The 72,089-nt window shown below is 31.2% G+C and overlaps 5 protein-coding genes across 17 annotated transcripts in view; 3 read left to right on the forward strand and 2 right to left on the reverse strand.

The window, feature by feature from the left end:
• LOC137822758 (RNA-binding KH domain-containing protein RCF3) overlaps positions 1–2,501 on the forward strand; it is a 6,651-nt gene extending 4,150 nt beyond the window's left edge. For 2 of the 4 annotated variants that reach the window (XR_011082978.2, XR_011082977.2), the window contains exons 8-10: positions 324–478; positions 2,150–2,208; positions 2,294–2,501. Coding sequence is in view for 2 of the 4 variants with exons in the window: in XM_068627749.2 (XP_068483850.1) it covers positions 324–467 (144 nt within the window). In the remaining 2 variants the exon portion in view is untranslated. Of the gene's footprint in view, positions 1–323; positions 631–2,149; positions 2,209–2,293 lie in introns of those variants that run through there. The other 2 variants (XM_068627749.2, XM_068627748.2) reach the window with 1 other exon arrangement.
• Positions 2,461–6,553, reverse strand: LOC137822760 (amino acid permease 6). The gene is made up of 7 exons (XM_068627751.1): positions 6,046–6,553; positions 5,653–5,886; positions 5,280–5,373; positions 4,976–5,190; positions 4,687–4,832; positions 3,098–3,325; positions 2,461–2,992 (listed from the first exon to the last, which is right to left on the reverse strand). Exons 1-7 carry the CDS (start codon positions 6,149–6,151, stop codon positions 2,567–2,569), a joined length of 1,449 nt encoding a protein of 482 aa, XP_068483852.1. The 5' UTR covers positions 6,152–6,553; the 3' UTR covers positions 2,461–2,566.
• An 11,305-nt stretch (positions 6,554–17,858) lies between these two features.
• Positions 17,859–32,931, forward strand: LOC137820855 (uncharacterized). Of its 10 annotated transcripts, none has more exons than XM_068625144.2 (16): positions 17,859–18,490; positions 18,602–18,943; positions 19,057–19,142; positions 21,826–21,983; positions 22,758–22,822; positions 22,946–23,140; positions 23,303–23,357; positions 26,258–26,479; positions 26,562–26,716; positions 27,232–27,418; positions 27,546–27,605; positions 27,676–27,903; positions 30,749–31,007; positions 31,082–31,287; positions 31,988–32,035; positions 32,427–32,931. In XM_068625144.2, exons 2-16 carry the CDS (start codon positions 18,840–18,842, stop codon positions 32,715–32,717), a joined length of 2,319 nt encoding a protein of 772 aa, XP_068481245.1. In that variant the 5' UTR covers positions 17,859–18,490; positions 18,602–18,839; the 3' UTR covers positions 32,718–32,931. The 10 variants fall into 10 exon arrangements, 7 of the variants coding, with proteins under 7 accessions (XP_068481245.1, XP_068481246.1, XP_068481244.1 ...); XM_068625145.2 differs by having other exon boundaries at positions 17,862–18,490; positions 26,583–26,716; positions 31,985–32,035; XR_016515858.1 differs by having other exon boundaries at positions 17,866–18,490; positions 27,676–27,856; positions 31,985–32,035.
• Positions 32,932–35,894: 2,963 nt separating this feature from the next.
• XK-2 (xylulose kinase-2) lies at positions 35,895–40,121 on the forward strand. The gene is made up of 11 exons (XM_068625149.1): positions 35,895–36,123; positions 36,203–36,857; positions 36,991–37,079; positions 37,772–37,836; positions 38,255–38,310; positions 38,474–38,594; positions 38,700–38,774; positions 38,840–38,893; positions 38,987–39,081; positions 39,162–39,336; positions 39,703–40,121. Exons 1-11 carry the CDS (start codon positions 36,065–36,067, stop codon positions 39,933–39,935), a joined length of 1,677 nt encoding a protein of 558 aa, XP_068481250.1. The 5' UTR covers positions 35,895–36,064; the 3' UTR covers positions 39,936–40,121.
• A 1,175-nt stretch (positions 40,122–41,296) lies between these two features.
• Positions 41,297–43,386, reverse strand: LOC137820858 (tubulin alpha-2 chain). Its single transcript, XM_068625151.1, has 3 exons — positions 42,930–43,386; positions 42,253–42,858; positions 41,297–42,096 (listed from the first exon to the last, which is right to left on the reverse strand). Exons 1-3 carry the CDS (start codon positions 43,020–43,022, stop codon positions 41,440–41,442), a joined length of 1,356 nt encoding a protein of 451 aa, XP_068481252.1. The 5' UTR covers positions 43,023–43,386; the 3' UTR covers positions 41,297–41,439.
• Positions 43,387–72,089: the final 28,703 nt, after the last annotated feature.

Genomic DNA, 72,089 nt, shown 5'->3' on the forward strand with positions numbered 1-72,089 from the left:
TTGGTCCCTTTAGGTTTTTTAGGCAATTAGGTCCATCTATTTTAAAATTAAGCGATCTTGGTCCTTTGGATGATTTACATTTTTGATACACTGAATCCTTTCATTGTTTAATGTGAGAAATTGCACATTTTTCTACCAGTTAGCCATTCAAGTTAAAGAAATCCTAGTCTCTAATCCAATACAACATGATAGCAGTAAAAAAGAACAATGAAAATATTGTTAACCCCTTTTAATTGGAACATAATTTGTTGGATGGTGAGATTATTGATTATATCATTCTATAATTCTTTACGAATTTGACATTTACCATGTGATCTACACAGATCTCTGATGCAAATATTACTATAACTGATCCAAAGCCTGGAGCTGTGGAAACTAAAATTATAATATCTGGAACCCCAGAGCAGACTCATGCAGCTCAAAGTCTTATTCAGGCATTTGTCATGAGTGAGAGGGAGTCTGGTTGAACGCTATTTGGGTAATGTATTAATACATTTTGTTTCTTTAGTCTGGAAGTTGTAATTGAGCTTTTCTGCTTAATTTTCTTCCTGTCTTAATGTTTAGTAGGCATGTGGTATAAATTGTAAAATATTATCCTATAGAAATACGACTATGCCCGCGCTGTGCTTCTATGTGCATTTATTTGGTTTGACTTTTCCAATAGTTACAACCTATGTTTAATAGATTTCATAATGTGCAAGCCTTCTCAATCCCACAGAAAACCTAGGACAAGTGAATGAGACTTGTAGAAGATGAGCTATCACAAAGGTTTCAACGTCTCTTGGTATCTTTAGCTCAAGCAAATTGTTGTATGCTTTACTCCTAATCTTGGACATGCAAGAATACAAATTATCTGACAATGCCAAAAGAAGGAAGATACAATCATTCGCTCTTCTCTACAATCATCTGATATGCTGCACAATACACTAGTTCAACTATTACCATGATCCTAAGATGTTAATGCATTATCTGGATTAGAAGATGACAAGTGAAGGAGTGACAGAAAAAAAAAGTTAAAATGAGTAAAAGTGAAGTATTTTTGATTAGGTGAAAGATAGAGGAAATGAATGGAAAGTAAGATAAATATTGTTATTATTAATAATTTTGTTTTATTTATTATTTAATATATTTTTTAGTTATTTTAGTATTATATGATAATCATTAAAAACGTAAATACTAATAAAATTGATATAGATAATTATGTAATGAAGAGTTATGTTATTTTGTTTTTGACAATATATTAATCGACTTTGCATGAGGTCGACTTTGAATGGAAACTTTATCCCCTTTTCTTCTAACATGGGCGTTCCCTTTTTCCTTGCCTACATCTGAGTGAGAAATGTAGTCGAAGAACTGAGAAAGGGAATGTTTTGAAGTTGTTTTATTTAAGAAACAATCAATTGTGTTTCCGTCAGCCTTCCCTGTAGTAGTAACCTGTTGCTAATGGATTGTTTTCTCAAAATCGATTGTTTGCTGCATCTTCTGGTAATTGTTTATTTCTTTGGTGTTTGGTGGGTAAATAAAAAGGTGGGAGACACATTTTTCTGAGCCACATGTTCGAATTTTTTATTTTAGAAAGTTAATTTAAATTATCAAATTTTGTTAAAGTATCTAAATATATTAATAATTTAATCTAAATTTGATTTCAAGATAACTATTTCTGTTAATGTTAAAGACTGAGTTTATCAAACGTATCCGTATCTAATTTAATACCCGTTACTAGTGGTGCGGACATCAAAGTTCAAGGGATTAAATAATGACATTTTAGTTTAAATATAAAGATTTTACTCATTAAATGTTTCGTATTCTATGTACATAAGACATAAATCTTAAAAAGCAACAGATACTATGAGGTAGTATTCCTTCTCCGCTTCATCATTTCTCATATACCAAACCATATTAAATTTTGTTTTATTCAATTCTTCTGTGACAATTTTCTATATCCCACCTATTTCTTCTATCCACCTTATTTTTTCACCATTTTTTTGCGTACTATACCTAAGCATAAGTTACCATGTAGCCTGAATGCACCGTATTAAGATTTGTTTTACTGAATTCTTCTATTTATATTGTTGACGGAAATATACATGCAAAATAGTTGTTGGAAACATCAATTGGATTTGATTGACATGGAATATATGTATGACAGTTGAGAATGGAGTTTGTTAGAATGCTTGGTTCCACTGGGATTGGTCTTGCCATTTGAAGGTTAGATTGTTTTCCACTGACTTGTGAATCATGGTTAGGGATAATTGTCCATAGCAACTTCATCATTATGCTTGTGACATTACAGGATTTCTTGACCAGTTAGTGAATGAGTCTCCTCAGTCCAGAATTTGTACTGTGCTATTTAAATGCGTACTCCACTGAATCGAGTGGGTATATATTATGCATGTACTGTATGTAGATGTAGATTACTGCATTAAATGACTTTGATACATTTTGGAATTATTCCTGACATTTATACAGTGCAAATAGGTGTTATATTCTTTCTTTTATAAGCACTTGATAACAATACATTATCCCATTCACATGCTTACAGTTATTAAAAAGTGACAGAAAATAATTATTGCTGAGCTTTAAAGGGCTGGTATTTCTTGAGATCTTGAGCGAGGCCTTGAATGGAGCCAGCTGCTGAAATAATCGAAACAATCAAGCAAACCCAGCTCAAGATCTTGAGCCATGTCCATGTGAAGGAAAACTTTTGCATGTTTGACTGCTTAATGTACATCTCTATGGGGAAGTAAACGGTTAATGGCCAAAAGGACAGTGAACCAATTAATCCTAGGAAGTCATTGAAGAATGGAAACAGCATAGCTATCAAAGCAGTGATGACAACATATGTTGTTCTCCACACCACCCTGAAAAAGTTCACAGAGAAGGTTCCACACAATGGGAAGTTCACTGCGTGCTCCCCATTAACAAATTGGCTGTTGGGCCACCTTTCCTTACTCCAGTTCTCTACGAACCCAAATATGGGCTGACAGAAAACCTGACAAATAAGGCATAAATAAAACACCATCCATGAACAAAATACACCTATGCCATTGAACTAAGAGAATGTTACTAGGAAATATGTTTGACTGTAGGGGTTTACCTGATATGCCCCAACCAAGTGCACGGCTATGCAGATGTTAGCAAAGTCTATGAGCCAAAATGGCTCGTAGAAGCCGAACCCAGTGAGGAAATTTCCTGGTGCATCGTTGCCAAATGCTGCATAACCTAAGCAGCCACATAGCATATAAAACAAGGTTGTAGTCATGATGCCAATCAAACTTGCTCTTTTCATGACCTTGTTCTCAGCAGGGCTCGATTTCAGTGTATCCTGCAATTATACATTTAGTCCCCAATTTGATGGGGTGGAACCAAAATGTCATCACCTACCCTTAATGATAGGTAGAAAACAAACAGATAATTCGTCTTATACAAACACCAACAGATAATTTTGTGTCAGATTTGTTTTGCCAAAGGGTAAGTAATATATTCACATTAACAATTTCAGGAAATAAATTTATATTTAGCTCAGCTTTAATGAAATACTTATATATTATAATTCGAACTTATTTGACGTGATATCTCCAACAACGATCAAGATATTTTTTTTTACTACTTTTTCATAAACAGTATAAATGATTCCTTTTAGTGATGCACTAACTACAGGCAAGTGGTAAATGTTTACGAATAAACGCCGAACATCCATGCGAAGATAACAATAGTTTGACTTGGCATCTTTCCCATCATAGAATAATGACTTTTTGGTTAAAAAGACATTCATTATACTGAGTGCTTTCCGCTAAAAAATAGATAAAAAAATATTAAGAATCTTTAGTTTCTATCTATAATAGATTCTACCACTTTAATGGATAAGTAATGACTTGCACTTGACAAAAAACGTGCCAATGCTATATGATATTTTGTCCCAACTAACTCGCTAACGGTTAATTATAAAACATATAACATATAAAATGATACATCTATTAAATACTTATTTTTTCTTCTAATTCTCTCTCCTCTTATCACATCTTATAACCTATAAATCTATAACTTTTATTCTAATTATAGGGGTATATCAGGAGTTTTTTATGAATATTTTGTGCATAAATCATTTTCCAAATTATATTAAGAGAACTCCTTAGGATCCTACATAAGTTTGTGTATCTCTCATTTCTCCAAAGAATTTTTTTTTCAAGAAATTTGTTACTTTCAGAATGTCAAAAACATCATTTATCATCTTTCAAGATTTCCCCACCATCTTTTTATATGAGTCCACATTTCAATAAAAATATTATCTTTCCTTATACTTTTAACAATAATAATCTGTCAACATATGAGGATTTTTGTCTTTTCAAATAATTCGATAAGTTTAAAATGTCTTTTAATTTAGTTCATCGAGTTAATCAATTCTAACTAAAATGTTTTTAGTCAATAGCAAAACAAAGTGGCCAATATAATGCATATTTTCACGTTTTTCTTGAATTATGCATGCATTCAATCATGATTCATAAGAACAAATGGGCAATAGTTATCCAGTGCTATACCAGCAAGTAAGCATGGAATAGATCTATAATTTATCTGTTAAGTTTACTTATACTTACAAAATATGAACATGATTTGATCGCACTGGTTTATGAATGCAAAACAGGAATATGTCTGATAAGAAGAAGAGAATATGAGTTAGTTGCTTACCTGTATCTCAATGAGAACGTTGGAATAAGCGTAAGCAAAGGCAATGTCACCAATAGCTTGAAAGGTCCTCCACACCTTCTCCGATCCTGTAACATCTACTCCTACTTGCACCCCAGTTAAGCTTGTTCGTACAGGATCTCCACCACCTTCACCATTCACCAACACATGCATATACGTTTCTTCTTATTATTATATAATCATTGTAACAAAATAATGTAATAAAGTGAAAATCATAACTATATAGTATTTTACTTTGTTTTTTTAGTTCAAGTTAAGATTACTAGTTTACCTGCAACTTTAGCAAAAGAGAGGCCGAGTCCAATGGAAGAATAAGCAAAAGACATGACTGCTGCAACAATAGAAAGCCACCAGAGCTTGCTGAAATTTGGTATCTGACTAAGCACGATTTGGATGCACGCAAAGAAGATCATGAAAGGGTTGTTTGACGTGAAGCACTTGACATGGTGACCATGTTTGTGAAAACAGTTCGACCTTTTCACAGCCCTGATTAACCAACCACAATTTATTATCTCACAGTCCAAAGTTTGGATAACATCATAATTAATGTGCTACTTTATATAGTATTTACTTACACCATGCTTATTGAAGCCGTTATTGTGTATCCGATAGTTACACCCACAAGATTTATGTACTGAGCTAATCCACACAGCTGGAATTTTCTCCCACCTACGCAAATAGAGTCTCAAGTCGGTGCTACTTGCATTTAATGACAAGTTTTCTTGTTCATTCAAATCATCTATGAGTTCATTCATATGTGGAAAAATCAAGTGAAAGTAGTAAAGTTATTTGAGATTGGATGATCTAATTTCAGAAGGGTGGTGATACTCTAACATAGTAAAACGCATTCTCTTTACGCAAGTGTCAAAGAAAGTGTTCTCATTTCAGAACTAAAAAACTACCCTATTAGTTGAATTGCATGGACATGGTGAAGTTTGATTCTTTTACCTAGAACGGATTTGACAACGGCGGAATATGTGTAGTTTCGCTTGCCATGAACAGGGTCAGGTGTACGATAACAGTCTGCAAGAAGAGTAGATGTGAAGTATGTGATGCAAGAGAAGGCAAGGAGAACCGCAGGGCCAGCCACCCAACCCATCTGTGCAATTGCCCATGCAAGTGACAACACTCCAGATCCTATCACTGCCGTTATGATATGAGCACTGGCAGTTATCCATGTTCCTTCAAACACAACCGTAATCAGAGTTTGCTTTTCACCAAATCCAATGTAAAACTTAATCACAAATCAATATAAAACATTTTATACACTAATATTATATGTATATGTGTGTGTCGGGTGTTGTGACAGTTAATGTGTTTTGTGTGTGTGTGTATGTATACCAGTTCTTTTGACACGTCCATCGTCGTCGAAGTTTTTGCCACCTTCACCAAAAGCTTCTGGGGTTTCTACGTACATGTTGTTTTTCTGAAACTGATCAGGATTCATGTTTGGGAGGTTTTGTGAGTGAAAACGAAAAAGGAAAAAGAGAAAGAAAGGTGTGTTTTGTTTCTGTGATGATAGTTGGTGTGGTTGGTTTGGTTTGGCACTACTTATAAGAGTTTGGATGAAGTAGAGAGAAAAGAAAAGGCAATAACTGTGGAATTCATGATAGTTTGGGAGAAAAGAAATAATGGGTTAAATAGAGAAGTCAAAGAAGTGGTGGTGGTGAGCGGAAGTGTGTGGAACATGTAGTTAAACCGTATGTGAGGAATTTATGAAAAAGAAAAGTGACATACACTTTAAAGTTGATAAAGGTAATAGAAAATCGAAAAGCAGCTTTTCAATGAATGGTGAGTTGGAGGCTTAGATGATAGTTGGTTTGCAAGAGTGGAATTTTGAATGCTCATTAGAACCATTGAAGGTGGCAAATCTCTGGCACATGTTCAAACCCTTTGTCCCCCACACGCTTGTTCATTTTTTGTTTCAGTCCATCCATTTGGAGAATTTTTTTTATCACAACCACTCATCATTGTTTTCTCCAAAGTGGAAGAAAATCCCTCTGACTAATGCACCATGCATGGCCGTTGCACTCGATTCCCTAACCTTTCTTTCCATTGGATTTTTTTTATTTTTCTTTTTGAGTTATCTTAATTCACTGTGCAAACTAAAATTCTGATTTGCCTATCTAATATATATGTGTTCTGACCTAACTTCTACATTTTCCCGGAATAAATAATTATGGGGGGCAATGATGAAATTGAAGAAACTATACATCAGGTACATTGTTTGAGATCGACTTTCTAATAAATAAATAGCGATAAGAATATTTTATAATATATAAAGAGTATAAATCTTATTTTATAAATCGGTTAAGTTAAATATAAAATTCACGATATTAAAGTTATTTATAGGTTATCTTGAATTTATCTTAACGAGAGTTTGTTGACTTTTTTAAAACCAACTAATTATGAGGCGAGACCGTTATCAAACTATTTATTATATAGTCTCAGACACAATTAACAACAACAATAGGTGTGTTGAAAATTCTAGAAATAATGACATTTGATATATATATTTATTGGAAATCTCTACTTAATTTAGTGGAAGATCATGACCAATGAATATTGATAATTGTTCATTGAATATATTTAATGATAGTCATTTCAAAGTCTTGAAATTATATCTCTTTGAAACTCAGCCTAGAAAGTTGGTGATAATATTTTCAAAGTATCTTGACCTTAAAAATACGACAAACATTAATTATCCTTTATCTCTTTATGAAGAAGTCTTTCTCTCATTCTTTATATAAAAGAAACTTGTAAGGAAGAAAAAAACAAACGAGGAAGAAATATAGAGAGAATAAATATTCATCATAGTGTAAGATTAAAATCTAGAGAGACTAGAGAGACAGTACATTCCATCCTTGTTGAGTGAGATTGAGTGTTATCCTCACACAGTGTAGGAAACAAATATTATAATCATATTTTTATAATTGAGACATTTTCTAAATTAATCTCATAAGTTTTTATTTCTCAAGTTGTTTTTCTATATTTAAAATTTTCGATATCATTATTTTATTTTAGTCTATTTTTTATTATCTGTTTATTGTTTTCACAAGTATTTAGTTTATATTTATACCAAAGAGAAGAATTATTTCTGATTTTTACCAATAAAACAATTGTAACCTCTTAATATACATGTAGCCATTCAATTCTATTATAATTGTCAAACCCTTCACTCTTGTTCTGATTAGGAATATTAAGCCTCAAGTGCATGACTTGAAACTGATGGTGACATTTGCAGGAAATTCCATGGAAGAGCTTATAAAGTGACATTAGAACTTGAAGCAGTTAATCTCTTTCAGTGTTTGTCATTATGTGCAGCAGTTGATTAAGAAAGATGCTGAAACTCTGCATTGTCGGCACTAACTTTCTTAAAATTCGTTCTTATCTTTGCACACTTGTACTCACTATGTCCTTTCTCTATGAACAAACCCAAGTGTGCCACTGCACTATGGATTGGAACAAAACCAATATCGGAAACAAAGTTTTTTTTTTCTTTTCTTTTCAATTGACGAGACAAGCAAGCACTGAACCAAAAATAAGCTTTGGTCAGGACAATTAAGTCGTAATAAAGGACATTAACAATCATAATCTTTTCAAACAGTTTTCTCTTTACACACAGTGATTATTCAAGGAATGGTGTAGTACTATTACTGTTTAAAACAACATTATCAAGAAAATTTAAAGTTTGTATTTTCATTACAGTTTGTACCTTAATTAGTTTATTTTTTTTATCCTATTTCTCCTTTCATTGTATAAAAATATACAAATTTATATAAAATGATTATAACTCTCTGTAACTAGTTATTCTATTTTTTTTTATCATTGAAATCAGTTCAGTTTGTTAATATATTATCTTTTATATATAAGTAGCATATTTGATTTTGTACTAGTACGACCAGACGACTCAATGAGTCGACTCTCAGACCAAGTAACCACTTAAATCAGTAAGAAGGTCGCGACACGTGATCGACCGACCATTAGTGTTGAGTCAATGGTTGACCAAGTCAGCAGGATTAATCCATAGTTAATGGTTGTTTAGTGTAACCTAAACACGAACCAATTCTCTAATTTGGCTCACCAATGAAAACACATTAAGGTAATATAAATAGCACGTATTTGAAAGAGAAAGGTACGTCATTATCTACAGTCTCTAACACCTGAGACTTAAGCGTTGAAGTGTCTTCTGCAGGTACTATCCCTGCCTGTGGAGTCAGACGACCGAGATGGAAAAGGTGTAAGTTCGAGAGCAAATTTAATAAAAAATTATATTCTTTCCTTTTCTCTTGCTTGGTAAATTTATTTCAATAATTTTATGTCATTTATTTTGCAAACCCTGTCGTTTACTACATAGTTCATAGGAGCAGTACTTAATCATGTAATGGTTTATTGCTTTTGAGTCTCTTCGTCATCATTCATCATCCTAGTCTCCTTAGGTGACGAAATGGTAGAGTCAGCAAAAGAAGTTGTAGATAGAGAGAAAATGAAATGGGACAATTTGCAGTACGACAGATTTTTGACTCAAATGGGGGCAATATATGGATTTTTGTGTTGGAACATGTTCATTGGAGAAAACAAATCTTCCTGGATTTCCACCACAAAGAATTTTGAATAGAGTAGTACAGTTACTCAAAAGGTTGATAGAATGATCTTGATGAAGGTTGGTGAAGAGTGGTTTTGTGACACTGATGATAATGTATCACCATCATTGAATTTCATAAGGGAGCAAGGATGTCAAAGTTGAATTCGAGGATAGGGTTTCACTTAGAACAAACTCTCGAGTTTGAATTCTTAGCTCAACAAATTTTGTATACTAATTTATTCATATGATACAAAAGTGAAAAGTAATGCATCCAAACTTAACCTTATATTACTATCTCTTCTTATATAAAATGAACTAATCTCTTCTTATACTTTATTTTTTCTTCTCTTTTACTTTATATTTTCGATTTTCGATTCTTGATTGGAAGACACTTACAAGAGGTAAGTAAATATTTTGTATTCAGTGTATTAAATTCAAAATAATAACATATATTTATGTTGATGATTGTTGTACCTATTTATACTACTATGATGAACTTATTCTACTGTTAAAACAGATTATCATGTAAATTATAATTAAAGATGTATTAACTAATTTTTCATATAATTTATTTTTATCAATTATCCTTTAATCTTAATACATTTAAACAACCGTAACATATATCCAAACATCTCATAACCATTCAACTCCAATTGATACACTATAAAAAAAAATTACTAAAAAAATACTAAAGTATGTTGACCTCAATAACTATCTAACATAAAGACATATTTTTTTAAGAATAATATTTACTCCACGAGGACTCACTCTGAAAACACTATAAAACAATTGGTTTTGTATCACAAAATAATTTGAAAAGTGTTTCAATTATAAACTTCTAGATTTAAGTTTGCCATAATTAGCACTACAAGAAAATCATGAAATAAAAACTAATTTTAGAGATAAAAAATAATTAGTTGTTATAATAACTAAATTAAAAATCATTTAAAAACTATTTTTTTATTTATTTCTAAATTAGTTTCTATTATGGTTAAATAATTTTTAAATTGATATCTAATTAACTACTAAAATTTAAGTACCAATTATTTAGATTCTAAATTTAATATTTTTTTAATAAAATTATGGTCAATTTAATTTTAAACAAACTTAGAGAATCACCTAGATGAGCCTATAGGAGACTGGGTCAATCTTAATTTATGTTTATCAATACACTATCTATCACTGGATATTTAATATGTACGTGATCACTTGAATTTCTAGACGAAAACTTCTATGATAATGGTACAGAAATGAATGTATTATTTTACTTTCACAATTACGTACAAGAGAGAATAATTTTTTTATACTTTAATATTATTTTTATTCTCCCCTTGATTCTTTAACGAGAGAAACACTTTTAAGATTAAAAAATATATATAAATACGATATGTGACAGAAGATGTACCATCTACAATATACTCTCAAGACATTCCTAGCTACCTGTAATTTTTTTAATTGAAAAAAGTTATTATAATATTTTTCTTCATTTATAACTCATTGTGATAATTTTATTATTAAAAAATTATTTCTCACTAATTGTTTAGTAATATGAAATTATTAATTAATATAAAGTTATAAAAATATAATTTTTCAACACATTAACATTACCTTTTTGACTAAGTCACCACTGGTAGTAGTCTAGGACTGCCACTGATCAGAAAGCTATGGCATCAGAATATGTCTCACTTTTCTTGTCTGTAGAGATACCTTAGTTCTCTGTAAACTAAAGATATTTACACACTTTTTTACCAATAAAATTTTCATAACACTAAAATAATTATGTATATGATAAAAACTTTATTGAAAATAATTTTCTATCATGAAATTAAGAGTAGTTTGAGAAAGTTTTCTCTCAAACATCTCTTTCAGCAAAGGAATAGTTTATTTATAAAATAAGTTTGCAGTTTAGGATATGAGTTTAATATATATTATAAAGTGTATTATAAGCAATCCCATAAAATCTGGGATTGATTTATGTTTAAAGTCCACTTCATAATATGGTATAAGAGACATTTAAAACATATTCTAATAAGTGTTTATTAAGTCTATCGTATCACTAGCTATCAGACAGTATCGGATTATTCATAATATGATGTTTCACTCACGAGTTGTTATTCTCAGTGGGAAGAAATGTGTTGGAGATCTCACATCAACTAAAAATGATAATATTTGATTATATAAAAAGTAAGTACGAACTTCATTCTATAACCAGTTTTATAGAATTAAGTTAGATTTAAAGTATATTTTGTAATAATAAATATTACTATTATTTTTCAATAAAAAGTACAATATACAAATAAAAAACACATAAATTGATCGATCAAGTTGTAACTTTTTCCTTAAGGAAGGAACATTTTGGATGGTCAAGAGAGTTGGTCCTGTAATTATCTCATAGGTTTTAAATATTCGGACTCATCCTCTTTTGTTTCTTAATCTTGTTTTGTCGAACATTTTTTTCAACTTTTATAAGAAAATTCTTTCTGGGCTAAGACCGACATATGAAAACGAATATCTCAAATCACTCACAGAGACATCTGATTCTGCAATATGTATTATAATGCAGAAACGTCTCCATTAGCCCTTTTTATTCTTTTTCTTCGGTTTAATATTAACAAACCTTTGTTTCTGTTCATTTTTTAGGACATCAACACATGCACAATCATATCATATACATAAATGAATACTAATTTAAGTGTATTTGAAAAGGTACATTCCAAACAAAAATGCACAAAATTCAACTAGTGACTTAGACAAACTCTAAAAGCCACTCCTTTTTTATTTTCTTTGGAACAACAAGGGGTCATCCCAATTTTCTCAACTAATCAAGCTTCCATATTACTCTATTATTAGTTTATGGCAATACATATGACATTGACATAGATGTACTTTATTTGAAAAAAAGAAAGTGACAAAATAAGCAACTTGTTAAAATACTATTATGTTGAGATGATATTATTATGATCGATCATCGCATATGAGATATTATCTGTTTTGGCGTTCAGAGTTTCATCACGATTTTGTTCTTAAAAAAATATTGAATGATTAAGGGAGGAAAATGTATTTAGATTGTCTTTAACTTCGACTCCTAAACAATGCAAGACTATTATTAGAAATTAATAATAATAATTTTTTTTATTAAAATTCATGCTAAGTGTGTCATAAAAAATAACACAAAATTAAAAAGAAACATAAAAGACTAGACTACAAATAAACTTTAAAAAATAAGTTAAGTAAAAAATAAGTTAAGCAAAGAGTTTAAGATATAAAAAAAAGGATTGATATATTAACAACCATACACCATATTAAAATTAAAAAGTGAAACAACTTTTTATTGAAATGGAACAACCAATTTTAAAAAATTGTATTGATCATCTCACAATCTCACAATTGTAAACTGATGACTTTCAATTTACAATTATGAAAGTAACATTTTTTTAAAAAAAATTAAATAAAAATAATAAGACAAATAAAAAAAATCTAGAATTAATGATAGTAACTTAGGTTGATTTTGTTTCTATAATTGGTATAAAGATAAATTAGAAGATTTTATATAAATTTTTTTAGAATATATATATGAAAATTTCAATTAAGGACATATATTTTTTTTATTGACCAATTTGGTATTTACTTAATTAGTATTCATCTTACTTCTCTTATCATCATTCCCATAAATTTACTCAGATTATTATGAAACGATATTAAGTCGTTGAAATCAAATTAGATTTATAGGACCAAAAAGGTATGCTACGTTTATTTATGAGAAAGATTGTCGAGTTCTAAGATTAAACAAATTAGGAAAGTAATAAGTGTATTTGGTTCGTAAAAAAGATTTTGAATTCAAATTTTAAATGTTAGAAACCAGGATTAGTTAATTATTAATCAATCTTTTAATGCAAATTAATTATTAATAAAGTTAGTAAAATTTCGTAATTAATATTTTGTTAAAACAAATAATATCACTAGTATAAGCGGTTCCCTGTAATTGTTTATAAGTCATTTAACATGGAAACCAACTAAAAAAAAGAAAAATAAGGCCCTTAGTTAATATAGTTAACTAAAGTCCTTGTATTAAATATGAGTCTTAATGTATGAAAGAAAATGAAAAATTCCATTAAATTACAATAGCTTACAAAAATATTTTTAGATAACTATATAAACATGTTTGTTGATATAGAAATTTGAAGTTTAAATTTAATGATTCTAAGCTTTAAAGATTTTATCTTTCAATTATAATATATGTTAGATTGAAGAATGATGTGTTTTTATCAACAATATATTAAATAGGAAGTACTAGAGGTATTTCAACTTATACGTATTGTACACCTACTATGTCAAGATAATCCTCTGTTATCCAACAAAAATTAAGGTTGGTGATATGATATCTCTTACATTCCATATTTCTCTCACCTCCAACACCTTGTCGACCAATGATCTACCGTCTTACCATTATAAAAAAAATCATTAAATATAAACTAATTTTAGAGACTAAAATAATTAGTTACTATTTAACTAAATTAGAAACCATTGTATAAACTAAATAAATTATTAGTATCTAGAGTAGTTTATATTATTAATAAAAATTTATAAAATAGTTTTTAAATTGGTATCTAACCATTAACTACCAAAACTTTAGCTACTTACTCTAAATTAGTCTTTGTTAATCTTTTCGAGACTAATTTAGAATCTAAAATACTAGTAATTAAAAACTAGGTAACTAATTTAGATACCGATTTAAAAACTATTTTATAATTTTTTATTAATAGAAACCATTTTAGATACAAATCAATTTTTAGTCTTTAAATTAGTATTTAATTTAGTTAATATAGTGACTATTTATTTTTTATCTATAAATTTAGTTGTTATTTAATAATTTTATTGTAATATATTAAATCATATGTTTCATTTTGATTTTGAGTTGTAATTTGTGGTTGAAATGTGTTATAAGTGGTTCCTTTATGTTTGCTCCTGCATTAGTTAATTAAGTAATTTATTTTAAAGCGTTTCATAGTTTGATGGTCTTATTGTTTTAATCAATTAAAATAACATTTTAATATATTAAAATATTAAAATATTAAAATAATATTTTAATATATTAAAATTGTGTTTTAATTATTAAAAATTTGCAACTTATGTTTTAATGGACTATAAAAAAATTTAATCCATTAAAACTAACAACTTTACTCAAGAGTTATTTCAATTAATCTTTCAGCAATCATTTTGTAAAAATATTTTAAATCATTTATAAACATTGAGATAATCTCTACAAGTTAATTTTTTTTCTTAGAGTTACTTTTCTCAATCAATGACTTAATATCATAGATTAAGCAAATCACTTTGTAATCACTTTAGTATATTTTCTTCTTATCTTGTACTGTAATTTGTTGGAACAATTTGGGTTTTTTTTATTGCTTTGATGTATTAATCTTGACTAAGGTTGTCAACAACATTGTTTGTGGGTTAAGAAGAGATGGTATAAGATCTTATAAGGTTCAAAATCTTGTTGTGCATTGTATTTTCTTAATTATTTGATTGAGGGGTTATTGTAAAACTTGCAAATATAGATGATTGATGTAATCATGGTGATTATAAACTCGATGTGGGTCTTGTAATAAAGCGAACTAGTATAAATTTGGGTTTATTTCTTTTTTCATACCTTTTCAATTGATATGTGTTTCGTTACATTTTGATTTTCTTATAATTTGAAAAACCCATAATATTGTATTTCAAATATTTGTGAAACTTGTTTTACAACCTTGATCAATTTGACTTATTAAAAATGAATCTTTTGTTTGCAAAAATATTTCATAGTTCAATACACCTTTCTCTTGAACTTCATTTATATTTCTAAAAATTGGTAAAAAGAATTAGTTTTGGAAAAATATTCAAGTTTATTTTTTTTGAAACAATAACTATGGAGAACAAGTTATCCTTTGTTGAGGATGCTTCTATTAATAAACCGTCTATACTTTGTGTGATCAATTATCAATTTTGGAAAGTAAGGATGAAGATCTTTATTGAGTTTATTAACAAGAGTATGTGAGATGCATCTATGAATAGACCAAATATTCCTATGTATAAAGTGGAAGATGATTTTGTTGAAAAACCATGGGTTGACTGGTATGTAATTGAAAAATAAGAAGGTATAATATGACAACATGGCAACAAAATTACCACATATGCACTTAATCTTGATGAGTTTTTTTTGTGTTTCACGATGCATGTTTTATTTTATGAATCTAACACCTAAAAAGAAGGGAAGTTTATTGTTAATGCAAGTAAAAAATGAAGAAAATATCTTAAATGATATCTACAAGATCAACATATATGGAGCCAAAGAAGAAATTGTGTTTACTAAAGTTTTTGTTGCATAAAGGTCTGCAAAAAATGAAAAGTTCCTATAGATTTGCCTTTGGATATATAATATCATAGGTGATATTGAAAAGGAGTATCCACTAAATACTTTTTAAATGATTTTATAATGTTATGGCCTTTGTTTCTCAAATTGAACCTAAAGAGTAGAAGATGCTTTGACTGGTGAACATTGGATTTTTTTTTTCTGTGCATGGACAACTAAACCAATTTGTTAGAAATGATATTTAAGAGATAATACCAAAAAGTAGATTAGATGAACATAATAGGCATTAAATGGGTGTATGGGAAAAAATGGATGAAGTAGGACTCATAATTAGAAACAAAGATAGTTGGTGGAAAATGATATAATAAAAAAAAAGGAATAACCTTTTGAGAAAAATATATACTCTTGTAGCTATTTTAGAGGTTGTTAGACTTCTTTTAGCATTTGCATATTAATGGATGTTAAAAGTGTTTTTATAAATAAATAAATATATATATATATATATATATATATATATATATATATATATATATATATACATACACGTGTGTGTCTATGTGTAAACAATCACTAGATTTTGTCAATCACAAGTTTTTCAACCATCTAAACAATAAACCCTAAGCTTAACAAACTCATAAAAAATGTTAGAAGAAATTTATTGTTGTCTCAAAATTATAAAAGGAAAAAAGTTGATAAAATTTTCTTTATAAGAAAATATGTGGGAAACATTATGTTGGTGCATGTGTATGTTGATGACATCATATTTGGAGCAAATAATTGTAACATGTATGAGTGATTTGTTTTAGCTATGGATGGAAAGTTTGAAATATCCATGATGAGTGAATTTTGATTATTCTTATGACTTCAAGTAAAACAATTGAAGTTTGGAACCTTTGTGAATAATCCAAATACTATCAAGAACTTCTCACAAAATTTAAATTTAATATGGAAATACGTAAAGAATCTACAATTCTTATGTCTATAAATTACTACATTGATAACATAAAAGTGGTATATTTATTGATTTCAACCTCCTCAATGAAGATTAACTTGGTTGAGACAAAATTCTTTTAAAATTGAAAGAGAAGTAACGAAGATCTTAGTCCTATAATATTTTGATTTTGTTAATGTAATGACTTTATATGTTTCTATCATATTTTAAATCTTAATTTAATTTGATCTTTGACTTGTTGAAAAAATTATAAATATGTTTTGAAGTCTTTTATTACTCTCAATTACATTTTACATTTTAATATATTAAAGTGTGTTTTAATATTTAAAATATTTTTAAATTTGATAGAAAAATAAGAAATAAATTGATTTAAAATGTCTTAAACCAAAGTTGCGTATTTGATTCTGTTTTAACATACTAAAACTTAAAACAAGTTTTAAATTGATTAAAATTAGTTAAATCTTGAGTTATTTTTGTTATTTTTTAATGGATTAAATTTTTTTAATTAATTAATATAACTTAAAATTTAAAATTTAATATTTTAACTTATTAAAATATCGTTTTTAATATAATAAAACCATAATAGCTTAATTATAAACTATGTTTTAATCAATTAAACTAGTTTTAACCTATTAAAACCACTAAACATAAAACTTTTGATGCATTTGATATGTATTTGAAGCATTTATTTGTACTCAAATTTTATTTGCACCATTTTCTTTTACTCATATGTGATTTTTTTTTCTTGAGTAATTTGAATATTTTATATTATGTTTTAAGTAAATTCAATTGTATAATTATTTGTCAAACATATATTTAAATTATTTCAATCGCCAAAATTTATTTCTTGACTAATATTTTACAATCTTCCACAAATTAAATCTGTCAATCGGAGTAATTTTATAAAAAAAATTGAAAATTATTTTTTGGAATGTTATGAATACTTAATTTTTTTTTTAGAAGAGTTATGATATTTTGATATCTTATTCATCTTACCCTCATAATAAAATATTAATATTTATAATAAAAAAATTAATAAAAGAAAAAATCTTTTTAATAAAAATATAAACAAAATGAAAAATGTTAAAATAATTTTTAAAATTAAAAAAATTATAAATTTCTATAAATAATTAAAATATTAATATTTATTATTCTAAGAATTTACATATCGTCTGAATTTTTAATTAAAAAATGTATGCAAAGAAAAAACGGACATGTCAGAAAATTCTTAAATAAATATAACTGTAATTTGACTCCGTTATACCGCTTATTAGAATTCTCTTCATCATGAGTTTGATTCCAGCAACGTCCAAAGTATTGCGAAAAATAGAAAGAGGTTATCTGTGTTTTGGGTGTTGACATTGCTCAAGGAAGGATTCGCATTTCGCATTTCGCATTTCACATTTCGCATTTCGCATTTCGCATTTCAAAAGCTTCATTTTGATTTTTCAAGATTAAGAACCGTCACAATCCCACACCACCAACATCGTTCCAATTTCATTCCAAACGTCATTGTTAATAATTTGAGCCCCCCATATTGTGCGGCAATTACGAACCCTAGAATACGATTCTCTTTCACTTTCAGATCTTGGTTCTCTGTCCTTTTCATTTCTGTTCATTGTTATGTCACTGTCGAGAGGATACATCGTTAATTTCGCTATTCTGCATAGCGTTGCTTTCTTAGTTGTAGACGCTATTTCTTTTCATTTTTCCAGCTTCATGTCATAATCTTGGATTTTCTTTTCCCTGTTATTCTATCAATTAATCAATCTTTACTGCATATTAACGATCAAATCCCAGGACAACAAGGAATTCCATTTTCTGTTTTTTCCTTAATCGTTAATTTGAGTCTGGAGGAAGAGTTAGATTAATCACGAGAGAGAATTTTTTAACTGTAAGTTAGAAAATCAAATGTTAATTTAGAATTATACTAATCTGATCATATTACATCATAAGTTGTTAAATTTTAATCTCACTTCTGGTTGTTCCATTATTTGCATTGCAGGTTTAGTCCATGATGAGTTTTGTGGGTTAAGAATTAGGGTGTGTTTGAGATGTGTCAAGGTCTGAAAGGGGCAAACGAATTTGCTAATGGCTGTTAATCATGATTAATAATATTGCCAAAAAGGGAAAGATGTCTGTGCTGTTCATTGTTGTGGTATGTGCATGATGCAGCAACTAGGGGAGGATGTTTTGTTGTTGTGTAACATTGAAGCTTGTTGGTAGAGAGTTTGCCTGATTTAATGCCACGTTCTGAGAAGGTCAAGTCGGAGGCGTCGTTGGACACTGTACAGGAGATTGCCGTCTATCTTCATAGGTTTCACAACCTTGACCTTTTTAAACAGGGGTATACTATGTATACATTCATTTTTACCGAAAGATTGCTGTTCTTTTCTGCTTTTTAATTTTCGTTTTTGAATTTCTAATCTCGTAAAACGATGCATGTGTTGTTTTGTATAGATGGTATCGGATTAAGATTACCGTGAGATGGGAGGATAGTGAAAATGTATCTTTCGGCATTCCAGCTAGTGTTGTTCAATATGAAGGTAACTTCACGAATATATTGCTTAGCCACGTGTGTGTATATATATATATATTATTATAATTTGCCATTTATTTAACCCACTGTTGATTGGTATTATAATTCGTTATAGTTGTTTTATCTGTATTTACGGAAAAAATGCATTAGGATTATTTAAACATTGACTTGTTTGCAAACAAACTATATTTATACAATCTTTAATCCAATTGCAAGATTATAATAGCTTGGTACAAATTTGAAATTGAGTAATTAAGACGGTCAATCTCAAGTGATGCTCTCCCAGCCAGTGTTAGTCCTTGATGAAGTAGAAAGGAGGGATGATGAGGCATGATCTTCACCATTCATAATTAAATAATCTCTCAGAAACTTTAAAAAATAAAAATAAAACTTTGTATGGTCATGTGTAAAATTCTTCCTTGTTTGCTCCTCTATGACTGCTAACTATTAAGTTAATAGAAACTCTTCATACAATCATGCATTAAGTGAATTAAATAATCATACATATATAACAGCAAGTCAGCAACTCCCTCAACTGAAAAAGAATCATACAAATATAGAATAAGCAAGTCAGCAATGCTTCTCTGTACTTTTTTACCTATGGTTTGAAATACTTTTCTCTGTTTTCTTCATTTCTTTTGAAAGAATTTTGAATTGCCTCTTTTGCTCTATCTATCACTTCATAAGTGGGTTTTTTCTCATGATCATCTCTTCACATTTTGAAATGGAAGAAGAGATTAAAGCTTTGCATTTCTCCTTTAAGGATTCTTTCTCAACACTTAGCACATGCACAGGAGGGACCATAACCTTAAGAGTGTAAGCAGTGTATTCCAAAATGGAGGTATAAGAATGGTGTCAGCTGCCCTCTTCACCTAGCGGTCTTTAGAAACATTAGTCTCTATCTGTTCATCCGATGTGAACATCCTAGTAAGATATTTTTTTTTCCCGATTATGCAGCCTTTGCAAAGTAAGAAATAAAGTAGCAAACCTTGCCACTCCATGTCCAACTAAATCATCTTCTTTGTGAACTTTCTCATCATGTTCAAGGCCAATATGTCAAAAAGAGTAATGCCTCTTGGAATTGCCTTTATAACTTTAATCATCTTCCCAATGTCATCTAGCATCAAATTTAGGCAATGGGCAGCACATGGAGTTAAAAAAAAGAGTTTACCCTTGGCTTTTAGAAATTACCCTACCACCAAAATCAGTAATCTTACTATGACTAACAAATTAAAACTGCCAGTTAAAATTTTGAAACTAATCAAGAATCAAACTTGAATAGTTCTTACCGACTAACACGTAATTACTATTGTCTGTTATCACTTTAACTGTATTTTGTTTTTAATCCTCTTAACAAAACTATTAAGTGCTCAAATAATTTATCCTTGTTTTCAATACCCGAAGCAACATTGATGCCCTTGGACAATTTACCAGAAAAACTTATTCTAGCAAAACACATTACATGTATAGAGATTGAAAATGATGGGAATCAAATCAAGTACAGTCAAAGCATGAAATAAATAAGGTGCTTTGCTGAGTTGAAATAATTAACATTATGGGGTTCAGTTTTTTATAAGTGCTTTATTGGGGGCAGCAAATCCATGTGACAGTAGGATTGTTTTTAATTGAAACTTTGAAATCAAGCTGTCTGCACTTATATAATATAATATATTATTATTATTATTATTATTATTATTATTATTATTATTATTATTATGTATCAAACAGATACCAGAGTGTACTACCTCTGGAATTATTTGATGTGGTCACTCTTCCTTGGATGAGTTCTTCAATTGTCAATTATATGAACAATATTCTTGGGAGAAAAACAATAATTTCCTCAACATTGTATTATTTTCAGTTTAACACTTTTTGTTCATTATGTCCAGGTAGTTATTTTTAACATTTTGGTTGATATATTTCATGAGTAACTTGAACTATAAAAGCAACAATGATGCTTGAAAATGAAACCTTGTTTGCTTTTATTACATGATTTCTCGTTGTGAACCCTAATATGACTTATTACATGATGAATGTTGAAACTTGAGACCCAAAATAGTTAAAAAAGAAATGGGAACAAGAAGCTATGAACAACAAACCCAATTTAAGACATACCGACACAATGGTGTCAATATGTCTTAAATTGGGTTTGCATTTGTAGTTTCCTGTTTCATAGCTATGCATGAGATTGTGAGTTTCTTGTTCCTTTATCCTTGACACCACTCTCTCTATAGATAGATAGATAGAAGTGGAGTCAAGTTACCCTATAGTAACTCTAAGAGAATTACTCCTTATCTTTACTTTTCATTTTCTCTTAGTGTAACAACAGTCATACAAGGTCTTTTTATTTAAAAAAATGAAGAGTGAGAATGTTAGATTTATTCATTCTTAGAGTAACTTGATCCCTCCTTACACACATTCAAGAAGGAATCATGTTATTTAAAGAGTAATTTTGAAAGAGTTACTCTTCATCCTCATTTCTTGTAATCTAATGACTCTAACAAATAACTTAGTTGTTAGATTTAAAGAAAAGGAAAGATGAAAAAGAAAAGTTTCTTTTGGAGTGATGTGATCCCTCCTCTCTCTCGTGTGTGTAGTGTATAATACAATTTTCTTAAAATGAAAACTGTATGAGAAGCTCTTCTTATATGCAAAAGTGATACTGAGGTAGAAAATCTTTGGTTATGCAGTTCCTCCTGATCTGGATCCTAGCAATATATATGGCGTATGGAGGATCGATGACACAGATAACAGTTTCTCAACACAGTCTTTTCGGATAAAATATGCTAGACAGGATGTTCATTTGTATCTGATGACCGTGTTCAACTTACCTCGTAATAAATTGGTGGTAATGATCATTGATATTTCTTTCTTTGCATGGGTAGTAAAGGGAAAGGACACCTTGTGGGAATGAGATTGTATCTTGTGTGCCAAGTATCTATTATTGAGGTTCCTAGGTCACTCAATGTTGGTTAGCATATAAATTAGTTTATGAACATGCTAGCGCATTGTGTAACCACATATACGTGTATGTATTGTTGTTGGCAACATTTGAGCCACAAAAAGACCCAGGACATATTTATTATGATTTTGTTCATTTAAGGATTAATAATAATAATAGTATTAGTTAAGATATTAGGGTTATTAGCCTTAAAATATTTGTTGTGGTGTAAGGATTATGCTAAGAAATTATTGGTTATTAGTCATATTGCTAGTGAGTGGCCCATATTAGTAATGCTACTATCCTATTAGTTGACCTAACTAACAGTACAAGCAGAGTGGTTAAGTCAGGGTATTGTAACACTTTTTGAAATGTAGCTTTGTATCGGAACTTATTCTTAGGGAAATGAATATGGGATTTATTGGCTAGGACTTGCATGTCAGACTGAGGTTTATGTTTATTTTTCAAATGTGTACTGAAGCTTACATAAGTATTGGAAAAAAATATAGAAAACTAGTTTGCATCTGTCAAGGGAGGGGACCTATAAAAGTCGACATAAAGGTTACTCAAACTTTTATGAGAAACAAAGTTGCATAATACTTATATTATACATATAGCTCCCTTTCCTATAGTTCAATATCCTTATCAAATTGACCCACTTTATGTTGCTCATATTTGCAGGATTTAGCTACAGCTGCTGTTATTTTAAAGTTTGAGCTTATATACGCTCCCATGACTGAGCATGGGTGAGTCATAAAAGTAGTGTCTTCATTGGCCTATTGTGCGATATAGACATGTGTGTTTTTTTTATTGATATCTACTAGGTGAAACTGACATGTTGATTGTTGATGGGAGTATGTCATCTATAGTGTCGACTTGGAACTTCCTCTGGATGCTTCCTGTGCTTCTATCCATGAATTCCGAATACCTCCTAAAGCTCTTGTAGGATTGCATTCGTATTGTCCTGTCCATTTTGACACTTTACATGCAGTGCTTGTTGACGTAAGCGTACATGCCAGTATACTAAAAGTTGCCTCTCACTCATCTGCTTCAAAGTTGCCCAGGTTTGTAAAGTGTTCTTATTTTCAGTCAGTTTGAATCTACTAGACTTTCATTTTGGCATTATCTGTCCCTTCAGAAGTTTATTTTAGAGCACCTGTGATTGCAAATTTATTTTTGTGCATCTTGGATTACATAGAGTAACCTGTTTGTTTGATCCATTACAGCAATTCTGCCAACACTGAAGTCGTTGTTGATACAAACAGTGACACAGTGAATAAAGTACGTTCTAAAACATTGGATGTCTCTTTTTGCTAATCACATTGAAGTGATGATGAAGTTGACTTCATGCAAAATATTTATTGCAAACATTTGCTTGCATTATTTCATGTTTGAGCTCTTTGCTTGCTTTATTGCCTATCTGGGAAGTATGGATATGAACATTGTAATGGTATGGAACTGGTACATAAACATGATAAAGTATAAATATTTCAGGACATATTTATGTTTGTGTGTGTTCTATATTGTTCTTGCGTTCACCAATAAAATGGTACCAAAGTTTCGATTCTTATCCTTGTACCCCATTTTTTGGAATCTAGTTTCTCATCAAGATTGACCTTCTGTCTTATGATACTTGGATATTTCTTTGAGGAGACAAGAAGATGACAAATACTATCAAGATCGAGAAGTTACTAGACAGTATAGTTAAAATCACGATTTAAAACATGGAATCGCACGATTTCACGATTCTACCAACATGTGTTTAGAGCCCATGCAAGGTTGTGCAAGACTATCGTCGTCAAAAATCGTGGAAACAATAGATGTGCTTTCGTGTGTTGGGGTTTTGTGTTTTGCATCACACAAAACTCTTCTTGGGTCAATGAGTTCTGCCAAGCCTAATAAAAATTCTTCTCTTTCACGCAGTTTGTTTCACATAACTACATACTTGATGTTACATTTCTTCTTCCTTATTGTTCGCTAAGCAACCACCTTCTTCAAAAGAAAACCTGACCAATTGTGTTGTTCCATTTGCTTAAGCATACCAAGGTGAAGTTGTGCAGACGCATATCACTCACGGTTTCACTTTTTCTCCTTCACTCGTAGTTGAATCTTACCACCATCTTAACTAAATGTGATTCTGAGTAGGGATGTGACATTTGACGAATTGTCCTTGTTGAACCTCAAAGAAGTTATAATAAGTCTAATGAGATTGTCTAGTAGGTGGAGATTCCAGGAGCTCTTATCCAACCTTTTGAAACGTCCAAGTAGACTGAAATAGACTTTCATGAGCAACATCAACATTTGCACCAGTCAAAGTCAGAAACCGAGATCGTCTAGAAATATCAACCGTCTTTTATAATTTGAAGGAATGCTAGAGTGAGCAAACTTTTTATGAGATACGAGTATAATGATGTGGTGTCTTTTGCCTTGAGTGCAGTTGAGGAGCTTGAATTGTTTCAGACAGAAACTTATAAAGGTAATCACTTATGTCGAATTTGACAAGTATATTGTGCCGATTCATGAGGAGTTTGAATCCCTTCTAAAGAATGATACTTGGGATTTGGTGAAGCTATCAAAAAGAAGTTCTTGGGAGCAAATGTGTTTTTAAGAAGAAAGTTGAACACTTGCGTATTGAGGTATAAGGTTCATTTGGTAGTCAAGGGCTACAGTCAAAAGGAAGGTGTAGACTATCATGAAATTTACTCTTTGGTGGTTAGTGACGTTTACATTAGTAGCAACACGCTGGACATGGAGTTGATGTATTTTTATGTGAAAATTGGTTTCCTCCATTTTTATGTAGAGGAGGATATTTTGATGTCTCAACAAGGTTTTGAGGAGTTTAGGAGAAGAGACAAGGTCTACAAACTGCAGAGGTTGTTATATGATTTGAAACAATTTTCAAGGCAACCGTATAGAGGTTTGTTATCGTCTCCCCCTTATGAAACATGTATTTATCATAAGAAGGTGGAGGACAATTCCCAGGTCTACCTACTCCTTTATGTGGATGACATTCTCATATTGCAAGAACAAGTTGGAGATTCATAAGTTTAGGTCGCTGTTAAGCAGAAAATTTGAAATGCCGAACATGAGAGCTGTTGGAAAGCTTTTAGGCATGGAAATTAGACAAGGTCATGTCCAAAAAAAGCTTTTTCTGAGTCAGAAGGTCCTAGACCGTTTTGGCATGTTGCGTGCCAAATCATTTTCAACTCCTCTGACATCTTCCATTCATCTACCTGCATCTAATACAACTTAATCTGAAGCAAAGATGGGATACATGTTTTGTGTTCCTAATGCGAGTACAATGGAAAGTTTGAAGTATGTAACGATGTGCACTAGACTAGATTGAACCTAGTACAAACAATAAGTTTGGTGAGTAGGTACATGGACAATTCTGGGAAGGAGTATTGGCAACCTGTAAAACGTGTCTTTAGGTACCCTAAGGGTACTTCTGATGTGGGACGTCATCCACTCTTAATATATACTCGAATTATGAATACAATGGCCATTTGGACTCAAATGATCTATGACTGGGTATGCTTTTACAATTGGTAACCCATTGGTCAGTTGGAAAACTACGTTGAAGCCTACAATTGCTTTGTCGACTACTAAAGCAGGATATGGCTCTGACTAAGGCTTTGATGAATGGAATTTATTTGAAGAGTCTTATTAATGATTTGGGTTTCCCTTAGAAGAATGTTGTTATATCCTGTGATAGCCTTAGTTCAATTTTCTTTAAATGAACACATGTCTAGGAAATTATCAAAGATTATCCTATGCTTCCACCACATCCATCTTTCTCAAGCAAGTCATTAGTCCACTGTATTTTCCTTCATTTTTTTTCCATAGACTTTATTCAAATAACTATCAAAATAACTTATAAGTTTTTCATAGAATGCCTGATGTACTAGATAGCAGAGACCATGATATGTGTTTGAACCATCAATGGACATAAAAATGAGGTTTACACCTTCGGAGACTTAGTAAAAGTACCGCACCAGGTCTGGAAATGAAGTGAAAATTATTTAGCTACAAAAGTATGGTAACTTCAATGTTTGCATTTGTACTTTAGTAATCAGGGATGATGCAGATTCTTATTCTTTTTTAAAACAATATCCTCTTGTGTTTTAATCCTTGACATTTTTATTCTGAGCATTAACTGAATGTTTTGTGTGTCTGACTAGGGCTCTGGCGAAGTTGCTTCTCTAGATGTGAGAAATGCCATGCTTGTTAAAGCATTATTAGCTTCTCGTGATATATTGTTTGAAGAACTACAAAAAATTGGCAAAGCAGTCAATGTAGCTCTAGATTTTTCAGATTTTGTGTCAATAGTGAGTAATATGAAGCAAGAGAATCCATTAGCAAATGAAGTTGTAGGACAAGGCACGCCACAAAATGGTCTTAAGGTTCTTGCTTTTATTTCACGCTACAGACTACAGAATAATACCTTTTATTTATTTATATCGTTTTAAGATTCTTCTTTTTTAGTTTCTTTGTCCTATTGTCCAGGGAGGAAATGAAGATCTAGATTTGCTGGATGTTGAAAAACTTTGTTCCTTGTCCCAGAATGAGCTGATGGACTGTTTTCATTCACTGGGAGATCAACTGTCCTATTTATGGAAAACATTTTTAAAGTTCCACAGGTTTGCTTCTAATCATGTATCATGAGATTCATTACAATTCAACAAGGATGTCTGATTTTTTAAATTCTGCATTTGAATATGATTGACGTATCTTTTTATTTTCCCTTTTTCCAACTTCATTATTTTAACAACTTTGATACTATTTAGTTTATACTTTGATTAATAAATTTATTCCTTTTGTCTGTTTTCTTTTTTCTTACTGCCTTTCAACTACCATGAGCCTATATAACTTGGTTTTAGGGGGTTTCTAGATGATACCGTATTATGAACCTTTGTTTCCTTCAATTGTGCATCACTTACAGTTGGTTTCAGAGATAACTTAACATGAATACTTGGAAAATTTAATCTGCATTCAGGTTGCATACGCTGAAAGGCATATAGCAGGATATTAATCCAATTTACTGCCTGAGAAATATAAGTTATGGTCTTTGCATTGGCTCTTACTCAAATGTGTTTTATGATTCATGAAACTTTATCTTACCTCGTGTAATAAGCTGATATTTACATTTTCCTAGGGATAACAAAACAAAGATTATAGGACTTTTACATGAGGCATGGGCAAAGGACCGGAAATCTGAATGGTCAATATGGATGCTGTATTCTAAGGTAGAAATGCCTCATCATTATATAAACAGTAAGGGTGATGAGACTTCCCAGCGTGTACCCAGACGAGTGTCCAGTTTGTGGAAGTTACCTGATGATGTAAGTGCTTGTATCTTCCTTCATTTTTTCAGTATCATGCAATTTTTAGAAAAGGAAAATGGGGAAAATAAGCAATTTTTAACGCAATAGACTTAAAAGCATAAACTTTGTCTCATAAATCATACAGCCTCTTCAGACTGCAGCTACACGTGCCGAACTTCATCGAAAGAGCATTGAACAAATGCGGGTAATCTGTCAACTTGAATGTTTGATATTTACATGTGGCATATAATGAAATATTGATCACTATTTTGCAGATTAACAACCGCTCAATTCAAGACATGCAGATATTTGGAGATCCTTTGCGTACCCCAATTGTGGTTGTTGAACATGTGTTGAACGTACCACGGCGTTTTCCAAGTGAAAATTCATTACTGAGTCATATTGGGTCTATAGATTCAGATGGCTTCCCATTTAGCCTCAACACTGCACCACCAAGTAATGCTCGTGTGTTGAAGATTGTTGTCTTTGTGCATGGGTTTCAGGCATGTCTTGTAGATTTTATTGCAAAACTATACCTTGTATTTTTAGGAAAAGATTTATTTGAGACCACACACAGAACATATACTTTTGACAACACATTATAATAATATAATAATATTTAAAATTAAAAAATAAATTAAATATGATTAAAATATTATTTTATTGGTTTGTGAAGTGAATGTTTTTTATTGTTTGTGGTGTTAACATATTTAATGTAGGATTTGAGTTTGTTAGGTGTTTTTTTTTTTTTGGAGGGGTGGCTTGAAAGTGATTAGGTTTATCCACCTATTTTAGAGTCAGTGGCAAGTCATACTATTGAGTTCATTGTAGCAGCATTGTAAAAGTGGATTATCCTGACCTCTATGGTCAAAGCAGGCTAAATAGAGGACTGGGTAGGGTTTATATAACTTTTGATCTAGTTGACAAACAAAATTCCCTAATAAACTAGTATGAGGTAACGAGTTAATAATAAAAAAATTTGAAAAAGATCCTTGAGCCAGTTCAGAACCTAGGTTAAACAAATTGAAATTTTAACTCGTTAAAAACATGAAGTTATATAGGCCTTTCCAATTTGGTTATCTGGTCCATTAAGGGGTAAAATTAATCATCATGGCCTGAATATGGATGTAATAAATAAGTAGTACTACTCAATTCTCAAAAATTTGACAACTGTCTTTACTGCCTTAAAAACTACCTGTCAAGTTTTGTATAATAAAAATATATGGTTGCATGCGTAGCATTAATCTTATCATAATATATTTTAGATATATTTTATTGTTAGATTATTGCTAGACATCATTTTAATAAATTATATTTTTTGTTGTTAGCCTATCTAGACACACTAAGAAAACTAATCTAATGAGTAATATACATGAAATATCAGATTTAAGTATTATACACTAATCTAATGGTACATTTACAATTTAATTTTTTTATACAAAAGTATTATTATTTTAATATTTTTTCATATTATTTAATTATAAATTTATCCTTCAATATATATATATATATATATATATTTATTTCTAAATCAGTATACAATTTAAAAAATTCTCAGCATCATTTTCCGTTAAAAAAACTGAAAAGAAACTATACCGTATAGTCGCGTGTATATTGAGTTTTAATAAACCCGAAGAAGAATATTTTAATACCCTTGATTTGAGGTGTTTTATGTCGTCTGGTTTCTTGTTTTGAGGCTAACTTGTCTTGTCATCTGTGAGAATGCTGGATAATTCTTCTGGTATGGTATGAAGTTTCACGTGGGAAGATTCTATGTTGTTCTTTTTATCTTCTTTCGCGTGCTGTACCAACAGTAATGTAGTGGTTGATTTGTATTTTGACACTGGTTTCTGTTGAAAGGTTAAGTTTTTGTAAGTGTTACACACACATGTTCTTTAGATTTTGGTGGATCGGAATAGCTTTTTGACCATTGTTTGATTCTGGCTTGGCTAGCGGATTTTTCTTTCTTCTCTCCTTGGATGATGTTTCTGCCTTTCCTCTTCTCTTCTACTTAATTCATTACTTTGCTTTGTGTTCAATTAATAACATTTCTTCCGCTAGTTGTGTTTATTAGCAGGAGTAAATTATTTTGTGCATCTTATTATGCATGGGATGGGAGGAAAGGTATTAATCTAAGAGAGCGAGTAAGGAGCTGCATCCAGAAATACTGATATATTTTAGAGAAAAGTGTTCTCCCATTAGATACTAGATGAAATTGTTTCCAGGTAGTTTATAGTTGGTCTATAATAGGAGAAAGGGGCAATTAGCGGGGTAAAGTTGCCTTAGGTTCCGGTTTTTAGCCTATAAAATGGATTTGCGTGTTGAACAAGAATCACCCAACTTTTTTGTGCTTTTGGACAGCCAAAATGGGGGTGTCAAGTTTGGAAACAAGAGTTTCCGAGTTTCTCTTCTTCCTGGACATACCAGGTTGAATGTCAGATTTTGTTCCTTTTTCTTATGTTGTCTATAGATGGTTCAGAATTTGTCACTTAGTTGACTTTCTTGGCTCTACATGTTGAAAATATTCTGTTAAAAAAATATTTATATTCTCGTCTTTTCTATTTGGTTGTTTGGATGTCAAGTTTCAGATGAAGGATGATTAGTTCTATACTGAATTGAAGGCTTTGTAATTCACTCTGCCTATGCTCTTTGGCTAGATAAGCCAGTGCTATTTGTCTTATCTTTGTGTGTTTACTACTTGAAGGCAGTATTAGATAACATTTTAAGAAATATCTTTAGATTCTCTTAGAATATCTTGATCGGTTTTCTTATCCTAACAGGTTGTTTTATTGTTGTTATTGTGCCTGGGTTGGGTTTTCTTTTAGTATAGTTATTTCAATATAGGTAAGAGTATTTGTTGATAAAGTAAGCTCTGCTCAACGTGATCAAGTTTATCAGATATCTTGTATATAACATTGACTCTAAATGCCTAAAGTACAGAATTATTTAAGAGGATGTATGACTCATAACCATCTGATGGAATTAAAGTAAGACTTTTCAATAATAAAGTGTTAAATGAATGTGTTATGTTACCCTTACATTATCTCAAATTTCCAGAAAAAAAAAAGAATGCTAGTTTTTTTTTGCCCAGTTGAGCTCATAAACTGAGGTCAGATATAACAGAATGTTGTTTACAAATGCTTGATTTTTTTACTCTCCTTTGTTAAGAAATGGTATAATTGAAAACATAGGATGCAGTATATCATAAACAACATGTATATCACTTTCATTTGAGAGCTGCATCCATATATCACAGAGCAATATTGGTTGATTAAATCCAGTTTTTTGCAGTATCTGGTTAAAAAGTTGATTCAGCGCTCTTATTGTTTGTTATTTAAAATGTTTTAGGGGCATCATTTAGATCTACGACTTATCCGGAATCAGTGGCTTTTGATAGATCCCAAAGTAGAATTCCTGATGTCAGAGGCTAATGAAGATAAGACATTTGGAGACTTTAGAGAGATGGGACATAGGCTAGCTAAGGAAGTTATTTTGTTTCTTAAAATCAAAATGGACAAAGCATCAAGATTTGGGAGTTTGGCAGATATCAGGCTAAGTTTTGTTGGACATTCTATTGGTAATCTCATTATAAGAACAGCCCTAGCAGGTAGTTCATAATCGTAGAAGCAATGATATTCATCAGTTTGACATTTGGTACTAAGTTTTGTCCTGTGTTTGCAGATAGCATTATGGAGCCATTTCTAAGTCACCTACATACATATGTTTCAGTATCTGGTCCACACTTGGGGTATCTCTATAGTTCAAACTCATTGTTTAATTCTGGATTGTGGTTTTTGAAGAAGCTAAAAGGCACACAGTGCATTCATCAACTCACTTTCACGGATGATCCAGAAATCCAAAATACATTTCTCTATAAACTGTGTAAGGTAGGGACTGTGTCCTACAATGATTGGGATAAAGACATGAATTTAGTCGTGTTTGCTTGAATAAGTTGTTGTGGGATATATTTTACCAATCGTACTGTCATATTATAAGCATTTCTTATTTGATTCGGCATATGCCAATTTTCATATCACATTAGATTTACTGAATTTTAACTACATTTTCTTGTAAAATTTCTTTATTTTTTGAAAATAATAGTTCAAGTAATGTTGATGCTACTTTCAAACTCTGGCATGCATGATTTGCATTATGAATTCGTTGAAGCCAAGTGGAAATGCATTCTATAAATGTCATCAACGGTATAATATTAGGTGGTTCTATTCCATCTTTTCCTTTTCCATGTGAATGCCTTGTTATTTTAAGGGGGGAAACGAATTAGACCCCTCAAATCTCAATTGGCATCTAGGCCTGTATCTTTGACAGATGTTTCAATGGTTATTTTGTGTTTGTGCATACTGACTATTTTCGAATGAACTGTTAAACTAAAAGTAAATGCAAGGATGGCAGAGAAGATGAAATGGATAATAAAAATGAACTGAAGCGGTTAATAATTTTTCACAAAGTAACGGGAAATTCATTCCTGAAAATAAAAGCTGCATGAATCATTTATATATTTTGTGGAATTATTTATTTGATGAGGTTCTAATAGTGTTTTTTTCCCGTCCCCCCTCCTTTTTTCAGCAGAAAACCTTGGAACATTTTAAGAATATTATTCTGTTATCTTCCCCCCAGGTATTACCTTTTGTTCTTGTCTTGTCTCTTGCAATAAAGTTTAGGAATTTTATCTACTGCCACTCTAATCAGCAATTGGGTTGTTAATACATTAGCATTAGCCTTATCATGTTTAATAGAAGTCTGTAAATTGGTCCTTATTTGTGGATCTTAGAACATGTTAACTTGCATGTGAAAGTGCTCCAGTTACAAAATGAAGTAAATTTAACTTGATTCTCTTATTAAGTAGTAAGATTTTTACAGTATGGCAAGGCATTATTCTGAAGGAAGTGAATTCTTCTTCGAATTTAACCTTTTCCCCTGTTTTTCGTTGCCTCATTCTCTTTCCTTGTGGTACGTTTGCTTTAACTAAATTTTCTAGGTTTGGTGTTAACTGATACGGCATTTTCAGGATGGTTATGTGCCTTACCATTCTGCTAGAATTGAATCATGTCAGGCTGCTTCACGTGACACTTCAAAGAAGGGTAAACTGTTCCTAGAGATGTTGAATGATTGCATGGACCAAATCCGTGCCAACTCCGTGCAACACCGAATCTTCATGCGCTGTGATGTCAACTTTGATCCATCTACACAAGGCAAGAATCTGGACTCTATAATCGGTAGAGCTGCGCATATTGAGTTTCTGGATTCTGACATTTTTGTAAAGTTCATAATGTGGTCATTCCCATATCTTTTTCGATAGCAGTTTGCTCTCATTTGCCTTCTCTGCACTCAGTTCTAAAACCTTCAGCCATAACCTCTCACCCTTGTATTAGATTCAGTGACCAAGAGTGTAATTTGCTCTCAAAACGTTTATTTGAAAAATAGCTGTATGGCTTTAGGGAAGGGTTAATTAAGGATGATGTAATTATTTGGTTCAGTAGTTCATTAATGACTATATGTTTAATTATAGAATATTTAAAGAGAAATTAGAAGAAAAAACTTCAAAAAAAATTAAAAAAATTCCATGACATATTGTATCTATTTATAATTGACAACTTTATTTGTAAACAGATAATGGTTTTTTGCATAAGAAATAAATATTCTGGAATATATAAATTATATTTTGAATTTGCAATCAACAATTTAAATTTTGATATCCTTATTGATATATAATTTTATAAATATTAAAATTCAATTTGGTCATATAATTAAAAGATGGTAGATTAAGGGATGAATGGTTAAGAAGATTAAATATGTGGTGAGAACAAAAAAAGCAAATAGTAATTTTAGATGATTAAGAGAAAAAATTGTCAGTAGCACGGATGATGTTTGAAACATGTTTTATTTTTTGGTAGATTTAAAATGGGCTTTTAAAAAATTGTAAAGAGCTAATATTGATGATATCTAATTGGAAGACTAGTGAGAATTTCGTTCTAAGTTTTTTATTCTGGTTCAAAATGTAGTTAGTGGATTTATAGTATAAATTTGTATCAAACTGTAAGAAAAATTGTGATGTCAGGTCTAAAATTAAAAAAAAACTTTTATAAGTTTAAGTATGAAACTGAAAGGGAAGAAAAGCTGTTGAAATAATTATAAAGTACAAAACTTTCCAAATTTGTGAAAACAACTTAAATTTCAGAAGAAAAAAACTGTTTAATAAATTCTAATTTATGTTCCAAAAGACTAAACTTTTTTTAAAAAAAACTCTTATCAACACAAACTCTTCATTTGCATATAGTAGGTGTTTTCTTGCTGCAGCTCCATAATTTTTTTAATTTCAAAACTATCCTTAAGAAATAAAAGTGTTAGATTTAAGAAAAAAGTGTTGAATTTTTTTTTCATTTTTTAATTGTATAATCAGTAGATATTTTGAACTCTGTAATTTTAGAATGCAATTTTGTGTTTCAAACTGTTAAAAAAAAATCATTCCAAATTTTTTTGAAAGGATAGATGGAGGTAGGAAAAGAAGATATTCATAATATAGTAACTTCAAATTTTTAAATAGCTAGACATTGAAATGGATTAGTTTGTGTCACTACTCTTGTGAGCATATCCATAATTGGATTATTACATTTTGCAACTTCATATTTTCCTCCTACACCATACATTTTTTTTAAATACTATTTTGTCTCTTGTTACTTATGTTTCTGAAACTAAATAGTCACTTTTAGATTTGCAAAAATTTTTAATTGAAAAAATTCAAATAAAGAATGTAATTAATTATAGATTGTATAGTTTGAAAGGTCAATGATGCATTTCTCATTGCACAATGCATAACCTTATATTAGAAATAAATATTTTAATATAATATTACATTTTTATTTTAAAAATATTTTATTTTCTATTTTAATTTAGTTTTCTCAAATATAACTTTTTAAATGCATTTTAAAAAAATCCTGCACAAAATCCACTCACATATAACCATTTTCTAGCAGGGAAAATCACAAACCCTAGACCGATTTCAATGAAGCATAATAATAAATAGACCTATTTCAGTAAATATGTTTTCACTGAGTCTAGTTTTTTTTTTTAATTTTAGGTTTATTAAGGACAAATATTAGGAACCAACAAATATAATAATTAGTATTTTCTCATTTACACATGTACAAAAAATTTATTATCTATATTCATATTTCGGTAAATTTAGTTTATCACAATCTGATAACATATATGTATTTTTGTACTTTCATAAATCTTATGAAAAGATAAAGTGGAATAAAAATAGTAGAAATATTTTAGTTTTTATAAAAACTTAACTGTAAAGGGCTAGACTCTCAAAATTATACTGGTAAAGATCTAATAACATGTTTTTCCCCCAAATCCAACAACTCCTATAACATGATATTTTTGTTTTGTTTTTATTATTATAAAAAAATTATTAAATAAAATCAATTTTAATAACAAAATTAATTAACTATTATATCAATTAAATTAGATATATTTTAAAGATTACAGAAATTATTGGTATTTAGAAATTATTGGTATTTAAAGTAATTTTTATTATTAATAAAATTTAGAATTTAGTTTTTAATCAGTAGTTAAATTAATCTTTAAAATTTATTGATTACAATTTTAACTATCAAGAAACTAATTTATAATATTTATTAATAATAAAAATTACTTTATTTATCAATAAAATTTTTTAAGTATATAAATTAATATATAATTTAATTAATATAATAATTAATTAATTTTTATTATTAAAAATAATTTTCTTTATCTATTCAATAAAAATTATAATGAAGGTCCTTATCTGCAGACAGAATCACTATGTATCAGGGATATCAATTATTATGTTTGCTGTTTGTTTATAGTGTTGAGAAATCTATCCATTTATATTTAATTTCTTAAAAAGTGGAAGATTAAAAACAATGGTAAATAAGTAAAATATCGTCTTTTGAAATTATGAAAAGATTAAAAATACTTTTTTATTCTGACAAAAATGGCTTAACCCAATTTATTCATTGAAGGAAGAAAAGTTACCAAATAATCCTTCATATAAACATGTTGTTCTTTTCCATATTTAATCTATGAAAAGGTAAAACCATACCAATTTAATTCTTAATGAAAATCATTAATGTTTAAAAATGTCAATTTAGTATATATTAATTTTTTAAAATAAAAATTTTCAAATTAGACATTATTGTGCAACTAAATATCTCACCTCTCAAATAACAATAATTATTTATCATCAATAAAAAATACAGAAAACTAGACCAAAATTCATATATTAATAAATAATTAATAGATTATACCTATTTATAAAGAATGATGAGAAGAAACAATAGTTTATTATGCATTAATTATTAAATACCAAAAGTGTTAACAATATATTTCTTTTTATTATTAAACTTATTAAAAATTTAATTACGAATACAACATTTATTAAAAGAATATTACGAACAACAACAATTCAAGTGAATCCCGTAAAACAGATAAAACGGTTAGAAAGATTTTACAGTTTCAATTTATGGGATGTTACCTGTTTCATGTTCATCCAAATTTTTGTTCTCATCCAATTCCAATCCAAAACTCTCTATAAATAATAATCACAATGCATATTTATTTACAAATTCATCACTATACTGAGATTTGTGAATAGCTCCAATGGCAGAATTAACTCTTCCTCAGGACTCGTACTTTCTGGGATTCGATAGTTCCACCCAGTAAGTTCAATTCCATCATTATTTTCACTTTCAATTTCATGAGAAAGAAATTAAATTTTCAATTTTGATTGTTTTGAAGGTCGTTAAAGGCCACAGTGTTGGACTCCAACCTCCACATCGTAGCCTCAGAGCTTGTTCATTTTGATTCCGACTTGCCCCATTACAAAACCAAAGATGGGGTTTACAGAGACCCCTCTGGCAGTGGCCGAATTGTTTCACCCACCTTGATGTGGGTGGAAGCTCTTGACCTAATGCTTCAGAAGCTTTCAAAATCAGGTTTTGATTTGGCCAAGGTTGCTGCTGTTTCTGGCAGTGGCCAACAGCATGGTAGCGTGTATTGGAAGAATGGTAGTTCTCAGATTCTGTCATCCTTGGATCCTAAGAGGACATTGTTGGATCAGCTTGAACATGCTTTTTCCATCAATGAATCCCCAGTTTGGATGGATTGTAGCACCACTGCTGAGTGTAGGGCTATAGAGAAGGCTTGTGGAGGGGCCTTGGAGTTTGCCCGCATAACGGGATCGCGTGCATATGAGAGGTTTACTGGGCCCCAGATCAAGAAAATGTTTGATACTCAGCCAGAAGTTTATGACAGCACTGAAAGGATCTCGATTGTTAGCTCATTTATGGCGTCTCTTTTTGTTGGTGTTTATGCTGCCATTGATCATTCTGATGGTGCAGGCATGAATTTGATGGACTTAAAAGAAAGAACATGGTCTAAAGTAGCACTCGAGGTTTGTATTGCCATTATTAACTTTAACCTTAAGTATTGATTGTTGAATTGGATTTTGATGTGCCTCCAAGTATGGTGGTTTAGTGACTGATTGATATTCTGAAATTTCTGTGTGGATTCTATGATGGTTGCAGGCCACTGCCCCTGGTTTGGAGTCAAAACTTGGAGCGTTAGCCCCTGCTTATGCTGTGGCTGGAAATATTGCTTCATATTTTGTGCAGAGGTTTGTTGAATATTTCTTTTTAACATATTCACATTTGAAAAACAAGAAAAATTAAGGTAGTTGTTTCATCTGTATTTTACTGTTCACCAACTAGATTCATACAAATCAACACTCAGGTGATACTCCAACATAGAACCCACAGAGCCAAATATTACATGCTGGAATGTATGTTTATTTGTATAAGGAAAATTTGCCTATGTTAAAATTTGAAATAATTATGGAAACTTTGTTAATTTGAAATTCACTGCTCACATAATCCTGACCAATTCTTGACTACTACTCTAATTAACTCCTACATGGTGTAGCTTAGTTATAAAATATATTTCTGTATAATCTGCATTTGAACAATTTATATGATGCTATTTGAATGTTATCTACATGAAATAAGTATCAACAAATGTTATTTCTGTATAATCTGCATTTCAACAATTTATATGCTGCTATTTGAATGCTATCTATATGAAATAAGTATCAACAAATGTTATTTCTGTATAATCTGCATTTCAACAATTTATATGATGCTATTTGAATGCTATCTATATGAAATAAGTATCAACAAATGTTATCCTCAACCCTTTGCTGGCCAAAATATTCTGTGATGGAATTGTGGTTTTCTTTACCCACTTATTTGTTGCACGAGATATGTCAAAATACTTAGATTGATAACTAATGTTTATTATTTTTTGTATTAGATATCACTTTAACAAAGATTGCTTGGTTGTTCAATGGTCAGGAGACAATCCCAATAGTTTGGCAGGTCCCTAATTTCTTCATTAACATATTCTGTCATCTATTTATGCTTCTGTATATTTCTTATAGTGGGATTCCATGTTTAAATGATGAACCCTTCCCTGATGGTCTAGCAAGGGATTCACTGCAAAGATTCGACACCAATAAGTCATGAGTCAATCCATATAAAAATTACAACACTACCTTCAACCCAAAATCTTAAAACAGTGGATCTTTGGTCATCTTCCTTATATGTTACTCAACTCTTTCATTTCTATTCAATATTGGACTCAAACTTACTCTTGGATTCCTAATATCCCATTCTTTTCCTAGGGAAACAAAAAGACAAAAAGCGACCTTACTAAGTGTCATCTTTGTTCAAAAAGTTTTCATATTGTCTATATTTTCCCTGGTTATCTAAAAAATTAACCATATTTTATCTGCAGGTTTGACACTAAATACTCCTGGAGATCTCGCCATCAGCCTCGGCACTAGTGATACTGTAGGTTATAGGGTTACCTTTAGCTTTGCCAGTAGAAGAATAGAAACTGTTTTATAACTAAATCTCATTTTATGCTCTCCATTCTAGTATTGAAGCTATATCTTTAAAGAATGTCCATTAACACCTTTGCTTTTAGTGACAATTTCATTCTGGCTTACCTCAGGTATTTATGATCACAGAAAATCCTAATCCAGGATTGGAGGGACATGTCTTCCCTAATCCAGTTGATGCAAAAGGCTACATGGTAATGTTGGTATACAAAAATGGGTCACTTACCCGAGAAGGTACTGTTGTTGTGATTATATGTTTGAAACATATATTGTTTGCTTATAAGCCCATACAAATGTTTCTTATAGTTTCTAATTCTTGATTCTATTTCAAAATGTCAGATGTTCGCAACCGTTGTGCAGATAAATCTTGGGATGTTTTCAATAAATTTCTGGAGCAAACACAACCCCTAAATGGTAGATATCACGAACTCTTCCTATGTTATCCACTCTCCTTTCTCACAATGTTTTTTCATTGATAGGTGGAAAGTTAGGTTTCTACTACAAGGAGCATGAAATTATACCTCCTCTTCCAGGTGGCTGTTTAATTGTTGCACTAATAAAGTACTTGTACTGATAATAAGTTGACTTTGCCTCAAGAAATTACTGACTAACTTTTATTGTCTTAGTTGGTTTCCACCGCTATGTTATAGAAAATTTCTCAGATTCACTGCATGAACTCAAGGAACGAGAAGTGGAGGAGGAGTTTGATCCTCCATCTGAGGTTAGGAAAACTATAACAGTTTCTTTGGGTAGTTAAAATCCTAAAAGAATATTTCCATTGAGCAAGAAGTTAAATTACAGGTACGAGCAATAGTTGAGGGTCAATTTCTCTCAATGAGGGCTCATGCTGAAAGATTTGGAATGCCTTCTCCTCCAAAGAGAATTATAGCCACTGGTGGAGCATCAGCAAATAAGTGCATCCTTAGCTCAATAGCTTCAATTTTTGGCTGTGATGTCTATACAGTTGAAAGACCTGGTAAGCAAAAATTGCCAACTTTATACACTCTTAATGATGTGAAGGTTTGGTGACTGGCCCACTTATATACATGTTATTGTGTAACGTTTAGATATCTCTGAATTCTCTGCTAAGTCCCTTTTATAGGTTCCTTTCAACAAGTTTGTGCATTTCTTTTAACAAGATTTGATCAAGTTTTTTATTTTTAAGTTTGCACATTTCATTGAAAGAGGATAGTTGGTGTTCTCCTTTTTCTAAACATATGTATACTGTTATTTCTGTTGCAAATACTTCATAATATTCATAAAATGGGGATTTGTTGTTATCCTTGTTTCAAAGTGACAAACTAAACTAATTACATAAAAAAAATCTTCAACTTGGTCACAGATTCAGCTTCACTTGGAGCTGCACTGAGAGCTGCTCATGGCTTGCTCTGCAAAAAGAAGGGCAGTTTTATACCCATATCAGAAATGTACATGGACAAAGCGGAGAAAACTTCTCTGAGCTGCAAGCTTGCAGTGAATGCTGGAGATGAGGAGCTGGTTTCCAAGTATGCATCCATCATGAAAAAGAGAATTGAGATAGAGAATCGTCTTGTCCAAAAGCTTGGACGCTGTTAATTTATACATAAGTTGGTTACTGAAGTTTAAGCAAAACTTTCAAGTCTGAAAGTTGAAAAGAACAAAAGGTTATACCACCGACTCCAAGTAATGTTTATACTCTTTCTCTTGCGATAGTAATGTTTAGTCATGGTGTTTGAACTTTCCTCCTCCATTTTATCAATGATTGAGTAAATTTCAAGGTTATACCACCGACTCCAAGCCAAAATATGACTAAAACTTCAAAAATGTATTATTGCTTATCCAGTATAACTTTCGGCCCTAACAATAAGTGCTTCATCCAACGTCATATTTTTTTCACTCAGAACTTTCATTGGAAGTTATTATAACTGATATTATTATTTTTCTGCCCCCATGAACAAAGAAAAAACAAAAAGAAAGATGAATGTACTCTGTATAACTTTCTGCTATTTTATATATCTCATTTTATTTAATTTTTCACCAACTTTCTCTCTTGCCCCCTCACAAGGTGTCCGAGGAAACGAGTTTTCATAGGCTTGCAAATTACGACCTTGACACATTACACAGTAAAAACACATTCTTAAAGTACAAATAAAATAGTATTTTAAATTAAAATTATTTTATTTGCATGTTAAGAGTGTGTTTTTAATGTGTACAGTGTCCTTATTCTATTTATGGTGTTACTCATCATCTTGCTCATCTCTCTTCCTAAAAAAAAGTTTGGGAGTAATTGTCCACACTAATTTTTTTTTATTAAAGTTATTATTAATCCTAAACTCTAAACCATAAACTAAAAAAACTAATTTGAATTTCCATTACTCTATTCTAAGTTTATGTACCGTCCTGGTAGTCGGGAGTGATGACGTGGCAGAAGGGAAGGAAGTCGGGGGCTCGTGTAGTCGCCAGTAGAGATCGCACTCCCAAGTTAGCTATGCACTGGGCAGTACCATGCATAAGTAACTTCCAAAATAAGAGTAGAAGCAGCGCCAAGTCAAGGAGGCTCCAGATGATGGCACGTGTACGACTGGATGCGAGCCACATGTCCAGGACTGTAACTGCCAGGAGAGAGAAAACGACCAGGTATATAAGGGTTCTCAACATGGGTTTGCACGGTTCTTGTTCTCTTAGTATTTGGTGATACCGTCACTGACTTGGGCGTTGGAGTGTGAGCGATGCACACGTCGATCCAGCGTTCCGGTCGACAGGCAGGATTAGTTTAAAATTAGATTTTTTTTTTAAATTCAATTATTATCAAAAAAAGTTTGTTAATATAAAAATATAGTAAATGGTATTGTAAATTTCCTCATAAATAAACAAAAGAACTTTTACTTTACTTTTTTTTTTCCTTTACTTGTCAGACATTTGCAACTAATAATTTGAATTTGTAAAAGCATAAAAGCTGGACACAGAAACAAAGTATATAGAAATGTGCTATAGACAGCACATGGGGTAACAACAAGCAAACATTAAATTCAAATTAACATAGAATTAGATCCCAACGAAAACGTCAAACTTCACATCAAAGAGACAGATATTCCACATTCTAATAATCCTCATCTCCGTCACCATCTTCTGCATCGCCAGATTCGGCACCAACCTCCTCGTAGTCTTTCTCAAGAGCAGCAAGGTCCTCACGAGCCTCTGAGAACTCACCCTCTTCCATACCTTCACCCACATACCAGTGCACGAAGGCCCTCTTAGCATACATCAGATCAAACTTATGATCAATCCTGGAGAACACTTCAGCCACACTCGTTGAGTTAGAAATCATGCACACAGCCCTCTGCACCTTCGCAAGGTCTCCACCGGGAACAACCGTTGGAGGCTGGTAATTGATACCACACTTGAACCCAGTGGGACACCAATCCACAAACTGGATGGTTCTCTTCGTCTTGATGGTCGCCACAGCAGCATTCACATCCTTCGGCACAACATCACCCCGGTACATCAAACAACACGCCATGTACTTCCCATGACGAGGGTCGCATTTCGCCATCATGGAAGATGGTTCAAAGGCGCTGTTGGTAATCTCAGCAACGGAAAGTTGCTCATGGTATGCTTTCTCAGCAGAGATAACAGGGGCATAAGAGGAAAGCATGAAATGGATCCTCGGGTAAGGAACCAAGTTTGTTTGAAACTCAGTCACATCAACATTTAGTGCTCCATCAAACCTCAAAGAAGCAGTCAGGGATGAAATCACCTGCAGTTATTGCAAACTAATCATAATCCAACTCCAAATTCAATTCCAATTCATTCAAGAACGAGTGATTTGAATGATATCATAACAAATCAGATTTAAAACACGCATTTATAAATTAATCAATCAACCATCTGTTTAATTTAGGATTCAATGTACCTGAGAAACGAGACGGTTGAGATTGGTGTAGGTAGGGCGCTCGATGTCGAGGGATCTCTTGCAAATGTCGTAGATCGCTTCGTTGTCAAGAAGCACGGCGACATCGGTGTGTTCCAGAAGAGAATGAGTTGAGAGAACACTGTTATACGGCTCCACCACGGAGGTCGAAACCTGAGGAGATGGATAAACGGTGAAACCGAGCTTGGACTTTTTCCCGTAGTCAACGGATAGACGCTCCAGGAGAAGCGATCCCAGGCCGGAACCTGTGCCGCCACCCACGGCGTTGAAGACGAGGAAACCCTGGAGACCGGTACAGTTATCGGCGAGCTTACGGATCCTGTCGAGGCAGAGATCGACAATCTCCTTGCCAATTGTGTAGTGGCCACGCGCAAAGTTGTTGGCGGCGTCTTCCTTGCCGCTGATGAGCTGTTCCGGGTGGAAGAGCTGGCGGTAGGGCCCGCTTCGGACTTCGTCGATGACGGTGGGCTCAAGATCCACGAAGATGGCGCGTGGCACGTGTTTCCCGGCGCCGGTCTCGCTGAAGAACGTGTTGAAGGCATCGTCTCCGCCGCCAACGGTCTTGTCACTGGGCATCTGTCCGTCGGGCTGAGCACAAGAAAACAAAAACATTAAAATCCAAACCCAAAAAAAAAAAAAATCAATTGAAAGAAAAATACCTGGATGCCATGCTCGAGGCAATAGAGTTCCCAGCATGCGTTTCCGACCTGGATACCGGCCTGACCGATGTGGATTGAAATGCACTCTCTCATCTTCTCGACAAAGAATATGAAACCCTAAAAAATGAATTGAAAAAGGTTGGGAAAAAAATGTAAGAGATTTGGGAGGCGTTTATGAAGACGCCTTTTCCCGTTGGATTGTGAGGTGGTGAGGTTTGTTCTTGGGCTTATATAGTCGCAGAAATGGGGTTGCCTAAATTTGAAATGTGCGGTTAGAAATTAACTAGGGCTGGGTTAACCCTGGTTTGACAACTGGATTGCCTCACTCACTACTAATTACTAACCGTTGCGTCAATTTGAATTTTGAATTTTCATTCATTTCATTGCATTCCCGTGTTACTCAAATTCCCAGAATGCCATTGCTTTGCTTGCTCGCAATCCAACCTCCAAATAGTGCAAATCGGTGCTTTTTGCAAAGTGAATAGTTTGTTTATGATGTGTGAAAAAGGAAGAAAAATAATATTAAAATCAAAAATAATATTCTTTAAATGAACTAAATTAAAATGGAAAAAAAACAGTTGAATTTATAAAAATTATGTGATTCATCGTAAATATTTTTTGAAAATGTTAAAATTGTAATTTTTATAAGGTATGACTCTGTTCAAAAATAACAATAAGGGTATGATGGGCTTATGTGGATGTACCCTTACAAGGCAAAAAAGTACTTTTAGGAGGCGAAGAAGTAATCCTACCAGGCAAAAAAGTGTTAACTGGTGGCAATTCGGGTTGATCCGCCTCGTAAAAAGCGGGTTGGGTTGGCCTTCCTGCATAAAAATTTTGGGTTGATTTTTCTAATCTGTCCCGCATAAGAGTTGGTTCGCGGGTTTGCGGCCAGTTCGCATAAGAAATATTTATTAAAAAAATAATTTTTTAAATAAAAATTTTGAATTTTTTTTATTTAGATGTATTAGGTAAATGATTTCATAATATTATTTTCATGAAACATGTGTAATAAGATGTTATAAAAAATTTCGTAATATGAGGCTACATGAAGAAAATATGGGAGTGTAGAGAAAAAATTATACATTTTAAAGTTATGCGGGCCAACTCGCCCCGCCCCACACTTGGCCCGCGCATTATTTATTTATTTGCATTCAGGGTTTTGTGTTGGGGTGGCCATGTGAGTCGGCCTGTGGCCCGTTCCCAAAAAGTGAGGGACGGGCTCACTAATCTAACCCGCTAACCCGCTTTGACCCGCCCCGCATAACCTGCAGCCTGCGCAGGTCAACAGCGGGGCAGGACGGGTTGGCTCGCTGGTCCGTGTAAATAAAAAAAGAATTATTTAATTATTTTGTAAAAAAAATCATATCCCATTTATCCATTATTGCAATGTGACCTTTATTTTATTTTATTTTAAAAAAATTGAATTTTGTTCTCGTCGGTTGACTCAAACGGCAGCCTTTGACCCTCCTATCTCCGCCTAAGAGTCGTGCTTCCTTGATCGAAGAAACTCTCACTTGCAAAGGCAAAGGGCGCCTTGACGGTCGTTTGCACTCCGACGCTCAAGTCAGTATAAGGGCAAAGAAACACCAAGTGTATAAAGTAGTTTCAATCTTAGAAACTGTGTACCTTGTTAGGGCTCTTAGCACCCTTTATATATGTTGAAACTAGGATTTACCTCTGTGTTGTTACCATTGTCTACGGTTTCTTGGGGAACGTCCTTGCGCCGCTATTACATAATCTTAGCGTAATCTGGCACATAGAACTTCCCTTAACTGGAGTGCAACAACTAACAGAATGGTCGCCTGGGTACCAACTTGTGCACCAAGTCTCTGGGGTCATCTTGTGCCCTAAGTATTCACGTGCCATGCATGCAGCTTCCCATGGAAACCCTAACCCTAATGGGCCTTAGCGCCTCCAAGGATTACTTACTCGTGTCGCGCCTGAATGCGCTATACACACTACTTGCATGGATCCCTCGTGACTTAGGCTTTTCCCTTTTATTTGATGTTTAACTGATAGCTTAGTATAATCTTGGGGCCCACCTTACGTGACCCAATATAACTGTTTAGATCGTCGACGTCCGATCTCTCCCTCTTCTAGCGAGGTCTGATCTCGATCTCCAACGTCAATGTCTATGAAACCGATGTCTGAAGACTGACCAATACCCTGATAGGTGCGTCTGTGGTCCACCTTACAAAAGAGGCATGGGATCAAGTAATGCAAGCTTGGGGATCTGTTGTGGATTGTGATATTGTTGAGGCCTTTGAAGATCGTGTCAATGTTCTTCAAGTTGTCTGTTCTCCATGACCTATATTTGTTGATTATGTGATGGCTGCATGGTTACGTCCACACAAAGAAAAATTTGTGAAGGCATGGACAGATAAGGTCATGCACTTGTGCCGCCTAAAGAGAATTCTTCAGAATTTCATGGGGGATTTATGTTTCTGCTGGGATTCGATCAATAAGATGATTATTTTACAACATAATGCAATGAAAACTTCATTGCAAAAGAGTTTTCATGTGGTCGGACATCAGTTTAAGGTTACAACTTACAAAAAATTGTTAGGTTTTGTGTCAAAATATGCTTTGAACCTTATTGTCGAAGAGCTTGATAGGGTTAAATCAGTGGGGTTTGATAAAAGAAGGTGTGGATGTACTCTTACATGTACTCATGGTCTTTCATGTGTGTGTGAATTGGCTTCGTTTGGTGTGGGTAGCATACCACTTAAATCAGTACATGTCATGTGGACTCGATTAAGCTTTGAAGATATTGCAACTGAACAATGTTCATCTGAGTTGTCCACATGGCACCTTTTCATTGGAAAGTTTTATTTTGAATTTTAAACTTTTGACTCCAAAATGTTCAACCCTCTCTCCTATAAATTGAGGTGCTTGGCTTTTGTAAGATTAATGATAGAGTGAAATTGCTGCCAAATTCTTGTGCCAATTTGTCACTCTTGTCTACCTCCTCTCTAGGATAGGCAAGCTTAGTCTTCAAACCTTCACCTTCCAAGTGAGTTGGCCAAACCTCTCACATTCCATACATTTCATGCACCTTCAAGGAGTCCACACCTCTTAGGAGATCCTTGCACGCCTCTTTCATAAGCTTCCGCCACCATCAATTCAAGTTTCATCAACATGAAGGCACTTCTTCCATCATCAACTAAGTGAATCCCTTCTTATTTTGAACATGTGGATTTCTTACACTCACAACATGATAGTTGTTTGAGTAAAAAAATCTAATGAAGGACAATTACCACAAATTCTACCACCAAAATCCATTCCTTTCCTTAATTAGTTTCCTGTAGGGTATCATCCATACATTCTTGATGTTGTCGATGTTAAGGCTAATGATCATTGTGGGTACCGTGTTGTTTATGCTAAATTGGGCATGGGAGAGGAGTCATGGGTTGTTGTTCGAATGAATTTGTTAAAAGAACTAAGTCAATGGAGACAAGAATGTGTTGAACTGTTTGGTGGTGATGAACGATATGAATACTTGAAGAAGTCACTTCTAGTTGACCATATGTCTATGGTACCAACCACTAACACCCTTTCATTTGTACTTTGCATTTCTTCATTTAACTTTGTTCGCCATTTGTACTTGCAGGCAGGAACAGATAAGTGGATGACAATTCCAAACATGGGATACGTTATTGCAAATCGGTATAATGTCATTTTTGTTTCATTGTCCATGATACAATCATTGACTATTTTTCCTTTAAGAACCCAAGCCCCAAGTAACTTCAGTCATCACTGAATCATTGCAACTGGGTATGTCCACATAAATCATTTTGTCTAGGTATACCCCAAACGAATAAAAAAGTAAGTCATACTGTTAAATTACAAGTTATGTAACTTATATTTATTACTTTTATAGGTGAAGCTCAAAGATGGTTGTCCAAATCCACCTACGGATATATTGTGGGCATCACATCGTTATCCTACGACTCAATCTTGTTCAACATACTACACTAGCCGATACAAGTTTATACACAAATAATGTCCATTAGACGATATTTCTAATGATAACATTTGTAATAGATACTTATTGTTTATGTTTAGGGATGTTTAACGTCTTTGAATATATGTATTAACTATATTTGTAATGCATTTAAGCGCTTATGGAACTATCCTATAGAATTATGGATGACAACATCCGGAATACACAATGGTGCCTACGGATGCGAACATCTAGAACAAAAAATGCTCTCTACGGATGGCAAAATCTGAAACAAGTGATATGCGCTACGGATGAGCATATCCAGAATCCATTCAGGTGCCTACGGATAGGAATATCCAGAACGCTTGAAGTATCTACGTATGAGAGTATCTAGAACTCATGAAGGTTCTTACAGATGGCAATATCCGGAACATAAGCCTCTTATGAATATTTTCATCCATAACACGTATGTATGCTTACGGATTTGGCCATGCAGAAAGCCCTTTCATGTTTTCCGATATGGTAATGTGGAAGCCAATTATTAACATGTATTTTTTTAAGTGTTCATAACTAAAAATCTCAAACCACTTTAAATAACATAAGTAAAATCCACATTAAATAATATAGATAAGGTCCAAATACACGTCATGGATAAACCCTATTTCATAATAAGGAGTCCCAATGCATTATCAATCATTCCTACAAGACTGTCTCCTGGCATATACAACTCTATCATTAGTCGCTCCTCGTGCGAACATAATGGTTGTTTGTATCCCTTCCCACACAAGGTTGCCCTCCACGACATCACCATGATTAAATAGTGGTTGCAATGTCTGTGTAATTCTACGACAAATACTCTACAAGCATGAATGTGATAGTATTAGAAAAAAAAACACAAATGAATACGTTAATAATGTTACAAGCATACCAAAGCAGGATGTTCATGAAGTTGAGGATGTGACTCCTCAGGATGAGTTGGCACTGGTCTGTGGGCACGCTCATCCTCCTCCATATTAATCACAAATGGATGTGATACAGATCGAAATCAAGACATGTACTTTTCAACGCAAGCGTCAGGATAAGGTACTATGGCCATATCATGTATGGCATAATCATTGAAATGTAACCATTGGTGGTCTATTTCATTTGTATTAGGATCACCATCTCTAACTACAAATGGGTGGCGAGGGATGATTTGCGCATATCTATACTAACGGAGAACACGTTCTGGCATGTGCAATTGTGTCCAATTCCCAAGCCTCAAATAAATAGAGAATAAGGAAATCCACTCAAATGGACGTTCTTCCCTATGCTCGTTGTATGGGGAAAATCGAATGGAAGTTGGTGTCAATGTATCTAACTGCAATTGAAGTAACTTTTCCTGCTTCATACATCCTACACTGAGGTTGGTCTTCAAAATACTGGGCTTGTATACGTCTCATCCCTATAGACGGGAAGTGCTCATAAATCCACTCGTGCAACAATGTCGCATAACCAGCTAGTTGCCCAGTGTTTGCATAACTACAATCTCCTAGTTGCTCATACATGTGAGTTAATGCAGCTGTCGTTCAAGAATATGCCTCGGTCAGCCTCAAATCGACAAAAAAAACCCAAGATAAAACACACTAACTGATGATCACTCTTATCGGCGAAGATAGTGCAACCGATAAGGTGAAGTAAGTAAGCTCTGGCAGCCACAATCCACTGCCTCCTTGAGCATGCATCTTCATACACATCTCTTAACCAAATCAGGCGCACATGAGCTCCTCAACAGTGTCTTATTTCTTCAGATGCAACTCCACGGTCAACACGGAGGGATTCTACCAATAAATCATTCGTCAAATTTGCATCTAAGGTCTGTTGCATGTAAAATTGACTGACAATGGGTAAATGCAACAAATTTGACACATCATCAAAAGTGATGATCATCTCCCCAACCGGTAAATGAAAGTTGTTTTTCTTTGCATGCCACCTCTCTACAAAAGCACATAGCAGTCCTCAGTCAAAATTATCATAACTAGCATGACGTAGACCACCTAAGCCAACATTTCTACAGTAGCTTGTATGTGACCTGTATGCGATCATGAGGTGTTCTTAACTTATTTATCTTCCTCCCATGAGAAACGACTTTCAGCTCACCACAATCCTAAAATCATCAACATATATCATCAATAAATACATACATACCACAGACAAGAAATTAATGTTCATTACTTATGAAACCATCCCACAACTGTCTAGCTACATGATCTTCATAATTAATGAGTAAGGACTTATCCATTGGCCCTCCTGGATAACCTTCATCATCAATTTCAACTTCTTGTTCAATATAATCTTCAAAGTCTTCATTTGGAACTGAAGTACTAGACCACCCCGTCTTCTTCTCATCGATGCAGTTGGTCGTACACGGTCCGAATTAGAACTTCCTCCACCTCTAGTCCTTTGATAAGTGCCAATGTGTAGTTTTTATGATTGAGAAAATTGAACACTTTGGAACTTAACTGTTGCTTAATGTAAGAAAATTATCCTAATCTGAAAATTATTGAATCTGATTATATATTTTTAACCAAGAAACAAATGAAGAAATTTAATCCCAAATTTTGTGTAAATTTCAGATGAATATGAAGCACTAAAAGAAAGAAAGCAAAGACTTAATTGGATCACAATAAGGAGCAAAGAAGAAAAACATAAAGGAAGCATTTAGCTCAAGCTAAAAGTATGCATATTAAATTAATAGTGCAATATTAATCTAGCTCGGGCTAGAATTGCTCGCTCAAGATAAAACAACACCGAATGACCTAACTTAAGCTAGATTGGCTCGCTTGAGCTAAAGTTCATTAAAGAAATTCTAGAACAAAGATAAAAAATGGGTGGTGGAAAAAGAAGTTATTTTTATAGAGAAAGGTTAGTGAGAGAAGAAGAAAAGAACTCTATTCTAGGAGAAGAATTTGCTCATATCAGCCCTTATGAAAATCAGATCAAGAATGAAGATTGGAGGAGCTGTCATGAGTGGCTAAGTACTTTCTAACTTAGGATTGAATGTAATCTACTCTATTCAAATGTATTCTCGGTGATATATATATATATATATATAATATTCTTTTTTCTACTTGTTCTTGGTATTTTCGTTTCATGCTTATTGCTTGATTTTTATCTAATCAATGGAGTCTTGATTTTGATCCTTAAATTTAACTGGAAAGTACTTTTAAGGATCCGAAATAGACGAAAATACTTGATAACTTGTAATGGTAGGAATAGATTTGAAGTTATTAATTGCATCGTAACTATGTTCATAAAGCTGGATGATTTGTTAAATATCTTAGGAATCAGTGTTTGAGAAATTATTTTATGAATTTCATCTGTGAGGAATCAAGATGAATGACTTTAAATTAAGCATCAAGAATAAGTAGTTTTGAGTATTATATATTGTATTATTCTAAAATACAGATGATTGAGATAGACGCAATTCAATCCCAAGTATCTTTATTTATATTTGATAAGTTAGTTTTGTAATGTCTTGAATCAAATCTTAAACTTTTGAGTTACTTTTTGTGAAATCTTTATTTTGGTTATGAAAAAGTTCTCAAAGTTGTTTTCTATACTTGATGAGTTTTATAACAAAATATCTTAATTAAAATTGTTCCCTGTGGGTTTGACATTCGTACTTTAAGTAGTATTATATTACAGTTGATTCGGTATACTTGCCGAGAAAAATCAACATCCTCACCATCTTACTATTCATAAAAATAACATTTAATCAAAAATTAAAATGAAATAGAGATAGTATAAAAGAACAAATAAAAAATACCATATTTCTAAGTGCCCTAATATTATAACACAAATTTTAAGGGCAGAGATAGTAGGAACATCAATGATCATAAAAAACCACTGCAAAAAAGCCTTTTGGATCCCTTCATCCACAATAAATACGGATATTAATATATGGAATTTATTAATACACAAAACCTTCCGGACGAAGTCATCCGCAATACAAAAATCACTTCTGGATAACAATATCCAGAAGTCAAAAATCACTTATGCCTAAATGACTTATCTCAACCTGGACACAACTTGGACCTACTCACCTTAGTTGACTTGACCCATTTTGGGATTTACTCAACTTGACCTAGATGACTTAGCTCAACCTAGGTTCGACCCAACCCAATCAACCCAACATAAGCTCCATCGACTTGGTCCCCACTCAAATCGGCCTACTGTGACCCTTTCACAGATTAGTTGACATGGAACCAACCAGATTTTATCTAACTTGGACTCAACTTGATCTAGACACAACCCAACAAACTTGACATGATTCTAACTCCCTGTAACTTGACTTAGGTCTATATTGACATAGGTTAGTGATACGACCCAACTTTACAAGAAGTTGACCACAGGCCCAAAGGACTATTCAAGCTTAGGTCAAAGGCAAAGACAAAAGGTCTCATCATCCATCAGAAGATCCTTACGAGAAGAACAATCCGACATGGGCCAGAGTATCGATTATTTTTCCTTCTAGTCTTTTTAAGACAAGTTTAATCTTAATCAATTGGGCTCACATTGGTCCAATTAGAAGAAGAATAAGCTAGCTTAGACTTCTAGAAACTCTAGAAGATCACCATGTGTTCACCTTTGACCTAGTTTCTAGAAGACTCCCCTATGTGTTTACATTTGACCTAGTTTCTAGAGGTTTGTAGTCATATATGCCCCTACCCTTCCTCTCGTCCTCTCTAAGGCACTCATATTTATAAATACGATGCCTCATCTCTTGTAAATCACATTGAATTTTGAAGTAAATAAACTTTGCTTGAGTGAGTAAGTGTTCCTATATTTTCTCTGAGTCTTATCTTAGCAAAGATAGCTGCAAGTGGCGACTCCATCCTCACTCATCTTAGAGCTTTCTCCCACAAGTAGCGTGATTCCTCTTCATTTCTTTCCACTCCCTAAGCTTCCTTTACCCCTTAATCTCTTATCTTCATTTCTTTTGTTCAATATCTCTTTAATTGTTCCACCGTTTTATCTTCCTTTTTAATTCGGTTTCTTCATTCCTTTGTCTTGCTTAATTTTCACAATCATCATCATCTTAGTAATTGTGTTTTTTTTTTTTGCTCTTTTAAAGAAAACATTCACACTTACTTAACCACTTGGTTGACAATATTTATTGACTTTCACCTATCATTGTTAATCAAAACCATAATTCTAAGTAAAAACATCTAAAATGTGCAATTTTAAAATCAACTCACATCAGTTAGACCCAGTCTAAGTTGACTTAAGCCCAACCTGACTTGAGGTAGAGCCTGGGTCGACCTAGACTAACTTGGATTTGTCTTGGGCCAACCTAACCCTAAGTCTAGCCTTGTTGAGTTTGATTTTGGAATATGATTTGGACCAGTTGAGTTTATCTTTGCTTGACTTTATCATAATTTGTTTGATCTTACATGAGTTTGACTCAATCCAACCGATACAAAAATATGAATTTGAATTTATATAAATCCAATAAGATAAACTTAAAAAATAATATATATTTAGATAATTACAAGTTAAATTTAAATATTTGATTTTTTTTTTCACCTTTATTCAATCCAATTTAAATATCTTGCTCAATAAAAATGTTTACATATAATTAGAAAAAAAAAATATATACTAACTACATTGACAATATATCATCCTCAATAATACGTTATTTTTTATTGATTTATGCATGTGAACACGAGTTATTGTCTATGCTCCTACCTAACTTAAAAAAATGTTTAACTTGTTAAAAATCATGTATGTACTTGCTTAACCACTTGCTTAACCACATAAGTGACAAATCATTCATTACCTTTATATTATCATTAACTTAGGAAACGATATTATGTATGTTCATATTAATTATTGTGTTTGTTTAACAATTTTAGATAAAAGTGTTATTTTCAATAAAATATTCACTTATTATTCTCATCATCTTTTGGTAAACTTAATTAATAAAAAAGAGTTGAAAATAATTTCTGATTTGTTTTTATTGCTTGTAAAAGAAAGCAAATTTTGTGATAAAACGGAAAGAATATTAAAAAAACGTGAAGATATCTTTATGTCTTTTGCTAATTTTAATGTTATTCTCCGTTTTAGTCTACGATTTTCTTTTCATTTACTACGTATATTTTTTTCATTTTTAATTAAAAAATTATTGCGTAATCAAGCACATGCACACGTCAATTTCTACTTATATAAAAATCACTTAAAACACATTTTTTTAACACAAGAAAACAAATCAATATAACATAATTCACATTTTCTAAACCAATCTCATTGTGTAAAAAGCATATAATTTGCCAATAATAAGCCAAACTTTCATGATAATTAATTATCAGAAACATCATCATTCATTAAAAATAAGAGTTGTGATGAATTTGAGGAATTAACTAAATCTAATAAATATTTTTTGCAGTTTTTTTTTTAAATTGTTACAGTTATATTTAATAGCATATAAGTAATCGATCTAATGTTATTCACAATAAATATAAATATTTTCTTTCTTTTATAATATAAGATTTTAGTGAACAGTTTGATCATGGATTGTAATTACAAAAACTTAAATGATTGAGATGAAGCTCGGACACTTCTATTAAATGACGTGTCGGTGTCGGATACTCATATCGGACACTGACATTTGTATGACACGTATCCGTGAAATGTCCAATTCAAAAAGTATTTGTTGGATTTCTGACAATTCTAGTACAGTTCTATTACAATTTTAAAAAAGAAAAAAACATTTCTAAAAACTCAAAAACTTATTGTATAGTTTTTTATTATAATTATTAAAATAAGAAACAAATCCTTTTGAACTAGTAATGAAAAACATTTTTCTGTTCCAAAAAATAATCTGGAACATATTTGTGTACATAAATCTTTATTGTCAATTTATATAATTCATAATTATATAATATATAGATATGTGTCCTCATGTCCTACATTTTAGATATTATACGTATTTTCGTGTCCGTGTTCGTGTCCTATTAGTGTCCGTGTGCTACGTAGTTGATAATGTATTGTTTGAGGAATTATTTTATGTTTTGATTAATTTTAAATACCAAATTCTATTAATTTTTAAAATTTTAAAAACTAAATTGGTGATACACTATATTCCTTATGAAGTGACTTTTTTAACATACAATATTTTGTTTTTTATTTATTTATTCTTTGTTGTCTTGGTTGGGTAAGGTACTGGAGAAGATGTATTAATCTGGAAATTGATGGGTCAAGATTCTGGTCACATGCTATATCAACAACTGTTGCTCTGTCAACATTAAGTAGATCATACATCTATTGCGGACCCAACTTTTTATCGCTTTTTTTCTCACTCATCGAACAAAAATCAAGATGCTGATATTTTCAAAATGTCTATATATAAACATAAATATAACATTCTAACAAATTACTATTTTAATTATTTTTATTTTATTTTTAATATAAAATATCATTATATTATTATAAGCAGTTGTGAAGTGTGTATATTTTAGTGTTTACGGTGTCAAAGAAATTTTTTCAAAAATCAATCTCACCACCAAATAAAAAAAAAACTTTTAGGAAACAAACTTTAAACCCAATTTTTTTTATAAATTTATAAAATCAACTCATGAAGTGATTTTGCATTCATTTATATATTATAAAATATTTTTATCTTTAATCAATATGAAATTTTCAATACAATGGGTGGTTTGATAGCGAGTGATTTAGTCTATCCAACAAATTCTTGTTTAACATAATATTAGAGAATGAGTTTTAAATCTAACTTAATTTTACAAAATCAGGTTTGCACTCATATATATACTATGAACCACTTTTATCTTTGGTTGATATGAGATTTCCAACAAAAACTACTTCCTCTTCTATTTTATATTTTATTTTGAAAAAAAAAATATATAGATAGACAACAAATATGAAATTAGTGACGGATACTGATACGACACATACCTATATAATGTAGAACACGGATCTATATAATGTAGGACACAGGGACACAGATCTATATAATGTATAATTATGAATTATATAAATTGACAATAAAGATTTATGTGCACAAGTATGTTCTAGATATATTTTTTGGAGCAAAAAAATGTTTTTCATGACTGGTTCAAAATGATTTGTTTCTTATTTTTATAATCATAATAAAAATTCATATAATAAGTTTGAGTTTTAAAAAATTAAAGTATTTTAAAAAAAATTGTGTTAAAATCATGCTAAAATTGTCAAAAATTAAACAAATATTTTTTGAATTTGACACTTCATAGATACGTGTCCTACAAGTGTCATACGAGTGTCGTGTCCGATACTATATCGGACTGTTACAAATCATTACAAGCCACGGAAGCGACAGCATACGCTCAAATAATGTAGGCAGAATAAGGAAGCTTGAATACTTGTCAATGTAACAACTTCAACCATTTGTTAAAAAATATTAAAATCAATTATTTGCACTTTGTTTGAACATACAAGCGACAGCACACTTCGTAGTTTGTGTGCTCCAACGTCACATTCATAAGATTAAGATATTTTTCGTGCATCATAGCTGGGATATGCCACAATGGATTTGAAATTTCTTACAAACAAAAACGACTAATTATTTGCTATTGCATGACAACTCTTTGTTTCTTTAAAAAAGGGGTGCAACGAAAAATAAAGATAGAAGCTAGGATCCAAATTTTTTTTTTCAAAAGGTACCAAAAAGAGTTCTTAATTGTAAAATTTGAATAAGTTTTTGACATGAAATTTTTGGGGCATTGTAACTTAAACGGCCCATAATTATGGATCATAGCAGTGTCCAGAGAAAAGGGGCTTGGCTCACATACGACATTACCAAAACCGCCACACAATTATTTAGATAACATTGTTTGATATTCCACAAAATAAAAACATTTTTTTAATTATATAATTCAAATATTTCTATTTACATAGAATTTGTTCCTTATTTATATAATTATAATAAAAGTTTACGAGTTTTCAAAATATTATTATATTTATTTTGATTATGTTAGAGTCGTGTCAAGATTATGCAAGTTCTAAATTAACAAGGACACATTCAAGAAGCCTGTGAGAGATATGGTCACATTTATCTCCTTTCCCCTCGAACTTGTATATAACAATCACAATATATATCAGCTCACAGATATTTGTTACCCTGGCAAGCACATAACGAACAAACAAGAGAAAATATCGAAGGCAAATGCATGTAATTTTTCCAAAACACGAAAACAAACTAACAGTAGTTCTTATTTAAAGCTTTAAATCTAAAAGAAGATAAAAGAAAGGATTTTCCATTAGGAAGAAGCATTATGCTTCATCCTCCAAAAAAATATTATTCGGATACAAAATTGCAGCCTGCCACATGCAATTACTTCCTACTGAATCCTGCACCCAGTCACAGAAAATGCTCCCTAACTTCATAGACAACTAATCACTTAAAAGCATATTTAGAAATTGCAGTTATTTTGTATGCTAAAGATTAAAAATATTTTAAGATTATCATGGAAAAATGGAGATTGCTGCTTCCCTGCCCCATACAACATGAAGGCTATGATGAGGAGAAACAACCACTGAAGCAAACAGTGAGTCAAGGAGAAAGGAAGTGTTATTCTGTGGCTACAATTATGAGAATTAAAGCAATAAAATTGAAGCAACGGGAAGGAATGTTAGGATCACATGTACCAAAACTCAACAAAATGTATCTAACAGTAGAAAACTTCATCCAATATCCAATAATGAATGAAGGTTCTTGTTTGATGATGATGTATACAGGATAAATTTATACATGGAGAATCGCCATACTATACTTCGGGTGTTCAAACATTTGACAGGATGCAGATTTATTATCAGAACAGGAGCTAATGTCAATTCCCGTCGTAGACACTGTGTGTTGCTACAGTAAAACAGATACAATACCATAGGATGCAAATAATTTCTTCAAGAACGAATGAGGTGAAACTATAGCGTATGATGTGTGACGAAACAAAAACATATACAGGACTCTAGCAAATGCAATTGCACACAGATGAATGAAGAACTGTTATGGAAAGTGAAATTGGAATATAATTGAATTAAAAAGGTGAGTGGAAGTAATACTACTCAGTTCATCAAATTTTTGCAGCTAAAGAAAAGTTTCTGCTTTTAATTTCTTTGGAAAAAATACTGTAGTCCAGTGATTCTTCTTCCAGAGCTCTTGCATTGCACTTTTCATGACGAGGTTACTGTGTTCATAAACAACACAAAATGGATTGCTCAGTTCATTGCAAATTCTAATCAGACAATTCACACACTAGTCATATACAAAACAGGTCCCACTAGAGTCAAATCATGCGGTTACTGCTGCATCAGTGAAGAATAAAGGTTGGAATAGTGACCAAAGATTCAACTCCACCACAGACCATGCTCCCTGACATTCTTGGACCACATTAGATCAAATATAATTTTGTTCTTACTCCGTCTTCCCGTACACCATTTCACAAAACATCAACAACAAAAACAGTGACATCCCACTTGTTAAGAGCTATACGAAATCGTTTCAACCATGTTTTTTTTTTCAACGCCAGAGAAAAACCACAAATGCAAGAACACAGTTTGAACAACATCACAAATTGAGAACCCAAGAGAAAGGAAAGCGAAAAAGAAGCAAATTTAAAAACAATATAATCATCTATTAAAAAATGGAGGAAAAACATAGATACATCATCACTGTGATCATCGAGAATGAAAAGGAGGATACATAGTGAATCGAAAGTCAACAAATGATGAAAAACCTCAACACAGAGTCTCTCCTAGGCATTCTAATGCAGCATAACCAAAACCCATGATCGATGACGATTCGCATGCTCCTCTTTCTTCGGTTAAATCTCAGAGCACCAGAAAAGAAAAGAAAAACATAAAAAAGATCCCAAAAAGAGAGGGTGTTGTTGCTGTCGCAGCAGCTTTTGAAGAAAACCCAAAAAAAAAGAAGGAACATTTATAAAATGGGAAGAAAATATATAGAGATGGTATATATAAATTATATATAAAAATATTGTTTATGCCTGGCTCCATCCTGTCTGCCTTTTTGGACGCAATGGAAGAGAGAAGGGAGAGACTGAGACTGAGACTGAGACACAGAGAGAGAGCTACATTGTACTGCTGGTGTCCATGTCTCATCTATGAAAGGATGGGAAACGAGGTTGGATTTACAAAGGAGGGGTGAGAAGGTACCTGTTTGAGAGAAAGGGCATAAGGGTCATTGCATGTTGCAGACCGGGAAGAACAATAACAGGAGCAAGAGAAGAGAAGCAGCGTGTTATTCTCCTCCATCACACCCATTGCAGCAAAAAACAGAATCAGAAGAATGGTAGCCAAGCCTTGCCGCTTTCACACTCGGGGTTTCTTTCTTTGTCTCACTCTCTAAGGATTCAGAGAGAGAGAGAAAAAGAGAGAGAAGAAAGGGTCCAAAATGGGGAAGTTTGATTGGTTGGAGAAGGAAGCTTATGCAGGCATTGAGCATTTTGGGTTTGGGGAAGGCCGGTGAAAGGCCATTTTCAACTTTCTCTTTGTTCCTCTTTCTGGTAATACTCACCCTTTTGTCTCTCCCATGCCACCACTCTACCCTATTCTCTCTCTCTATCTCTCTCTGGTGTGTCTGATTTATGGTTTTAAATATAGAATAAATTTTTGGTCGTGTTGACAGTGATTATGGTGGTGTCCTGTGACTAACCAGGTTTTAAATTAACCCATTTGCGTCAGTGTTATAATAAAAATCGAGAATAGCGTAAGGTGAGGGGCACTTTGGGGTTGCACAGAACAGAGGTAGGAGTAGTACTATTCCTCCGTGGCTGTTTGGCCATTTTAAATGTGAAAGCCTGAAATGACGTGAGATCAGTGTCACAGGAATTTTTGACTTGCTTCCCAAATTGTATCCATTCACCTTTTATTGCATTGCCCCCAACATCCATTTTATCATGTAACCCTAATGCTTATTCACCTTCACTCCTTATTTTTTTCCTCACCATTGTTATGTTCTTTCTACAATTGTTCTATCCCTGTCACAAATGCTACAAGTCAAATTCATAATTATTTTTATAAGATCACGTGAGTTTTATTTCGATCCTTTTATTCAATATTCTAAACCCAATTATTAAACCATACTCAATGTGAATAAAAATAGGAAGCTTAAAACCGGATTTGTATCATACTTAACCCGTTTTTGTTTTCTGAAACCAGCGCCTATTTATTTGCGAGCCTTGAAAAACTAAACTTCCAAATGTATGACCTAACATTTACCTTCTTGGAAGGGAAAAAAAAGGGTTGAATTCAACACCATCCTTAATATATTTGGTCCACGTGTACCTATGATTAAATTGCTGTCTTTATTTTCGGAAAAAATATATAGACTGTATCATATCATATTTGCAAATGTAAAAAATATCTATTTATTCGAATATTATTATAAAAAATAAAACTAATAACAACATTATTCCTAGATTCTATTTTCTTGCAAAAAGACAACAGTGAAGAATTTGTGTGCAATACGTACTACATGTTTTTATAAAATAATAAACTTAACAAATGATCCAATAAAGATTCAACTTTTTTTCAAAATCTATTTTTTGACCCTTTTGAAAAGTTGACCATGACTTCATTTATTTAGAATAAATAGGCTGAGAAGTTTACACTTGTATGCAAGATAACAATTTTAAGCATTTAAATTGACTCACTAACAAGTGTATCCATAATATTATATTATTATATTAAGAAACTAATAATAATAATAAATGGTTTTAGAAATTTCTTAAACAAACACTATTCATGCAAGATTCTGTTAGTTGTTGAAAATCTGGCAAAAGATTGTCTTGTTTTGGGGCAGTGGATGGAAGTTGGCAACAAGAGATCTAAGGAAAAATTGCGTGGGAGGAAGTGAAAATCTGTTGGAGAAAATGGCGTCGAGAAAACTGGAAATGCAAAGGAACATTGCAATTTTGTTTGTTTGTAACCGTAGTAACGATGTTGTTTTGAATATTTGTGTTTTTGTTTTGTTGATTCTTGTTGGAGAGCGAAAGGTGGAAAACGAAAAGATGATGATGGTACATTTAAAGAAACGATAGAAGGTAGATGTGTGTAATTAATTAAGAGTTAAAAAAATTAATAAATGTGATGGTAACAACAAATCAAATAGCCGCCCTGTTATATTTATATATCACATCACTAATAAAAGCTGTTTTTCTTTTTATCTTCAACGCTCTCTATGTTACACCCCCACCACTAATTCATAACAACAATATAATAAATACTACTCTAAAATTATTTCTTTATATTTTATCAGATTCTACGTTTTAACCACAGGTTTTTTTTACTATGATTTTACACCCACAATAAATTGTAATAAAAAAAATTTAAAAAAAAACTTTCTTAATAAAAATACAAGTCAAATATAAAATGTTTCAAAATTAAAAAAAATTATAAATTTTTATAAATAATTAAAGTATTAATATTTATTAGAGTGTAGAATGGAGTATAGATGTTAAATAATTTTTTTTGTTTTTTTATTCATATAATATATTGTAAGTTATGATTGTTGATATACCTAACTTCTGTTACTTAACTAAGTAATTTAGTATTTAAATTTTATGTAACTTTAGATATGATATGATTTTAGTGATTAATATTAATTAATAAATTTTAAGTTTAATTCAGTTTTATAAAATAAGGTAAAGTATAAATTCATTTATATATAAGTATGAAATTATATATTATAAGTTATTTGAATGATTTGATAAATAAGACTATATATTATATTGTTGGTAGATGATTTGATAAATTCAAACGCAAATTCAATAAAATATGATATGTTTTAAATAATTTTTGATATTATTTTAAAAATAAATTTATAAAATTAACTTACAAAATATAGTTTATATTTATTTATGTATTATAAAATATTTTTATTTTTAATTAATATAACATCTCAAATAATTATTCTGATATCAAAATAACTATAAATGAAAACACCACACTTTATTCACACAGAAATTAACAGTAATAAAAATTAGAACTGGTTTAACTCTTAAAATTAGTTGTGGATGATAAGTAATATAGCATTCGTTTATTATCTTTACTTGAGAGTAAAAGAATTGTTTTTTGAAAATATTATTTATCATGTCACATTTCTTTAGATCTCTGAACAATTAAAAGAATTGTTATTTGCATATATTTTTAAAATATGCGAATAATTGTGCATGTACTGCTCTTTTTTTTGTACTTGAACATACATTAATCTCCTCTGACATAATTAAGTACAGAGCACTTTACTCCATTTTATAATTTTGGGTTAAAGTTTTATTAATTTTGTTTAAAAGAAAATCACAATTTTAACTCTCTTTTTTTCTTTTAAACATAATTTAATTTAGAAATGTTTTTTTTTATATATATTTCTACACTTTGTATAGATGAAAATAATGTTACTAAAACCTTTAATAACGATTAAAAGTTCTATTTGACGACGTTGAAATAATTGTGTTTGTTAGAAGAGAAAAAATAGATTTTTAAGAATGGTTATCAAGTGTTATTATTAATAATTTTTAATAATGATTAAATATATAGTTTTTTTTTCATCTGCGATTAAAATATTTAGTTGCTATTGTATATTTATGATAAACTATGACAGTTATAATTTCAATCATTATCCTATGTTTATGCTTGACTTTTTAAAAGTTTATTCTGCTTTACCTTTAACGGCAAATATTATAATTGTTGTTGCGTGTCTAATTTTGTTTGAGAAAAACTGGCTCTGTGTTTAGGTATTATTATACACGTGTTATAAAACTTCAAAACTACATGTAAAAATCACAATACATGACAAAATGCTCTAACACCGTCTATAATAAATTTAAATATATTTAAAAATTTATATTAAAAATTTAAATTTATTATTAAAAGATATAGATATCAGAGTTAATAGAAAGATTCTAATATTAATATTAATTGTGTTTTTTCTAATTTTTAGTTGTTTTTCTTTATAGAGGTGAGTAACATTTATTTTGTATTTGTTTGTTATGATTATAGTATTTATTGATTGATTCTTTCTCTTTTTATATAGACCTAGAATGAGTGTACTCCTCGTATATATTCAGATAATTTGTTTTGATCTTAATGAAATAATATTAGAGAAATTCACTCTGATATCCTTTGTCTTCCTTTTTACTCTTTTGTTCATGTGGTCTCACACAAGGATCTGTTTATTTATGCCTTAGCCGGATTACCACCGCTTTCGTCACCACAATCACTAATAGCACAACCTATATCCGCTTGGATATTTTTCAGTCTATTCTAGTGAGAATTTGTTGGGCTTATCAGGTCATCCGCTATCGGGTCATTATCGGACCACCCATAATATGTTGTCTCAAGTATGAGTTGTCACTCTCGGTGTGAGGGAGTTTGTTGAAGATTTCACATCGACTATAGATGAGAACATTTCATTGTATATAAGTGGGTGCAAACCTAACCTTATAAGTTGGTTTGTTTTATAGGGTTGACTTAGGCTCAAAGTCCACTTCTTAATATTTATGGATAATTATTTATAAATATAAAAAGTTATAAATTTATTATAAATTAATATGAAAAAATGGTGATGAAGTGTAAGTTAATATGTATTAGTGAAATATAAAAATTATAAAAACATTATAATTAGGATAAAACTACGTGAGTTTAATATTGGTATGAAGTTGATTTTTATTATCAATATGTTAATATGTTGGAGACTTATAAGGAGAAATCTCACAAAACAATTTGATGATGCAACAATATTATGCATAATTGTTAATGACACGTGAACTTGAATTTTTTTTATTATATTGCAAACAAAATTATTGACTAATATTTTTAAAAAGCTACACTGAGTAATTTATGTTTGTGTTTCAATTTTTCTTGTTTGTTAAATGAATAAACTAAGATCACATTACATGATTCATATGTTGAGTTTTTATTTCTAAGTCGTGGTAAAAGTCAAACTTACATTTCAAAAAAAAATTTAAAAATTTAAATATGAGTTGAAAGTATCTGTGAACAAATTGAGTAACATGAAAATTTACAAACACTAAATTTTAAGGCTTTTTATTAAAGTTATTATCATGTTATGAACAACTTATACTATACCTAATGATTGTGAATAAAAAAAATCCCAACAATAATATAGTGTGTTTATGACTTGTAAAAAAAATCATTAAATAAAAATTAATTTTACAGACAAAAAATAATTAATTATTATATTAATTAAATTAGATATTATTTTATAAACTAAAAAAAATTGTTTCTAAACTAATTTCTATTATTGTTAAATAGTTTCTAAATTGATATGAAATTAACTACCAATGTTTTTCTACCAAATTTAGAATCTAAATAATTGGTAGTTAAAACCTTGGTAACTAATTAGATATTAATTTATAAACTATTTAACAATAGTAAAAAATAATTTAGAAATCAATTTTCTTTTTAGTTTCTAAAATGATTTATAATTTAGTTTATATAACAATTAATTTTTTTTTTTATCTTTAAAATTAGTTTCTATTATTTTTGTGTGTATTATGTGTGACATTAATTAATTTCAAATGTTTATTTATGTCATTCCAAAGTTATTTCTTTATTCATCGGTTGTTTTCATGTAATCTAATAAGTTCTTAAAAATAACTTTTTTATCTTATTTTTTCAATTACTTTATAATATAGCTTTTACTTTTACTTTTCTTAAATTCTCTGTATTTTTTTTTTCATTTCTTATATTTAAATTGTACTCTTGGTTTTTCATTTTTTTAAACTTTTATCAATACAATGTTTCAAAAACTTTTTTATCAATCTAAACTACAAATATCAGGTAAAACTTTAACACGAATAAAGTTTTACTATACTATTTTCCAATTAAAATTTTAATTACATATATATATATATATATATTATTTTCTTTACTAGTTATAAGCAGTCATGAAATTCAAAAACCATGAATACCTCGTACCAATTATAAACATGCAAGTCATTCAATTAAAGGAACCAACAAATTTTGTTTTATTCATGAAACATCAAAATCAATAAAAAAATAATGGTAGATTATTGAACAAAGAATACAATTATCTTATATTATTGTCAGTTGACCAGCTCACCGGTTGACTCTGATGATAAGTTCTAACTCTATCCGTCTATGTTGGAATTTACTATTCTCTTTATTGCGTTGGAATGCGGCTCCGTTGAAGCAGAGGGGACTCACGTGTTGATTGCACTCCGACGATTAAGTTAGTACATGACTTATAAGAATTCAAAAAGTAGTAAGTTGGTGCTACAATAAAACAAAATTTTTCCTGTAGGAAGAACATAAAACAATAACAGAATAACTACCAGGGTACCAACTCATGTACTAGCATCAAGGGTCCAGTTTGTTTACGTAGGCATGGCGTCTATGCTCCTTCTCATCACGCATGCAACCTAACCCTTACACGTCCTAGCATATGTGGGCTTAGGGCTAAAAGAAAGTATTTACTTAAGCACACCCTTAGGTCCATAATTATCCTCACAAGCTGCCTAGGCCTTATGCATGAAGGATTACCTTATTTATACAAGGGTGATAATATTTTGACACCTTGCTCCAGTTTACACCTACAATAAAATATTAATATTTGTAATAAAACAAATTAGAAAAATAAAAAAATGTCTTTAATGAAAATATAGACAAAATGAAAAATGTTAAAATAATTTTTAAAATTAAAAAAATTAAAAAAATTAAAAAATTAATATTTAGTGGGGTGTAGGGTGGAGCAAACGAGTGTCAAAAATTATTTTCCTTTATACAAAAATGGACTTATACATACATATGGAGCCTAATTATATGACCCGCTTTTTTATCCAAAAGCCAATCTGACATGTATGTGATAAGTGCCGAAGTTCGACCACCGAGTAGTAAACTCTGACCACTCTAGTCTAGTCCAGTACATCTTACGTGTTTTATTTTGTTATAATCATGTTAATGTTACAATAATCAATCAAATATACTAACTAGATGGAGTATCATGTTTTATATTTTTATAATTATCAATGGTGGAAAGTTTGGTTAACATGCAGGAGTTATAGGTTTTAATTTCTGTGTCGTAATTATACATACAAATATTAATAATTTATTAATACAGATGACATGTATAGAGAAAACCAGTGACAGGGAAATAAATTATAATAGATAGTTAATAGATAGTTATTATTGAAGTTCAAATGATTTCTTCATAATAAATGATGAAGTTATTTCACTGTGTCCTTTACAATTATATTTTCCAAAATGAAAGATATTAAAAGATTAATAGTAATAAATTTATTAAAGATTATAATTAAAGGAGTATTAATTAATTTTAGTTATTTTAAATTTTCCATCATAATTAACATTTTAGGTATATTTTTGTCTTTCGTTAATTAATTTCTTAAAAATATTTTCTAACATCTACCTCATTATTGTACAATAGACATGTTAACAATAATTTTAAATGCATTTTTTTTATTAAAGATTGTCGGTAGCAGTTTTTTGCTGTGTATATTATGCATGTTGTGGACCAGAAGTGAAAAGATGGAACGTGAAAACTTATTTAAGTGCTTACAGCGACTTAAATAAAGATTCAATAATGTTGTCTACGAAAACGGCATTTGATTCATCTACTACTTATTCTCCACTACTTTCCTTTTTTTTAGTCCAGATCCCACTTTTAAATTGTTTTATTTAAAAAATAATAACTTTGCTTCACTTTACAATAACTTTTAATAAATGTGCCAATTAACAAAATCATTTATGTTTTTCAACTAAATGCTAATGGTCCCCTGAAACATTTTTCTCCACCTTCTAATACTTCTTCTTTCTTATGATCTCTTAATAAGTGTGCTTATGCAATAATTAACATTTACATAACACATTTTAGAATCATAATGTATATAACATAAATAAGTATCATTTTATATCTGGAACGACTTATATAAAATGTGTAAAACAGGTGACAATTGATTTGACTCTAAGCATTGAGGAATATATAGGCCATATTTTAAGCAAATATGATACATGATAGCATGAATCTTTGCCCCTTGTGATGCTTCATTGAAATACAACCTTATTAAAATTAAAAATACAGATTTCTGAGGTTATAAGTTGAATACTTGGAATGCATTTGTCCTCCTGTTCTATGTATGGTGTTGGTTGCTTTCTTCAAGCAAGGCTTTTTGAACATTCTTTTCATGGTTTCTAAGTGAGTTTTGTTTCCCGACAGAATAGATGAGTTAATTAACTTATTTTGCGTTGATGTTTTGTTCAATGTAAGTGTTTTTTTTTTCATTTTTGGAGAATATCTCTTCCTCCCCTAATAGCAGGTGAGATGGAGATTGATATTTGTTTCCCACTTTTTAATCAGGAATTGATTACATGATGATTGGATTATGGTGATATTACAAATTAATTTATGTCTGACTATCGCTCTATAGTTATAGTTTGAGGATTATCATTCAATGTAAAAATGTTTATGACTATAACTGTATGACTATAGTTGGATGATTGGATTCTTGTGATTACAAATCAATTCAAGCATTATGATTATGAAAATTTCAATCTTATAGTCTTCAGTAAGCATACTTGTTCAAACATCTATGGTAAGACTTAATGCAATTTTACTAGGTTGAGGATGAAGTACGACTTAAGATGATTGGGTGCCCATGGATGAACAATTAAATCCAGGAGAACTTGAGGAGGTTATCAGATCAAAGGAAGCACATTCTAGGGCAATTGTACTTGAGAGTGTAAGTATAATACATCGTTTTAGTACTTCATTTGTGAATGTGATCCCTTGCAAACTCCCTTTTCTTTCTTATTTCAGATTGGGGATATTCCTGATGCTGAGATTAAGCCTCTCGACAATGTATTGTTTGTCTGTAAATTTAACCCAGTTACCGAGATGCGTAGTACCTTTCTGTGTGGTGTTATGTATATGTAGTTATCATGTTCTCTCCCCCCCCCCCCCCCCAATTTATATTGAGGTCAAAATCATTACTTGAATACTATATTTTCTCGCTTTGGAACTGTATCATCGTGAGTAATATTAGGTACTTTACCTGTCATGACATTTACAATCGTGAGTAATAGTGATATCATTTTGTTTATACTGTTCTTACTTAATATTTTAATTGTAGGGTTGAAATCATTCGTGATCACAAAACTGGTGACAATTTATGCTATGCTTTTATAGGTCAATATATATATCCACTTTGTCATTTGTGCTTCTTTAATTGTGTTCAAGTGGTTCTTTCTCCCATTTTCTTTCCAATTTCTACTCCAGTTGCTTGGCTCTTTCCTATGTAATTCTAGTCATTTTCTGTCTACCACCTTTTTTACAAAACAAAATATTCAGGATGTCTTTAGTGTAGCATTTCCAGCTAGGAATAACAAAAGGCAATAAAAGGAAGATATGCTTAACATGTATACTACAAATAAGTTTTATGTTTCTAAATCAAAGTTTCCTTTTATACTAATTTCCATAATCATATACAATAAATTCTTGCATCATAATTAGGGATCAATGATTCTAATTTCCTAGAATATGTAACAGCTAATGATTAACAAATTTGTAATAGTTAATGACCACGAATCAGGTCGGGTATAGTAACCGGTTTGTTATAAACCCTAACTAGTTTGTTTTTAACCACGGACTGACCTATGATTCCTCTACTTCTCCTCCAACAACACTAACTCAATGAAAGAGTAGACTTACGAAACAATGGAGGAGCGAATGGAGGGAGGGGCGAATGAAAAGAGGAGCGGGAGGCATTGGAGAAGTGAACAGTAGGAGTGAGTTTTTTTGCTGCAATCTTGCTTTTTTAAAAATGGGTAAATAAAAAAGGGACTCTGATATTACTTGGAACTATTGTGAAAGTCTTCCTGCAAGTAGACTACTAGTAAAATGTAAATTTTTGTCTCCTGCTTGTTGGGGTGGCATAGCAAGGATGAAGCATCATCTTACTGGAACAAAGAAAGATGTTATTACTTGTTGTAGTGTTCCAGATAAGATGGATGAAATACTTGTAAAGTTGTTTAAAAGTAAAGAAAAAAAAGAAAGAGAATAACAACTTTGATTGTGTAGAAGTTAAAAAGAGAAGTAGCTAAAGGAAATAATGATATTCATTAAATAACTATCAATGCATCTTATAAGTACAAAGAAGATGTAATTCAATAAGTTTGCAACTGCATTTATGGTAATGCATTGCCATTTAATCTTGTAAAGAGTCCTCTTTTTATCTAAATGCTAAAGGTTGTTGGGGAGTATCTGAAAGGTTTAAAACCTCCTTCTTATCATGAGGTAAGAGTTTTCTATCTGAAAAAAGTTGTGGATAATGTACAAAAATGTCCAAAAAAATACAGGTGATTGAGAGATATTGGAATGCACCTTGATGTGTGATGGTTGGAGGATGGGGAAGGAAGATCACTCATTAATTTTCTTGTTAATCGTCCAAGTGGTATTGTTTTTTTGAAATCTATTGATACTAGTGATGTGATAAAAGATGACAAAAAAATGATTCATCCTAAAAGGCGAGTAACTTGAATTTAATTATTTGGTATGAGCCTCTACTTCAAAAACAATTGTATCGCTTTCCTTGAAATCATTTAACCTACAAAAATTCTTTCATCCCGCTTAAGTTTGTTTTATTTAATTGACACGTTTCCCTTCCTATTATAAATAATAATATAATTTATATGATTAAATATAAATAAATGTAATTGTAAATGACAAAAAAAATAAAAATATATAAGAAATAATCATTACTATATGCGAATAAATAAAAAAGCATAAACATACTAAAATTAATCTAAACAATCCATGGACATAAATAAATAATTCAAGTATAACACAAACAAACAAAAATTTCGAGGAAAACAAGTAACAATAAATAGTTATGTAAAAAATGGCTCATCCAAAAATTTGGATAACTCGAATATTTGTTAGGTTAACCTCTGCTTCAAAAATAATCTTATTATTGTCTTCTTTGAAGTTATTTAACATAAAATTATTTTATCCCACCCCAAATTTTGTTGATTTATTTGATGCGTTTTCTTTTAATTTTTGTATAAAAATATAATTCATATAATTATATAAGTATATATATATATAATTATATATATATATATAATTATATATATATATAATTATATATATATATATATAATTATATATATATATATATAATTATATATATATATATATATAATTATGTATGTATAAACAGTTATGTATTAAATGATTCATCTTAAAATTCGGATATGAATTTATGAATAATTAATATTTTGAATAATTTATGAATTTCATTTATTTCAAATTTTTATTTATGTATGATATTAAATAATTTAGGTATGTATTTATTTACGATTTTGAATAAATTTGGAATATAATTTGTTTTGGATTTTTATTTAAGTAGAAAATTAAATAATTTAGATTTTGAAAATTTTAGAAATTTTATTTCTTTTAGATTTTTATTTAAGTAAGAAACAAAACAATATAGGATTTGTATTTATTTATGATTTTGAAAACTTAGAACTTTTATTAATTTTAGATTTTTATTCAAGAATGACATTAAATAATTTAGGATATGGATATATTTAGAATTTTGAATCAAATTTTGGTTTAAAAAGATATTACAAATTTTCAGGATTTTTATTTATTTAGGATTTTGAAAATCTTAGAAAGAAGGACCAAGTTTTTAAGAATTCAATTGACATTAATAAAAATATATAAATACCTTTTTTAAATTAATAATTTATTATATAACTCATGTTAAGTTTTCATTTAATTACCAATATTATTTTATTTTATTCATTAATTTGTCAATATTATAATTTATATTTTGTTCATATTATATTATATTATATTTTGTCAATAAATTTGTTATTATTTTTTTGTCATTTAATTTATGGTTTAAAAAAAATACAATGAATTAGTTACCAATTTTTTTTATGAAGAAAATGAAGTAGATAAACATTGTAAAATATAAAATTCACTGCAGATTAAAGTTAAAATAACAAAGAAAAAAATACCTATTACATAGAAATTACATTAAATTTAAATTGCACACTATTAAATAATAATTTTCTAAAAGAAATGTAACTAATCCTACTCCTATAAGCAACACTTTAATAATTTATATTTTTCATCAAAGAAATACATATGTAGGTTTGCTTCTGCTTACCTGCAAATAGAACATTTTGCTAAGTTATATAATATATTACTAAGGTCATAAAAATGGAGTGATATTATAAGGCCCAATTTTGAATACATAGGGAGTGATGAACAATAAACCATCAGTACACGTAATTAGTGATGAAAACATAAACAAATTCCAACAAAATAAACTTTCAAAGTTGGATCAAATGAACAAATTATATGAAGAAAAAATGAACATTAGATTGCAAAAAAAAAAAGTTAATGAGATGAACTTAATGAACAGAAAAACTAAATGCAAGAAACACTGAACAGATAAGAAAACAAACTGCAAAAACAAAAAGAATGAGATGAAAAAAATGGACAAAAAAAGTAAATACAAGAAACACTGAACAAAAAAGAAAACAAACTGCAAAAAAACGAAAAGAATGAGATGAACAAAATGGACAGAAAAGCTAAATGCAAGAAACACCGAACAAAATAGACAAAAAATGAAAAGAATGAAATGAACAAACTAGACATAACCAATAAATATAAGAAACATTGATCAGAAAAGAATGGCAAGAAAGTCCAGAGAATATTATCAAATTTGTGACCCCTTTGGAGAGGAGGAAGAAGTCTGGAGTCAGTGCAACCTCACTCAGACCCGAAACAAAAACCCTCATATTTAAAAGGCAATTTCTTCCTGCACCCAATCAATTGTGATTGGCACCCAACGAATATTCTAAAACCCAATTGTACCTGTGTCATGTTTATTTTGAAAAAGCTTGTAGCGCTGATGCAGATGATGCCCTCAAACCTTCGCGCAACAATGGACGACCTTCGTGTTCCTGACTTCATCTTTGTTCAAGGGGTCATTCCACTCAACACTATGTTGCCGGAGAAATGTCAACCAAGGTGTGAGGATGCGAACGCTCGTGCAAGAGGTGATGTTGGGTGCAAGAATGGTAGAAACGAACTCGGGTGTGTGATTGGGTTCGAAAATCACTAAACCCTAATTTCATTTTCATTAAGAGTAATTCGGTATTTTCACAAATGCAATTGGGTGCAGGTCCAATTTGATTGGGTGTAGGAAGAATCAGCCTTTCCAAAAGAGTAGGTGTTGGTCCTTTATAACCCAACCCAAGCCCAATATATTTAAAAAAACCAGAAAAAGAGTTGAGTCATAAACCTGACCCAAACCATGTCAAAATTAAAAGAACCTACCCTTAAATAAGACTGTTTCTTCCTGCACCTCCATACCTTCTTCTCCCACCTCCATAAATTTTCAAATTTCCAAAAATATCCCTTTACAATATTCCGGATTACATAATCTGGAAATCATTTTTCAAATGTGTAATTAGCTTCTGGATTACATAATCCGGAAGCCATTTTTCAGATTCATGATTACTCTCTGAATTACATAATCCGGAAGTCTTATTTAACTTCCAAATTATGTAATCTGGAAGTCTTTTTTCAAATGAGTTTCTGGATTACATAATCCAGAAACTAATCTATGGGGGTGACACAAGAAGGATAAAAATGTATTTTCAAGTTGTATATGGAGGTGGCAGAAGAGGATATGGAGGTGCAGGAAGAAACAGTCCTTAAATAAACGTAGTTGCATAGCAACCGGTGACACTGCTACCACGGATCTATTCCAGCAGCACTGTTGAGAAGCAGTGCCACCATCTCCATTGCAACACCTGCAATCTGTTTTTTTTTCTTTCGGTTACTTCTTTTATCACTCTCTTCTATCCTTATTTTTCTTCATTGTTCTACTCAATACTCATTCTCTGGAAAACTGAACCCCCTTAATACTCATTCTCTGAAGTTGGAGAGAAAAGAGAAGAATGAATTTGTCTTACGCCTTGTTTTTAGGAGGAGCTGAGGATTAAAAATTTAGAACATTTATCTTTTGTCGTGTCATTATTTGAAATCTTTAGCTTGATGATGTTTTGTTTTAATTTTATTGTTATTTGAATTTTTAGACTTACTATTTATTAATAGGTCGTTTTCATTATTTTTGAACAAG

The sequence above is a fragment of the Phaseolus vulgaris genome, chromosome 9, assembly GCF_051622355.1.
Source record: "Phaseolus vulgaris cultivar YP4 chromosome 9, ASM5162235v1, whole genome shotgun sequence".
NCBI lineage: Eukaryota > Viridiplantae > Streptophyta > Magnoliopsida > Fabales > Fabaceae > Phaseolus > Phaseolus vulgaris.

Bases quoted from the DNA above. Each gene is read 5' to 3' on its own strand.
- LOC137822760 (XM_068627751.1), bottom strand. From the start codon at position 6,151: ATGAATCCTGATCAGTTTCAGAAAAACAACATGTACGTAGAAACCCCA. The intron at 5,887-6,045 runs GTATACATACAC...TTGTGTTTGAAG, and splicing joins TGGACGTGTCAAAAGAACTG to GAACATGGATAACTGCCAGT. The intron at 4,833-4,975 runs GTAAACTAGTAA...TGAATGGTGAAG, and splicing joins CTCTTTTGCTAAAGTTGCAG to GTGGTGGAGATCCTGTACGA.
- LOC137820855 (XM_068625143.2), top strand. From the start codon at position 18,840: ATGCCACGTTCTGAGAAGGTCAAGTCGGAGGCGTCGTTGGACACTGTA. The intron at 23,141-23,302 runs GTTTGTAAAGTG...GATCCATTACAG, and splicing joins TCTGCTTCAAAGTTGCCCAG to CAATTCTGCCAACACTGAAG. The intron at 26,717-27,231 runs GTTTGCTTCTAA...ACATTTTCCTAG, and splicing joins ACATTTTTAAAGTTCCACAG to GGATAACAAAACAAAGATTA.
- XK-2 (XM_068625149.1), top strand. From the start codon at position 36,065: ATGGCAGAATTAACTCTTCCTCAGGACTCGTACTTTCTGGGATTCGAT. The intron at 36,124-36,202 runs GTAAGTTCAATT...ATTGTTTTGAAG, and splicing joins GGATTCGATAGTTCCACCCA to GTCGTTAAAGGCCACAGTGT. The intron at 39,082-39,161 runs GTTAGGAAAACT...GTTAAATTACAG, and splicing joins AGTTTGATCCTCCATCTGAG to GTACGAGCAATAGTTGAGGG.
- LOC137820858 (XM_068625151.1), bottom strand. From the start codon at position 43,022: ATGAGAGAGTGCATTTCAATCCACATCGGTCAGGCCGGTATCCAGGTC. The intron at 42,859-42,929 runs GTATTTTTCTTT...TCTTGTGCTCAG, and splicing joins GCCTCGAGCATGGCATCCAG to CCCGACGGACAGATGCCCAG. The intron at 42,097-42,252 runs GTACATTGAATC...CAATAACTGCAG, and splicing joins TCAACCGTCTCGTTTCTCAG to GTGATTTCATCCCTGACTGC.